Below are 72,089 nucleotides of genomic sequence, written 5' to 3'. Positions count from 1 at the left end.
GGCGGCCATTTCAGTTGCCATTTCACCAAACTTCGTAAGCATCTCGGTCAGTTGGACCCCCAAACTTGCAGTCTCAGGTTGGGCTGTAGTAGCAGACCTATCTGACTGTTCCGGTTGTGAACTCATGTTTACACGACTCCTCTGGGCTTGACTACGGGATCGCGTTAGGATGGGGCTTCGACGAGAAGCTATATTTAAATATTACCTGAAAATTTTGAAAGATTGCCCTTAGATTCAACCCTCGCTTAGATATTCCAATAAAAATAAAGAAAAAGGCAAGAGTTAGTAACTATCCAAAAAATTCGGATGCATGTCCTATTGGGGAGCCCTTTTTATGCCAAGGGTAGGCCTAGCATGAAAATGCGATCCTCTAGGGTAAGCACTATACCATACCTGATGGATCCAATCAGCTTATGGAGTGAAAATAATTTTGAAAAATTTGGCCCATTGGAATAAGAAGAGACGTTTGTCAAAATGAGGACCTCGTCCGAAGGGATTGATTACCTTTGATGTGCAAAACGCATGGGTTTGACCTTGACAAACTTCCTATCAAAGAGATTGGAATTCGTTGATAAAATTTTCCTCAGTGTAACATGAGTCAAAAACCCAAATGATTAAATAGTTGGATATAATGGATGGTTTTCTCAAAAATTGACTAGACTTCCCAATTTGAAATTCGACATTGAAATCCTAATTGGTCAAATGAAATTGACAATTTATTAAAAATTGACTGGATTACCCTAAAAGGGAAACAGGTCAAATGAATTAAATGAAATTTAATTTATCCAAAATTAATCAAATTACCCTAACAAGGGTAAATCGATCAAATAGATTGAACGAAACTTGATCTATTCAAAAATCGGCTCGGTTGCCCTAAAAATGGGTAAATTGGCCAAAAGACCCTAAAAAGGGTAAATTGGTCAAATGAATTGACGATTTATTCAAAATCGACCGAATGACCCTAAAAAGGGTAAATTGGTCAAAAGACCCTAAAAAGGGTAATTTGGTCAAATGAATTGACGATTTATTCAAAATCGACCGAATGACCCTAAAAAAGGGTAAATTGGTCAAAAGAATTGACGATTTATTCAAAATCGACCGAATGACCCTAAAAAAGGGTAAATTGGTCAAAAGACCCTAAAAAGGGTAAATTGGTCAAATGAATTGGATGAAATGAATTTATTCAAAAATGATTAGATTGTACTAAAATTGAATGAATTGAAAAAAATGGATTGGATAAGATGGATGATTTGTTCAAAAATCGATTGAATTATTCGCCCACTGGGTGGTTTCAAAAAAATCATTACAATGCCTTGGTCTATGAGCCTCTAAAATCAAAATTTGGCCTCTATATTTATCGTCTCAACAATGAGGAATCATTTGTGAATTTTCTTCGAATTAATGTCCTTTTACGCAAGGGAATTTTACCAATTTTTTATGCAATGGCCAAAAAGTGATTATTAGATGCTCATATTCCAAAGATCACTCTATGAAAATGATCGGATCTTACCTTACCTTGTGCACTACCCCTTTGGATGGTACATGAAATATAAACGTGCAAGTCTCATTGGATTAAGTATCCGAGACACAAGGTGGCTTATTCCTAAACACGGGATTCCCTATGTGGCATTCCCTTTCTATGGTTAATGCATGATGCCAGTTTATTAAAGCAATGTAAATATGCAACAAATATGGCCTAAAGGATATAAATAATGCAACGGGGGGAAAAGGTCTAAACATGAAATGTATTTACTGAAAAGTAAGTGCAAAGACTGAAATTTAGACATGTGAGCTATCTAGTGGGTGAGCCACTAAAAGAGTGCCAAAAGGGCCTCTTATTGCTAAGGCATATGAATGCAAGCCAGGAAAACAAAAGAATGGTTAGTGCAATTGATAGTACACATAATACATTGGGAGCAATTAAGAAAAGAAATACAATAAAGCAAGTAAAAGGGGTGGAACCCCTTCCCTCGTGCCTAATGTGCTTAAAATAGGGTAAGGCTGACTCTAGCCTAGGAAAATGCTAATATGGATGCATGAGGTTTGGTTCACTAATGCCTAGACTCGATAAAGCTTCGGCTCCCAAGCCTTCAGACCTAAAGGCGAAGGGTCATCACTCCCAGGGCCTTTGATCGGTGGCTCGAGTGATCCCTTAGATAGCGCTATGGGCGCAGAGCACACCAGCCGCCTACCCAAGGCGATCGATCCTAATCCTACAAGGCGGTGTGGGAAACGCCCACGAAAAACAAAATAAAATGGGATAAAAGCAAGTAAACGTGCACGTATGAAGTGTTCCCCTATTTTGAGGGAAGGGGTGAGAACCACACGAGGCTCTAAAGGTGACACGCCCCCTCCCAAATGCAATGCAAGCGCGAGATAATCAAGTAAACATCATCCAATCAACCAATCACACGTACGTGAGTGAGGGAATAGTTGGATATGCGTGCGAGGCAAAAGGCCCTAAAAATGAAAAATGCAACCCTAATATCCAAATGCAATGCATAAAAAGGGTAGAAAAAGGAAACGAATGGCCAAATCAAATGCTCGGACCCACTTAGGAGTTCCCCAGTGGAGTCGCCAACTGTCGCGCCCCACTTTTTGGAAAAAAATAAAATAATTGTTTTTTGTTGAATTTTATTGATTTGGGAAAAATAAATCTTGTTGATAAAAACAAAAATGGGTCTAAATGGGACTTTTGAAAATGCGACGATTTGACCCAAGAAAAATAGTTCAAAAAGGGTTTTTATATGAAAAATGGAGTCGCCACTTGGTATAGAGTTAGGGTGTACCAAGTCACCCCAAAAAAATTGAATTGTTTAAAGTAAAATAGGAAAAAGTAAGAAACCCTTTTTAAACGACTCCTAGTCCACGTAAAACAAAGACAAAGGTTCGGGAGTCACATTTGACGAAGGGGAAGGCAAGGATAAAAATTCAAGGCACCCCTTCGACCTAGCCAAGGCTAGTTGCGTGATTTAACCCTTATTTTCCTCATTTTTTCCTACCCAAGGTATGTATGCAAATTGGATATGACTAATGGATGAGAAATGCAAACTTAAGTATAGAAATGTCTCTGATGAGGCTTTTGATCCCATTCACATGAATTGTGAAGGTCAATAAGGAAAGACCTCATAGAAAATCATGAATGATGCAAATGAGGACTCAAATGAGAGTGTAAGTGTGCAAAGTGTAGAAAAAAGGTGCATGTGTGCAATTTGAAAGTATTTGTGTGCAAATGAATAAAAATATAAATGCTCGTGTGCAAGTGAATGAAAATAGTAAATATATAAGTAAAATAGGTGCAATGTGTGAAGTGAAAGGTAAAGAAAGTGAATGAGTGTGGATTTAAAATATATAATTAGTGAGGAAAATAGTGAGAAAATGATATGAAAATGCATGAACTTAGAGGAATGCATCAGGTCGGGTACGGGAATGACCTCTAATTTTTGTGATTTTAATTTTCCCTTTGATTAGAAGGAAAAACTAGCGTGCTAAGGCTATTTTGAAGCCACACTCGCTCGTTTCCCTTACCCAAGGGGGTTTCTCAGGCAAATGGACCCTATAACTAGCATGAAATGCAAAGGCCTAAAATGAAAGGGAAAAGGTTAGAGGGACATGCCAAATGCCATAAAAAAAACTAAAAAATGCATGAAATGTAGTGAACATGCAAACATGTACTAACGAGGGGAAATCCCTAAGGGCCTAGCGTTGGACTAGCCCATTCTATGAATTCCGACTAGCGTTGGACCAGTGGAAACGTACATTCATTCATCACATTCATTCAGGCTATGGAAAGCGAGTAGACATGCCAAACACTTATAAACACATAGCACATAACATTTAGCATGCTCGACTAGATGCAAGGCCCTAACAAAGCAAATTAACACGTAGTAACTAAGCATGCAAGACACATAAGACAATTAAAGCCTTAACTATTACATTTGCTAGCTAGGCACATGTCTTCAAGAGGTCTTCATCAAATGCTCCTCCAAGCCCTATCTATTACAAGCCAAGAGGTGTACACATACCCCATAAAGAATAACTTAAATAAAAAGCAAAAAGAATAACTTAAATAAAAAAACAAAAGTAAATGAAATAAATAAAAGAAATTAAAAGAAAACTAGTAAAACAAGTAGACATGCATATTCATATAACACGTAGGAGCACGTTGGGTCAAATAAAGTGCAAATGAGGGATAGAGTGTACCTCCCTTGAATTGACGCCCTAATGAAATGAAATTACTAATTTACCCTCCAAAATAATAAACGGGTTAAGGTACCATTTAAATTAGGGAATAAAAATTAAATATGAAAAATGAAAGTTAAACACTAAGTTAAGTCAACTAAAGTATTTACATAGACAAGCCAACCACATACAAGAAACTAAAGCAACAAGGACTTAATTAGATTAATTGATGAAAGGGTCTAAAATAAAAATACTAAAATTAATGGCTTAAGATGAGACCTATTAAAATCAAATGATATAGATTCATCAAAAGTGAATGGAAATCTATTTGTTCCAGTTAAACATCAAAATTATCAAAAATGTGATTAGAACACAAATCCAAACTAAAAATCTATCAAAACTTATTGAACCTCAAAATGCATCCTAAAACTCACTAAACGTCTTACCCAAAATCGTATCAAGGTACCAAAAGCAATTAAGATTCTAAAATGACAAAATTGATTAAATTATTCAACTAATTGGGCCATAGTGGCACTAAACCCAAATTAAGGGGTTAAAGTGCAAAATTTGGAGAACATTTCCATGCATGTTCATGCAAGCTACGTGGGAAATTTGTTTCTGCAACCATTCGCATGCAATTCTTCAACTTCAGTTCTTAGTCGCAGGTTTCAGCCTCAGAAACCATTTTTGAACAAGATCCTTTTTGGCCAAACATCAAAGTCTTAATTTAAAACCAAACCAACAGCAACATTCATCATTCCAATCATACAAACTGAAGCTGAGATCATGCAAACTTTAGAAAACTTTCATGCAAGCAAAGCAAAACAAAAGCTACCACAACCCCAAGCGACTCTCGGCAAGCAAGATTCATGCAACTTTTTTGATCTATTCCCAATCAAACATGGATACAACTTGACAACAAATGGGATTCTTGGAGTACTTTATGCAGGTCTCATATAACAAAAGAAGGCGAAAAGCTTTTGCAACAAAACAAACCAAACTGCTGCATTTTTTGTTTCCAAACTTGTCGTTTCATCATGCCAACTAATTTATCAAAACCAGAAATTACTGATGACCTTCGGCACCAAACTACCAATCATGCACAGGACATTTCAGTCAAGCTACAAATCAAATCAAACGTTTGAAACAAAGCTAAAGCTTCGGCCATCTAAGGAAATGAAAAGATATTTGCGCATACTGCTGCAACAGGGCCAAGAGCTTTGAGCTCATTGCAGCAGCTTTTATGCACAGGCTTCCGCAACTAATTTGAGAAAGAAACCAGCTGCATTTCGTTCCCAACATCATAGTTTTAGGCTAAGGAACTAACCACATAAACATCCCAATCCAAACAAGCAAAACTCAGCCAAATATCATAAAAAAAAAAATCTGGAAAGCATGCGTGCAATGGCAAGAAACTTCAGCTTCTGAAATGTTTCATTTGCTGCCATTTTCTGCCATGATTTTCTATCCCTTTCACCATAGCAAAAACCAAATAAAAGGCTATTTATCAAATTGGTTCAAGACTAAGCTCAGATCATCAAACAAACTAAAGCTGAAATTCCCTGCTCAAACTCACGGCCATCAAAATTTTCCAGAACTTAAGTGTTCATAAATCCAATATTTTCTTGGCTAAAACGTAGTATTACTTACTCAAATTTGACCTGTAAACACTTAGTTAACGGATTAGCATTTCCAGTTCAGATTCGGCTCAGTTGTTACCGAAAGTTCATCAATCAACCAGCAAGTTGTTCGGCCACTCTCGGATGAGCTTGCAGGCTAGCCGATTCTGTTTCATCTCCTCTTTTCTAGCTTAATCCGAACTAACTAACTTCATGCAAGACTTAATCACCTAGTTCTTAGTTAATTAACAACATTTAAAAGCTCAGATTACTCCAAAGAAACAAGATTAAAGCTGCATTTCTGTTTCAGCTCCTCGGCAAAACTATTTTCATCAAAAATCAGATTTTCCTTTTCTTTGATTTCCTCATCCGGACACTCCAACCTCACATGCAAGTCCATATACAGCTTAATCAACCTATAATCTATTGGTTTCAGTCCAGAGATTACCTCTACTGGAAGCTTACTCACGCGGCAGAAGCTGAAGTTGTCTTACTCTCCGCACGCGATGGATGATTGGCTGCCGTCTTGGTTGCCGGTGGTTGCAGGTGTGGTGGTGTTGCGGTTGGAGATGGATTGCAGCTGGTTGAAGTGAAAGTGGAGAGTGCAGCAGCAACTCACGCACTGTCTCTTCCCTCAAGCTCACGGACAGAACCGAAGACTCGCAGCTCGCACGCTTCCTTTCTTTTCTTTTCTCTCGGTTGCAGGTTGCAGCTCTCTCTCCCTCGCTGGTTTCCTCACTTTTCTTTCCTCTCGACTTGCAGAGTACCGAATGCCACTCCCTCTCTCGCACTTCGTCGATGATAACAAGGCCAAGGAAATGTTGTTGTGAGTTGATATGTGAAGTGGAATCATGTTGTCGAGTGTTGGGGTTGCTGAAATGGGAAGCTAAGTCGCGGATGAGGGAAGTGGGGTGTGAGTGGAGTGGAGTGGAGTGCAGTTGGCAATAACAATGGAAGGTGCTAGGTTGAGAAGTGGAAAATGGAACCGGCAGAAATAGAATTGTGATTTTTTTTTTTTTTTTTTTTTTTTTTTTTGAAACAAACAAGATTGATAATAATAAAAAGAAATAACCAAAACAAAATAATTAACATTTGATGAAAAATAAACTAGAACAATAAAGTGCAATTTCCATTTCTTTTCCATTTCCCATTTTCATCGTTTTTCTCTTTTTTTTTCTTTTCTTTTTTTTTCCAAAATAACTTAACAAAAATAAACAAAATGCCAAAAGATTGAATTTAGAAGACATAAAACATATTTTGTGGGCAATTTTCTTCTTTTTTTCTTTTCTCTCCTCTTTTCTTTTCACTTTCTCATTTTCATTCATTTTCCAAGAGATTCTATGCTAACAGCTTAAAAATAAAAATAAAACTAGAAACTAAAACTAAAAATCGAATAAAACTAAAATGAAAAAATTAAAAATAAACAGCAAATGAAATTACACCAAAATTTGGTGTCTACATGATGCAAAAAATTTTTGCCTTTATATTGGTAACCTAGGTTATTATTTGGAGGGAGAAAATAGCAGAGTCAACAAAAGATAGAGCAGAAAGGTGACAGAGAGGAGCCGCAGATTTTGAATTTCCCTCGGTTCATGTTATGAATCGGATCCGATGCATACAACTGAGAGGTCTGTCCTGACTTGTTCGTTGACTTGATTTTTACTACATTATAACTGATAACCTACATATGGTGGAATGAATACCAACATTTCAGTTGAAAAACTCAAATTTACTAAGTTTTGGATTCAAAACCTCTAGTTTCTTGTTGATTTATCTAATAACATTTTTCCCGTTGTTGTGGTGACCTTGAATGCAATTTTCTTTTCGAAAACCATGTACTAATTAAAGCTTTCATGAAGTAGTATAGTACTCGCAGATGATTTACTCTATTCTGCAATAAGAACAAAGATAATCTCGATATTTCTCATACTCCTTTCTAAACACGTTAAACATTTAAAAAAAAAAAATTACTCTTTTGGTAGGCTATGACTTATTTGTAGGGTTAACTTATCATAACTTAATTTGTTGGTGTGTGTGTGTGTATGGATCAATGAGCAAAATGACATAACAAAAGAAGTGACGTCCGATTTCTATCAATCAATCTCAAACAATGCCAAATAATAATAGTAATAATAATAATAATAATAACAATAACAATAACAATAACAATATAGCAAAAACAAAGAAAACAAAAATACCTCTTGATAACTTGTGATGACAATTTTTTGTTGCATAGCACACTAGTATTTGATAATTGTAAATGAGATTTAAATATTAACTGTTTTTATTTCAAGCATTTGAAAAATCTATTGGCAACTTGGATTGGTGAAGCAACTTTAGAGACACATCAAATGACGATTATTAGATCTTTAGGTTAAAGTGATTATATAATATGACTCATTAATTAAATGAGTTGTATGGATTTTTTTCAATAAAATAAATGTACATTTTCTTAAGGGTGAAATACAGTTGTAGTCCCTAATGTTTAGCTTATGTATCAAACTACTTAATGTTTCGATCCAAATAAATGTGGTTTCCAAAATTTTAAATTTTTGGTAGATTTGGCAATTGACGAAAATTCAACTATGTTTAATGGTCAAAATCAAATAACTATTAGTCAATAGTTTTAATTTTGCACTTTTTGTCTGTAATTATAGGTTTCAATTATTGTAGTCTCTTAAGTTTTAAATAGTGATAATGAGGGAGGGTTTTCGGATGAAATGGATGTTGATTAAATCTAATAATTACAATTTTAGGGTTTTAGGAATTATAAGAATTAAAAAGTGAAAAAGTTATTTCTTATTCTTTTTTTGTTTTATTTATTCGCGCCACTAATTTCTCATATATTTCTTCTATTAACATAGTTGGTCTCAAATTTAGCATAATATATGTATTTATTGTTTTTCCAATATGAATAATTCATTGATGATGAATTCTATTATTTTTTTTTACATATTTTCATGATTATAAAATCTCAACTAATTAAATAGCCCTTTTAAAAAATAAGTAATATGTACTATATATAAATTAAGTTGATTATCTAATGATTTTTTAGCTTACCACTTGGTTATCATTTAAGTTTCAAGTATGTGTATATATATATTGTAAAATTATATTGTAATATATATATATTGTAAAATTATTTGATTTATTCAATAATATCACTATTGTATATGAACATTCAATAAGGAATTTGAAACTTCATTATTGTAATGTATTTTAATAAGAAGGCAAAACAAGAAAAAAAGGAAGTATTTTCAAAAATTTGTAAAAGCACTTCATTTTAGTAATTACTTTCACTAATCATTTTAATTGCAATTACTAACTATAACCATTTGAAACCTACATCCATAAGTTATTCAAGATTTTGTGTGATAGTAATTAGAATAAAGTCATATTAAAATGAGAATTCATTCTTTTCTTCTTCCACAAAAGCTTTATTTAACTATTTCTTTTAGTGAAACAAGGAAGTTATACTTTATTTTACAAATTATTTATGTATTGGTATTCAATTGTAACTAATTTCAGTTAGAGATTATCTTTAGGCTAAAGGATTGTGTTGTGTCATGGTGAATTATTTTTAAGGATTTTCATAGGGATTTAAGAATGCATTTGTCATGATTTACTTCAACACACAATTTATTTAATATTAAAACTTCAACAATAACTATTCGAAACTTAAGGTACCACGTCCAAGTATTAAGGACAAAAAATGTAAAGTCAAACTTTTGATTGATGGCAAATTGATTTTGAATATTAGCTATTGTGATTTTTCTTGAATTATCCTAAATTTGCCTAAAATTAAAAATTTTAGGAACCATTTTTTTTAAACATTAAGGACAAATATAGCATAGAGTCAGAATAGTGAAAACTGCATTTCTTATTTTTGTTAATACGCCTTGTGTTGCAGAGCTAAGAATCACATGAAGGTGGCTTCTTTTAATAAGGCGGAGGAGACATTTTTTAATATGAGAGAAAATCATATCTTTTTGAAAGAAAACGACTATTTTTTTACTGACTTTCAATATATATCTTTACATTATACTATACATGAAATACATGTATTATTTCTACTTGTTATGTTGTTAATTAAATCATGCTTTTAAAAATATAAAGAAGCATTCTTTTTATTGTATTTGCCCTTATTGATGCCACTACCCTTAATTATAGATTGAATTGACCGTATGTACATCTCATTAACTTTAGTAATTAAGTAAAGGAAATACTGATGTTTTAACTAATGGTATTATAGAGACTACTTTCCCTTAAACTTCTACTTATATAACATTATAGAAGAATTATGTGAATATTTTTGAAACTTTAAAAGAGTCACGTGATACTACTTATATAACATTATAGAAGAATTATGTGAATATTTTTGAAACTTTAAAAGAGTCACGTGATACTAGATGAAATCACAAGGTGGTTTGTACTAACTTACTCTAGAAACAATAAAGATATTATTAGCCCTCACCAATAATTATTCCTCGACCCCATTACAACCTTTCGATGATCGATTGCATCATTCTTTTCCTTCACTTCTTTTAATATTCTTTTATCTTCACTTTTTAATCTTTTGTGTTGTCTCTGGTGACACTTTTGACATCAACTTTGCCAAAATAAAGATGATGTTCACAATAAAGCACTTTTCTATGTCCCATTTTCCCATAAGCAAGACTCAGGCAACTACTTTAAATAATGGCTTCTCATATCCTATCTCCAATCATGCATGCACTCCACAAATCATACATTCATGAAAAAATTTTGGCAACAAGATATGCATAAGAAAATCACCTCTGGGATTCATCTGATATCCATAATCTCAACACTTTCCCTACTACATGATGCTGCAGCTTCTGTAGCAAAGCCTAATTGCCCTGACTTTTTTTTTTTTTTTTTGTCGAAACGATAGGAAATTTCATTAACTAAAAACCATATTACATGTACGAGCAACGGCTCGAAGTAACTGCACAAAAAGTGTTCAGCGAACACTGAGGAAATTTCTTTCCTCATCCACAATTATCCTAATTGCCCTGACAAATGTGGTAATTTGACAGTTCCTTACCCGTTTGGCATCGGAAAAGGCTGTTATCTAAGGAGATCATTTGAAGTTAAATGCAACACCTCATCGTATCCTGCTAGCTTTCCTACAATTTTTGACACCAAGGTCTATGAGATTGCACAACACCATGTTATTGTTCATGGTGACCTTGTTATTCCCTTCGTCTATAATAAGTCATCCGGTGAAAGTGAATATATAGCAGCACCTTACTCCGTATCAAGTGATGATCTGACGGATGATTTCAGTGTTTCGCACACTGAAAACCAATTTGTAGCTATAGGATGTGATATATATGCTTATATCACTGACATCAGGACTAGTGATATTGTCAGCGGCTGTCCATCCTTGTGCAGGGACACTATCCCAAAGGATCTCATAGATATGGCGTTTTTCGTGCAGACTATGAATACCTGGGACAGATCATGGGAATCTGATCCATGTAGCTTCGCTATGGTTGTACATAAGGATTTTTCTGACTTCAACAAGTTTAACCTTTCAGACTGTGCCGTCGATTCTCATCGTGCTCCTCTAGCTTTGGATTGGGGAATTGGAAACATTAGCTGCCATGAAGCTATCAAAAATGGTACTTGTATATGTGGGCAAAACAGCGAGTGCATAAATTCAAGTAGAGGGGTGGGATATTCATGCAGATGCCTCACAGGTTATCAAGGAAATCCTTATCTCCACGATGGATGCCAAGGTATAACATAATTATAACTTTATTTTGCAAGTATTAAGTTTACATCTAAGGTAGGATTTTTCTAATGAATAGCTTATGATAATGATAACAGGTTAGTGCACTTCATTTACATCTTATTTGCCGTATAAAAGCATGTAACAATTATTTATTGCCTTATGCAATTCAATCCTTTTCAAGCTTAACTTCACTTTTTGAGACCATTTGATTTCTTCTTTTTTTTCAATTTTTTTTTTGGTAAAGCGCAAAATAAGTTACCAAAAATTTCAAAATCTCATCTGATCCACTACTTTTCGTGTCAAATAAGACACTAAACTATTAGAATGCTCCATTGTGACTATTCATTCTAATAAATCGCTAAAGTCAAAGGGAAGATGCTGCAATTTACGAGATACTACATGCGTCGTTGCATTATTGGCATAGTACTACATTAAAATTAGAGTGCATGGAGCTAAATTGCAAAACTACTGAAAGTTGGGTTAGAAATACAAAACAAGAGAAAATTGAAAGGCTTGACTGCAATGTTTGAAATACGTTGTCATCTGTCCTAAGACAAAATAATGGCTGCTGGTGCGTGGGTTTCCATTAGAAAAAAATGAAGAAAATCATCTCTTGTAACTATTGTCTTCACAACATACATGGATGCAAAGCCATGATAAATTAAAATCCTTTTTTTCATTTAACAAGCATAAAAAACCTCAATAGTTCTTTGTTTACTTCAAGTTACAATATACCAGAAAATGTTTGGATGAAATTGAGTTTGATTCGTGTTAGAAGTTTGTTTTATCATGTTGAAGTGGTGATCTTAACGTAGTAATGGATGGAATTTTAGATGGTTTAAAAAAAGAAAATAAAAAAAAGAAGATAGTCACTTGGACTTGACCATGTGGAAATTTACTTAATAAGGAATTTTGTTACCCTAGAACCGCTGTAGGTAGGGCCATCATCTACCGGGGCTCGGCCGCCGACTCCTCAACTTCTTGTCCCTTGGGCTCTATACTTGGTCTTACCACTTTGTTTTTTTTTTTTTTTTTACAAGAAGTTAACAAGTAACACCTAAATTAACCCCACAAGATACAAGACTTTTGGTTGCACCCATAGAACTTAAGTACTACTCACGCACACACTCAACAAACGATGTGGAGAATGTGTTTTAACATAGTTATTAAACCCAACCCGAGAAGGAACCCGGCGAAGGAGATGGGTTAATGGGTTATTGGTTCAACTGGTGGGTGAGTGATTGAACCGGTGGGTCACTAAATATATTTAAATATTATATTTCATAATTTTTTATATAAGATATATGATATAAATTGTAATAAATAATGTCATAGCAAAAGCTCATTTAATTTAATTTGCTATAAAATAATTAATTCATACAAGAATCAATCAAATATAAAGTTATTTAGTAATATACCAAACTTCAAGTGTAAAATTTTATCTATATTTAGTGTAATTATCTAACTTATTTATGAATTTTAAGTGTAAAAAATTATTAAAAATAATATTTGTCTTTAAAATGAATTATGTATATGTTATTTTTGAAATCCATTTTATAACTTATAGAGTTTGAAGGGTAATAAATTTTTATTAAAAGATTCCAATATATTTGTTTTAGAGAAAAAAAAAAAGATAGAATTGAAAAATATTTATATATTATAATAAAGCTAATTTATTAGCATATTTCAAAGTAGCCTGGTGGTAAGTATGTTGTAGTGTCGGGTGGAGGTTCGAGGTTCGAACTCTTACAAAAGCAATAAAATTTTTTCACAAAATCGGGTTCAAGGACAAAACTGGCCGGGTTTCCGGTTTAATCCGGTCGGACCGCCGGATCATTGACTAGTCAACAGTTCCCTTGCTCAAACGATCTAATTTGAAACCCGACCCGGTCCAATGACCGGTTCACCGGTTTGACCGATTCGATCACCCGGCCGAATCGAGTTTAATAACTATGGTTTTTAGTAAATACTTGTCCCGATGGTCCCAATAAACCCCTTTGTGAAGAGATACCCCTTTTCTAAGGGTGTATACAAGTTGAGCTGAGGTCAACTAGTACTATACTAGAACTCGACTCGAACACTATTGACATTTTACTCCACTTGAGTTTGAACTCAAGAGTAGAGGATCGAACTCAACTCGCTAAAGTGGTAAAAAAAAAAAAACTTGAACTTGACTCGAGTCAAAATCGAGTCATATCAAACTCAAGTACTCGATGTTGTTTTCAAAAATAAAGTTCAATCATACCCCATTTTTGAGCCTTTAAGCTCGAAACCTGGAGAATGAAATTGAATTGTGTTTATTTCAAAATTTATTACCTTTTTACCATTAAAGAATTTTATTAAGTATGTAAATCAACTTGAAAATTAATCTGAAAGCATAAACCCTTAGTGATAATTTTGTATTTAAAAATATATATTATTTAAATTAATAAATACTCGACAAGTAGTTCATCGAGTTTGAGTAGCACTTGAAACTCGACTTGCTTTCCAGTCGAGTAGTTTGAGCTTGGACTCGAAATTGGTTAACCCGAATTCGAACCAAGCAGTTGACTGAATTGCTGGCCACCTATTCAAAACCAGCCCTACGTCCGGAAGTTACAGGTCTATTTCACCAAGTTACTTAGAAAGAATTGTCTTGAACTCTTTTGGTATTCCCTACGTACCCACTAATCCTTGGACTTACTAATTATCTGTTGACTAGGTGAAATGGCAAACATGTCTTGTGGATGTCATGTCTCGTCATGAGCTGAAAATTCCATCTCACTTAATAGATGTATTAAGATGGAATGGTCAAAATAGCACATCTCAGGAATTCGGTTGGCTAACACGCAAAATAGTATAGTGGGTCAAATCGAATTTGAAAAAAATTTGGTGACTCATGATGCACTTTACCTTGCTTCTGTTTGGCCCCAAAAAATGTTAACATATTACCGATCCATCTTATGAACCAAATTATTAGTTTCAACCAACAAATTAGCATTATGCTGAGCAAATGAGTATAGCGAAATGGGAAACTAATGCTCCCCTCAACAAAATTTTTCCTAGACGTCTGCAAAGACCCATGAACTTCTGCACGCATTTGCGGCCGGATCGGTTGAAAAGCCACTCATAAGGGATGGGTTTGCATGTTGAGATCAAACAATTAAGCTGTGCTTTTATAACAATACAAAATATTTTGAAAAAGAAGGGTAAACTTTGCAGGAGCCTTATCCCATTTTACAATATATATATATATGTGTGTGTGTGTGAGAAAAGTTTTGCTTATTTCATTTTTTTTTAAATTTTGTTGCTGTCCAAACTTGATTGAAGGTATCAATGAGTGTGTAATCTGCCTATGATTAAGGAATAAATAAGAGACTATATATAATCTTTTCTTTTCTTTTTTTTTTGGGTTGTGTCCAATCTTGATTGAAGATATCAATGAGTGTGAATCTCCTGAAAAGAATGAGTGCCCCCAGGAGGCTCGCTGCGTTAATACTCCAGGCAGCTACCACTGCACCTGTCCACCAGGTTACCACAAAGGGAGAAATTTTGGTCCATCATCACCACATGCATGCCTGCCAGATAGAGCGAGACGAGCAATGCTTATGTTCATTTCTTTAGGTACATTTCAACATCATTAAGTCCTCTCCTTGGTAGAGCTTTTCATTAAGACTTCATCCCAAAGATACACTTTTTTTTTTGACAGGGATTGGACTGGCAGCTGGCTTTCTAATCTTGGTATCAATCTTCATTTGGGTGCACCGTAAACTTAAGAGAATAGAAGAAGAGAAAGCCAAAAAGAGGTTCTTCAAGACAAACGGTGGATTGTTGCTACAACAGCAACCATCTTCAAGTCAGGGAAATTTATCAGAGACAAAGCTTTTTGTCACACAAGAGCTGGAAAAGGCAACAGACAATTTCAATGAAAGTCGTATTCTAGGCCAAGGAGGACTTGGTACCGTCTACAAAGGAATGCTATCAGATGGTACTATTGTCGCCGTGAAGAAATCAAACAAAATTGATCAGTGTAGAGTGTCACAGTTTATCAATGAAGTTGTCATTCTCTCACAGATAAATCACAGACACATAGTGAAATTATTAGGTTGCTGTTTGGAAACTGAAGTTCCATTGCTTGTTTATGAATATGTGTCAAATGGCACCCTTTCACAACACCTTCATGATGACCCTGGTGCCGGAATGATCAATTGGGAGAATCGTCTGCGTATTGCAGCGGAAGTTGCAGAAGCGCTTGCTTATTTGCACTCGTATGCTTCTACAGCCATTTTCCACAGGGATATAAAGTCAAGCAACATATTGTTGGATGAGAACTATAGGGCAGTGGTCTCAGATTTCGGGCTTTCGAGGTCAGTGCCTATTGATAAAACACACTTAACTACGCTAGTCGGAGGCACATTTGGTTACTTAGACCCAGAGTACTTCCGGTCAGGGCAACTCAACGATAAAAGTGATGTTTACGCTTTCGGCGTAGTTCTTGCCGAACTTTTAACAGGGCAGAAGGCTGTTTCTTCAGATAAATCGGATGAAGGTCTGGTTATTCGGTTTAGAGAAGCAGTAAAGGAGAATCGATTATTTGAAACTCTGGATAAAATGGCTGCGGATGAAGGACTAGAAGAGGAAATTCTTGCTGTTGTTAGGCTTACCAAAAGATGCCTAAAACTCAATGCGAGGAAAAGGCCAAGCACGAGGGAAATAGCTACTGTACTTGAACAATTGAGGATAAAAGAAGGGTCAATTGCTAGAGAAAGTTTACAGGATGGTTATTGCTCCCTGAGTGAAAGATCTTATTGCTGCAATGTTGATTCCATTACTGAAGATAGCCTAGAGTAGTTTTAGATGCACTCATGGAAGTTTTCTTTGTTTCTGATTCTTGTGTAACTACAGAAAAATGCTTGTGCTTTTTTTTTTGATTAGCTTTATGTTCTGTTTGACAAATAGGTTCTCATGATCCCTCAACCCCCCTTCTCCCCCAAAAAAACTGTTAAGTCTTTCTTCCCAAAACAAAAAAAGAAGTTTTCTATACTAATTGGGAGTACATGCTTTGTATTTTATATCTTACTTACTGTGAGTCTTCACAGTTATGTTTTATCAAAGATTAAAAAAATGAGAAGTCATCGAAACCTTTCTCATATTTCATTTAGCCAACCTTCGGTATTTTCCATATCGATTGACCCACTAATTTGCTAAGTCAAAAGAGAAGAAGTTCATGGAACGCCATTGTCTCTTCATTAATGAAGACTATTATAGTGGGCTAAACGAGATTTCAGAAAAGTTTAGTGCTAGATGATACATTTGCTTAGAAAATTTCATGGAAACTGAAGAAGAACTAAGAAAAAGAAAATTTTAGCAAAAAGTTGTTGCGCAAATTATCCTTATGTTCCTAAACTTTTGAAAAGTAATAGAAGTAATTCAACAAGGAATAACTAGACCTATATCTTTTTTAAAAAGAGAGAGAGAAAGAAAAATTACAAAAAATAGTCTTAGCAAAACCTATAAGAAATATTATAATGGCAAATTGGTAAAGATAAATTTTAAAGAATTCACGGAAAACGTAGAATTTCTTAGAAAAGAAATTGAGTAATTCGCTTCTAATAAAAACCATTTTCTTTTGGAGGGAAGGTTGAATTGGATGGTAAGATGGGAAGGATTGTAAGTAGGTAGTCCTCAATTCAAGACCTCCTACTTATTAAAAAAAGAGAAAAGAAACGTTTTCTTTTGTACTTCGTTTCTCGTTAATCAACATAATATTTTGTTAAAATTTTTGCCATGACTCTTTTTTGTAGTTTTTCTTTCTATTTCTTTTGACATATGAATCTACTATTTATTTTTGATAAGTGCACATTTTGTGCATTTTAAGTGTGTTTTATTATTTACATGATCAATGAGGGATGAAATTTATCTCTTACAAAGGTTATTACTGCTAGCCGTCTAACCCTAGCCGTCTAACCCTGAGTACGAAACTGCGGCTGGTTCCGGCCACTAGTGCCGCTGATGGTTGAGGCGGCGGCCCAACCCTCTTCTGAGGGTGGGCAACCTTCTGAGTCGCCGGTCTTTCGAACAAAGACATTCTCCGAACTGTTCTCTTCTCCCCAGCAACGGGCTTCAATCACAGCGACGCTGTCGACCCACCGTGGGGAGCCAGCAGTATCCTTCTCTCCCTCTGCCATTGAAGCTGTCGCACTACCTTTCCGGTTTGCACTGGTAGGCAAGTTTTCCCGGGCCAGACCTCACTTGGAGGATATTAAGAAATTCTTTTGCTCGCTGGATTTAAAGGACGCCTTCTCCATGGGTTTGTTGGATGCGCGGCACGTCCTGATTAAGCTGCACAATGAATCAGATATTCTGCGAGTTTGGACGCGCAATGTATGGTATGTATTTGGGAGCCCCATGAGGGTGTTCAAATGGTCCTCTACCTTCCATGTTGATAGGGAATCCTCATTGGTATCCGTCTGGTTCAGCCTTCCAAAGCTCCCAGTGCACTTGTTTGATAAGCAATGTCTGTTCCAGATAGTGTCTTGCCTGGGGCGGCCGTTGTTCATTGATTCGGCAACTGCGGCGATAACCAGACCCAGCGTGGCTCTGGTCTGTGTTGAGGTTGATCTCCTGAAGGATTTGCCACCACGGGTCTGGATTCAGATAGGAGAGGGGCACGACTTCTGGCAGCCGCTCAATCCAGAGAGCATGCCGAAATACTGTGATCACTGCTACCGCCAAGGCCATGACCAAACAGAGTGCCGCATCAAGCACCCAGAATTACGACCGAAACTCTCTCACGAAGAGGTGAAGATGGTGTCACGCAAGAAGGCTGCGCTGGCTGCTGGATCTGCGAGGGAGGCTTCAGGTCTGGTAGGAGATCAGGGAGAAGCCGCACAGTTGGCTTTTGTCGTCGTTGGGGCAGGGGACAGTTCGACGCTGGGTTCGGCAGCGGTGGGTGCAGGACCTGCTGGTGCGAAACCTGCTGCCGCTGGTGTGCATGAGCAGGCTGCGCGACCTGTTGTTGCTGCTGCTGCGCTTGGGCAGGCTGAGGCCCATGTTCAGGAGGGACTCCTGGATGGTTCTGAAATCCCTGATGCGGCTGGCGAGGTTGGTTCTGTGGAGGGGACAACGGAGCAGCCTGTTCCTTTCCTTGCTTTGGAGGTGGGTGTGACGTCTCCACCAACCTCTATTGGTGCGGTTGCTCCTGAGCCTGGATTGGGGGCTGGTGATAAGCCTATGCTGTGTGGCGTTGGCCCAGAGCCGTGTGAGGTACCAGGGGAGGACGGGAGCGTGGTGCAGCTGCCCGTTTCAGCAGGAAATCTCTCACCGCGAGGTCAGCCTACTCTTGAGGTGGTGCTGCCAAGTGTCTCAAACGATACTCCGTGTGCGCGGGATGACTCACTCCAGGCGGTCCGAAAGCACAAGGGCTATCGCTCAATAGTCCCGTCAGATAGGACTCTCCGCTCTTCAATACCCAAATCGCATAATTCCTTCCAAGCATTGTCTGATGATTAGCTCGCTCTTCTGGAATATAAGAGGTTTGTCCAAACCTTCTCATTTTAGATGACTTCGCAAAATTATTTCGCAGAATCACATTCAACTCCTAGTAGTTTGTGAAACTCGAGTGAATTTTATGCTCGCGAAAGGTTTTAGGTAGAAGCTCCATTTTGGCACTGAAGTTAGTAATACTTCTGGCTCTTTATGGTTGTTTTATAATGACCCGTTTAAGTTGGTGATGGTGGGTGAGGGGGTGCAGCATGCATCGTTTCTTGTTTATCATAATTGTCTTCCCATCCATTTGATTGTCTCCGTCGTCCATGCATTGTGCACGAGGGAGGAGAGACGGGCATTGTGGAGGGATCTGTTGCGGGACAAGCCTCTGCATGGGCCGTGGCTTGTTGGTGGGGACTTCAACGTTGTGATTGATGCGGGGGAAAAGAAAGGAGGTTTGCCTTTCCGTTTATCGGAAGCACTTGATTTCTTGGACTGCATGACTTCTGCGGAGTTGTTTGATGCTGGTTTCTCTGGCTCCTCGTATACGTGGTGTAATAATCGCTTGGGTCGGGCAAGAATTTGGAAGCGACTGGACCGGCTCTTACTTAATGCCTCATGCTATGATGCTGGTCTCGCAGTGTCGGTCTCCCATCTTGCTAGGGACCCGTCAGACCACTCCCCCCTCTTGTTCTCTGTCACGTCACGAGTGGAGGGGAAGCCCCGCTCCTTTCGATTTATAAATGCATGGACGTCCCATTCTGGCTTTAGGGATGTTGTTCAAGCCTCCTGGCAGCAAGGGTGTTTTGGCTCCCCTTTCCAAATAGTTTGTTCTAAGTTGTCCCGCCTAAAAGCGGATATTAAAAGCTGGAATAAACGATGTTTCGGGAACATTCTTGGCAACACGAGGCGAGCAGAGGAGGCTGTGCGTGCAGCGGAGAAGTGGTTGGAGGAGGATGGGTCAAGTGATGCCCAGGAGACATTACAACGTGCCAATGTTGAGTGGCGGCGGTGCTTGCTAGTGGAGGAGAATTTTTGGAGGCAAAAAGCGAAGGTCCGATGGCTAGAATTGGGGGACAAGAACACTAAGTTCTTTCACTCAGTAGTTAAGCAGAGGAGATTATAATTATTTGTTCATCGGATCCAGGATGAGCAAGGCAACTAGATCGATTCGGAGGATGGCATAGGAGACGAGGCGGTTCGGTATTTCTCATCACCCTTCTCGGCGGAGCCTACCTCTTCTTGGGATTTATCACCTATTATCCCCAAGTTACTCCAGGCTTCTGATAATGAGATGTTGGAGGGGGTTCCTACGATGGAGGAGGTGCGACGCGTGATTTTTGCTATGGATGGGGACAGTGCCGCGAGACCTGATGGGTACCCAGGTAAGTTTTTCACTTTTGCTTGGGACATCATTGCTTAGGACATTTATAATGCTATTGTCAGTTTCTTCTGTGGAGCGGAGGTGCCAAGGAGGGTCACAACAACTTTCATTGTGTTAATTCCCAAGGTGCAAAACCCAGCTTCTTTTGCACAGTTTCGGCCTATAAGCCTGTTCAATTTTCTCAACAAGGTGCTATCTCGAATTCTGGCAGAGAGGTTAGCTCCGCTGTTGCGCTGTATTATCTCTCCTAATCAGAGTGATTTTGTCCGTGGACGTCAAATCTCCGATAACTATTTACTTGCTCAGGGGGTGATTTCGGGGATTGGAAGGAAAAATAGAGGGGAAATGTTGCACTGAAATTGAACATGACAAAGGCCTATGACAGGGTCTCATGGATCTTCCTGATTAACGTCTTGCGTGCATTTGGTATTGGCGAAGGGTGGATAGATATGGTTTGGCGTCTGATATCTAATCCATGGTTCTCGGTTCTTCTTAATGGGATGCCTCGTGGCTTCTTCCCAGCTTCGCGAGGGCTCCGGCAGAGGGACCCGCTATCCCCTTCCTTGTTCATTCTAGGAGCTGAGGTCCTGTCTCGTATGTTAAACTAACTGCTGCAGTGCCCTAGTTTTTGTGGGTTCAAGGTTCCTCGGGCTTGTCCTTCTATTACTCACTTGGGGTTTGCGGACGATATCCTTATCTTTTCTAGTGCCTCAACGTCTTCCTTGAGGTTGCTTATGGAAACGCTGGCAAGGTATGAAGGTGTCTCAGGACAGAGAATAAATGCTGCGAAGAGTGGATTTATGGTTCACTCGTCGTTGCCTCGGGGCAGGAGAGCTATAATCCAGCTTATTACGGGTTTCTCGCAAGAGGAGTTCCCGGTACGCTACCTTGGGTGTCCGCTATTTGTGGGGAGGCAAAAGAAGGCTTTCTTTCAGGACTTGAGCAATGTGGTGTACTCTAAGATCAGCTCTTGGAAGAACCGACTGTTGTCTCCAGGAGGTAAGGTTGTTCTTATCAAACATGTGCTGTCTTCGATTCCTCTTCATTTATTGGCTATGGCTCATCCCCCGAAGTCGACGTTGGTCACACTTGAGAGGCTCTTTGCTAACTTCCTTTGGGGTTCCGTTGAGGGTATAGCCAAACACCACTGGATTCGCTGGAGGGACCTTTGCGCTACTAAAGAGGAGGGTGGGGTGGGTTTTCGGTCCTTGTCAGATGTGGTTAGGGCTTTTTCTGTGAAGTTGTGTGGAGGTTTCGACATAAGTCGTCTCTGTGGGCTATTTTCATGATGGCGAAGTATGTCGCTCATGCTCACCCAGGTATGGTAGGTGGCTCAGTGGAGGTTTCTTCCACGTGGCGTAGGATGCTTTAGGTGCGGGAAGTGGCTGAGCGGCACATCACTTTTGTTATTCGATCGGGGAGCTCACATTTCTCGTTCGATAACTGGCTAGGTTCTGGGCGCTGTCCTCGCGGTTGGGAAGTATTTCGGATCATAGGATCTCCGACTTCTTATTAGATGGTAGATGGAACTACCAACTACTGGTGGAATGGGTGCCTGCCGACACAGTAGCCGAGATCGCCCGGTTTGCCCTCCTGCGGATAGAGGAGGGTGAGGAGGACGTTATGGTCTGGGCTCCCTCACAGTCAGGGGCTTTCACGGTGCGCACGACTTTCGAGTTAGTACGTAGTTATGTGCCGCGGTCTTTTATTTTCTCTCGGGTATGGCATCCGATTGTTCCGCTTAAAATTTCATTCTTTATGCTTCGATTATTGTGAGATCGGTTGCCACTGGACTCTACGATATGTAAATTTGGCATCTCGGGCCCCTCAAAGTGCTTCTGTTGTACTGAGGCTAGTGTTGAGACTCTAGACCATCTATTTTGTGGGGGTGAAGTAGCCGGTGCGGTATGGTAGTTTTTTGGCGCTCCTTCTGGGGTTTTGTATGTGGGTGCCTCGCTACGGGGATATATGGCTAGTTGGTGGTTTAAATCGGATACGAATGAGTTCCTACAGTTTGCCCATCTGGTTATCCCTTCTTTGATCTGTTGGAATATTTGGAAGGCTAGGAACAAAGCACGGTTCGAAGGGGTCGCTTACGCTCCACGTGCTATCTGTGGTTTTATTTTTGACGATGTACGGAATCTTTTCTACCTGAAATACCCGGGACTCTCCTGGGCTCTCCCGACATGGCAAGCATTCTACGATTCTCTCGGCTCTCATCGCGGTCAGGAGTCTTTCAAGTTGGTGAAATGGTTGAGGCCGAGGATGGGAGAGCTTAAACTCAACACGGATGGCTGCTCCAGGGGAAATCCGGGATGGGCAGGAGGTGGTGGTGTTTTAAGGGATGGTGGAGGTAAGCTCCTGTTCGCGTTTTTCACATTTGTTGGGAGTTGTACTAGCATCCAGGCTGAGTCAAAAGCTCTTCTCTTTGGACTTAACTTGTGCATCTCTCGTGGCTTTGTGAGAGTGCACGTGGAGGTGGACTCTCTGGTACTTGTTCAAATACTGCAGCAAGCATTTTGATGCCCGTGGAGTATTGATATGGAAGTCCGGTCCCTCCTTTAGTTGCTGCCCCATGTCGCTAGCATCACTCACTGCTTCTGAGAGGGTAATCAAGTGGCTGATAGCTTATCTAATACTGGCTGTGACGAAGGCTGTGATAGAACCTATCACCATCTTTCGGAGCTCCTTACTCTAGCCCGAGGGGCATTTAGGTTAGACAGGCTTTGTGACGACCCCACTTTCCCCTAAGGCGAACCAAAGGGGTTAGCGGGCCGCCTGCCCAACTCTCGCCGGGACTCAGTCGTTCACTACATTCCTCAAACAGATTACAAGATAAAACTCAAATATTACATCAAATTCTCCAATAATTACATGTCACAATTGCAGCGGAAACAATTCCCAACTATACATAAAATGATTCCAAATCAAAACTGTACAAAACATAGGCCATCCAATCACGTGCACAAGTACTATAAGTCCTTCCTTCGCCTTGAGCCCTGTGGAGGGGAATAAAATATTTTTGGGGTGAGTTAGAAGCTCAGCGAGTAACCAGAAAAATCATTAAGCAAATATATTTCACAATGTGGCATTTCGATGATTTCGATGATGTCATGATTCAGAGATCAAATGTCCGTTTAGTGCTCTCGTGAGCCGGTGAAATCATAGCACTTGAACACCCAACGCTCAAATAGATCATAACACACGAACAGAGAGAGGGAGCCCCTTTTTGAGCTCCAGATAACATGAACATGAACCACAAACAGAGTGGAGACGTTGGTGTCCAGCACAAGACTTTCCCAGAACTCATTGAAGCCAAAATCATATCATGAATTCACATGCAAGCACGCATGAGATGCAATCGAATAACTAATGCAAGAAACATTTCACAAGTACTTTGGAAATAGTTTGAGGTCACTCACCTCCACGGCTCATAATCCTTGTCCAATATAGCCAATTTCATCATTCAAGTCCAAGCCCTAAAGCACAAACGCAAAGCAACCAAGTCCTTTAAAAGTTCGGACAGCACTTCCCCTGAATTTGCTTACTTTTCCAGCCGTCATGGCTTCATGATTTCCTCAACCAGTCCCAAAGGTACACACACAACAACAAGCTCATCCAATAGCCATTCAGCAAGCTCCAAGTAGTACTCATACAAGTCAAGCTAGGGAAAAGTCCGGAAATGAAAGTTAAGCTCAAAACTAGAAAAACAGTTTTGACGTCCTTTTGCGGTAATGGTACCAAAGGTACTACGAGTATCGGATGGAGGTCCAAGACCCACCGTTTTGAAGCTAAGAACCAGGGCTACAACAATGTAGAAGGTCACTCAGTCCAAATCCTAGCACAACTAGGTCAAATATGCAGAATACCAAACCAGAATCGTAATTGCAGGTTCCCAAATCACACAATGCTGTAATTCGTCCAACTCAGTCTACACAGGTCCAAATGCATTGATTCCAAAGGCATATGATAGCTAAGGCATCGAGTTACATTTCATCAGAAGACACCAACAACAAAATCCAAACCAATTCCAGTCAAAACAACCAATTTCAGACGCAGTTCTTACATCCTGATGAACCCAGAACAGCAACAGTAAATTCGGCTTTTCTCATTCCACACTACTCCGATTGACCTGAAATTTTGTAGGCACCTTTAAAATGTCATTCCCTACAACTTTCATGTTCTGAGCTAAGGCCAATTCGGCCTCCATCTAGGACCTAAAATTTCGGACAGAATGTTCATCACAAAACCCTTACTTTTCAATTTTTGGTCCAAAACAGAAATTGGTTGCAATTACCAATCATATGCACCTACTAGAGCCATAGCCCCTTATTACCAACCATAAAAAACAACCACACCATCAAGATCACATAAAACCAGAAAATTCTTCAAAAAATAAAAACTTAACCAAATCACTTCAAACCAAGAAATAAACCACAATTTCTAACACAATAGCCACCATTAGGCATAAATTCAACATCATTAGGTGTAAGAGGATAGTCAATCACTACTTACCAAGTAAACAAGAGAGAGGAAGTGGTAGACCACCTTAGCTCCTCCAAAAAAACTTCACCAAATCACTCACTAGCACCAAATGGAAGGAGTGTATGGAGTAGAAACAAATTTCAGCACTTGGGTTGGATGATTTGAGCTAGATGTTAGCTAAAATGGTGAAGAGCTCTCTTCCTTTCTTCCTTAAGGTTGGTCGGCCAAAGAAGAGAAAGAAATGGTGATTTTTGTGGCAAATTTGAGATATTTAATCAACAATTAGTAAGAAAGGTCAAAAGTCAAACAAGTCAAATAAGTGGCAACCTCTCTTAAAGTGACACATGTCACTTCATTAATGCAACTCTATCCTTTTGTCTCTCCAATAAAAATATCTTAACACTTTGTAAAATAATATCACTTAATACAAAATTCCAACAAGTGGTTAAAAAATATAATGCATTTACCGCACTAGCGGGTCCCACGTCCAAAATACACTTTTAATTTCTCAAAAACTAACCGATACTAGAAAAATCATTTTAAAACTATTTTTGCTCATAAACTTTATCTGGGGAATTTTTCTAATCAAGAAAATGTAGAAAAGGCGGGCGTTTTAAAAAATAAACCCTAGAAAATTAGAAAATTTCCGGGTTCTCAAACTCATTTTTTTTTCGGGGCGTCACAGGCTTGGCATCCCTTCCCTTCGAAAATGTTAGGTCCACCCTAGTTTAATACATGCATTGTCAGCTTGGGAGGTATGGTCTATGCCCCCCTTCGGCACTGGCTATTTGCTTCAAGGAATAAAATCAGCTACTACATCTTTAAAAAAAAAGTGTGTTTTATTATTTGATTTTGGTATATTTTATTTAATTTTATAGCTAATGAACTAAGTTTCCAGTGAAAATATGTATTTTGCGGGTTAAGTGTCAAAAATTGCATTTCTATGGATTTTAATGGTGAAAACTTCATGTTTTTGTAGGTTCAATGATTCAATTATCAATTGGAGTTACTTGACAAGATATTTGAATGATTATTGATGATACAAAGTGATTTAAAGAAGACATAAAGTGCCAAATGTTCAAAAGAGGAAATGCAATCAAGAATAAAAAGAACGGAGTTTTCCAAGTTTGACACCTTGTGGTATTTCGACTATATTTTGAGTTACACGCATTGGATTGAGGTGATTTTTAAATCATTTTAAAACTAGAAGATAGATATACATTTCTTGTGAAGACCTAGAAGTTTGGTTCAGTCGTTTTCATTGTCAAAATGTCAAAATACAGAAGTATAATTTTGTTGTCAAAAGTTGAAACAGGGGATTGACCAGTCAAGGGTATTTTATTTATTGATCCACAAAACTCCAAATTGGATGATTCTAGAGCAATTGGACTATAACTTTCATATTTTGTGCAAGAGTTATTTGAGCCTGCATTATCAAGAAAAATATCAGTTAAAGTTGGACAAAAAACTAAGCAAAGAGAAGACTTGACCAGAGATGAGTAAACCTGCAAAAGAGCAAAATGTGGGTACAATACGCAACCTCAAGTCACGTTTTCGAGGTCGCGTATTCTTCAATTTTGGTTGTAACTTGCTCTTCAACTTGTGCTCTATTCACACAAACTTTTTGACCCATTTTTCTGTAAGAATTCCGCTGTATCTGAGCAAGCAAGTATAGAATCATGTAAAAGTAACTTTTGGGAGTTTCAAGAGTAAAAAATGCCAACTAGAATCAACTCTTCTTGATCTTGAATCTCTCTATAAATAGCAGTCTTGGACAACATTTTTTACGACTTTGGAAGGCTAGAGAAACTCCACCAAAATATAGTTTTCAGTAGTTTTTCTTAGTTCATTAATGTAGTATAGTTAGTGTAGTTTTTCTTTCTTATACTTATAACTAGATTTGGATGAAGATTTGAGAGCAAAGATGGAGAGCTTGAAACTCATGTGACAAGGGTGACTTCTCTCCTAGCATTTCTCTTTTGTGTTTGATTTCATGTTTAACTATAATACAAGTTTGGTGTTTGTTTTCATATTTTGCTAAAGTTTATACCTAGAGTTATGGATGAACTTTCTATATCTTATTAGTGATATTTACTTAGTTATGATGATATTATTTTGACTAAATTATTTCTTACTTTTTCTTTTCTAATCATTATTAACCGGCCATTAATTATGATAATTTTAATGTGTTAAGTTTGCAAATGAAAATTGAGATTTAACACTAGTTCAAGGAAGTGATAAACTTATGGAGTACATTCATGAGAGTAGAGGTGCACCTATGTGATTTTAGTGATTTGTTTCATGTAATTTCATAGAAGAAATGAGTTTGTAATTAATTTCATAACCACAAGAGTAGGTATAGTATAGCTACAAGTATAGTTGATTCACTACGAGAGTAGGTTTCACATACATTAGGAAATTACGCCATAACTAGCCAATATAATAACATTCACTTAACCGGTAATTTTATTTGTAAGAGTAGTGAGAAATTCCATACCTCTAAAAGTTTTCTATTGTTATTTTTATTACTTTTATCTTATGTCTGTAGTGTAGAGTTAATTTCTTGCACTTGTGATAGTCTAAATAATAAAGGAGTTCAAAAAACATCGGTAATTGGCAATCTTTTTTGTGGGTTCGATCTTTAATACCCTATACTGAATCTTAATTGGTATACTTGCGAAAAATCACGTGTGGGGTATTTAGGATTTTATAAATGTAAAATTTGACTATGAATGAGCTAATTGATATATGTATACCCCAAGCTCGTCAAATTTTTGGTACCGTTGTCGGGGAAGATTTGGCAATATCGGCGTGAAAAATAACTTTATTAGTTTAGACACTTACTTGTCTTGTTGTGTTTGTTGTGTCTTGTATATTTCTTAAGTCTTTATTTGTATGTGTTGAGTCACCTATTCTTCGTAACTAAACTTGTTTTTGAGTTATTTTGAAGATATGTTTAGGAACTCAAGGAGAGTAGTAAACATGAGAGACAATGTATGAGAAGTGGACGATCGGCAATGTATTGTTACCAAGTGCAAAACTCCATGAATAGAGGTAACCAAAAGATATCCGAAGGTACGTTTTTTGAAAACGGTTTAAGGTGCTTAAAGGATAAACTTGATTATATAACGTTAAAAGTTCAATTGGACACCATTATGTATGAGATTGAACAAAAGAGGAATTTTAATACTTTTAATTCTAATTATATGATTTGTGACTTATGTGGAAGTTATCATGCAACTCATACATGTAGGCAAGTACAAAATGTAGATTATTATGATGAATGTGGGCATTGTTACCCTTATTTTGATAAAAATGGTCCTAATTGGGGCAATTTTTATGCTTACGGTTGGGATAATCAATGTGTATTTTATATGATTACCAATCCGAAATTATCCAATATGAATCTAAACCATCTTGGAAATTGGCAATAGAAAGGTTAGCTAATGCATCTTTATCTTGGGAATTAGAGAGTGAACAATTAGCTAATGATTCTAATCCATCTTGGGAGCTAGAAATAGAAAAATTTTCTAATCAATTTGATTTAGTTATAGAAAATCTAGCTAAAGCGACCTTCAATCATTTTGCTTGGGTTGAGGATGGGTTAGATGAATTAGCTTCTCACTTTGGTAGAATACAAGATCAATTGTATATTTTGTGTGAAATTATTTCTTCTAATAATATGTAAAATAACCCTAGCATGAATGGTGGTAATGTTGCGTGTGAAACTGGATTGCATTTTGATCAAAATGATGTATCTAATGTGCGTTTTAATGAGAAAATGTCCATTTCATATGATAATGCCTTTAGAATAAAATTTGAACCTCAGAAGGCAAGCATGAATGATGTATATATAACTCCTCTTGAGGAGTGTATTACAAATGAAGGTTCCAAGGTCATAATCACCCAACAAGATTATATGGATGTTCTTTTGGTGAATTATCAAGTGACACAGATTCAAAGAATATCTATGACTCACTTGAGATTGGTAAGTCACTTCCATCTCTCTTATCATTTGAATATGTGGCTTTTGCTATCAAACCACCTTTTAATGATCTACCACGTTTTAAAATGGTGGATTATTTTTTAACAAAGCCTCCTTAAAAAATGAGGTGAAATAGTTAAGTCAATGACTATAAAGAAGCGCTTGTTGGGAGTCAACCCAATGTTTGTTTAAGTTTATGTTATTTTGGTATGATTTTATGTTTAAATTATGCGTTTAAGTTGTTTTGTTATTTTTCTCTTGTAGGTTTGGGAAAAAGAAGCAAAGATGACCAAATGAGGTGAAAAAAATGAAATTTGATTGAGGAACTCCATTCCTCAATTTGAGTATTTAATATTTTTGATTTATTAAAGAAAGGTAAAATGCATTTTTAATCATTTTACATATGGGTGCATTGATTATTTTGACAAAAGAATGATTTAGGATACATTTTGAGCAATTGGGGTAATATGTGCAAATTTGGAAAGTTAAAATTTCTGCAAAAAAAATTGCCGAAGAAAATGTAGGTTCAGAGAATACGTGACCTAAGGTCACGTTTTCTGAAGTCGCATTTTCAATTCTGCAAGTTTCCAACAAAAATGCGAGCTTAGAAAAGCGCAACCTTGGGTCACATATTCAAGAGCTTGCGTATTGTGTTCTGTGACTTTTCAACTGAAAATGCAGGATGAAAACACAGGTTAGAAGTCGCTTTTTATGCTCACATTTTTAGGGTACTTTTTAAGTAACAAAAACGCAGGCTGCATTTTTCTTATTCTTCTTCTCCTTACCTCACGTTTTCTCACACATACTAATACACACTTTACCAATCTCCTCTTATACACTATTTTCTTGCAAGAAATCATCCAGCAAATATCATTTAACCTTCATAGAACATTTTTAACTGATTAAAATCCAAGAAAAATAACTCAAAAATCGGATTAAGGTTAGGGTTCATAGTTTCTATTTCAAGCAATTGGGGGTCAATTTAAGGGTGTTTTATAGGGGTTTTTACATCATTTGCATCACCAAATATTACTCTACCAATTTGAGATAAATTTATTGAATTTAACTTGATATTTTAATATTCATCATATGCATATGTTTTGAGTTTAATGACATACGTTGAATGGTGAATTTGTGATGTTATTTGTTGATGAATATCAGATCCATTATGTTTATTTAACATTTTTAAGCATGTTTAGATGATCAAATGTGGGATTATGATGATCTATGCAATGTTTCACTTTATGTATATTCCAATTTTATGATCAATGGAGTAATTGCTCTTGGAATGTTGTTAAGCATAATTGGATGGTTCAAATTGCTAAAATGTAACTTGTTTATTAAGCTTACATGTATACATTCCTTATATGGTGACATTTTAGCCAATCTGATTGCTTAGTCTTCATATAGAGCTTGACTGGATGATAAATTTTGAATATGTGAAGAATTTAGCAATTTTAGCTGTATTTTAGGGGTGAAATTGAACATGTGCATAATGTATATTTCTTAGATTGTGTTTTACTCCTAATTTTATTACTATATGGTGATGTTATAATTATCTAGAGAAGGAAACATGCTTATACTTCTTATTCTAGGTAAAGAGAGTGATATTTGTGCTAAATACATGAAAAGTTTGGGAAATGTTGTGTGATGATGTGAAAAATTTTGGCAAAGAATTATTTGCAAAAACTCTTCATGTCTTTGTCACTTTTGCATCTTTTAACCCTTACCTAGTTTATTTGCCATTTTGTATTTTAGGTTTTAGTACTAATTGTTACAAATGGAATTCATGAAGTTTCCTTTTTGTAGAATTGAGGCAAATGGAACATAAACTTCATACTGTATTATGAAGCTTCATATTCGCGTACTTCAATCACATCAATAGGGGAGTATTCCTTTCTTTATTTTGGTTTACCCTTTTACACATTGAGAACAATATGTATTTTAAGTGTTTGGGGGGGGGAGGGGGGAGGGGGAAGAATTGAGATTATATATGTTGGTTGTGATTGACTTGTAATGGAAATGATTTGGACTTGCCTTGAAAATATTTTTGGTGCGTTAATTTGTTGAAATTGAGTTTGTTGGCAAGGAGTTTCATTTATTTATAAGGAGAAACTCTGCCACAATCTTGTCCAAAATTGTTTCACAATCTTGTCCAAAATTGCAGAATTGTCCCAAAATGTTTCAAAATGTTTCAATTTTATCCAAGAGGTAACAAGTTCCATACCATTAGTAACTCAAATTCCTTCTACTTTTGAGCTAGACATATGTGATTTGACAACTTCTTTTCTCATTTAAGTCGAAAATAACTATTATGTGATTATAATTTGTGCATTCATAGAAAGGTATATTATGTAAAGTGGAGAAAATTATGTCTAAATTTCACAAATTTAATGAAATTTCTTCTCTTTACTTGATTTTACATAGTTAAGTAATAAATATGGTCAATAAGTGCAATATTTTTCTCATGATTATTCTTTCAAAGGAATGATATTAGCTTTATCTTGTTTATCAAAAAAAAAAAAGAAAAAAAGAGAAAGAAAAAAAAAGAGAATAAAAGTTGTTCTACTCCAATGATTGTTGTACTTAGTAATCGGGAGTCTTTATCTACAAATGTCGACTTTCGTGTAAAACGGTACTTGAATTAAGAGTATGTGAAGCAACTTGAGAATGTGAAGTGTTGAGTAATCAGCGATTTTCATCTAAAAATGTCGATTTTCACGTCAAAAGACACTTTCACATCTCAAGTAAATATTTAGATATGTTATATAAATAAAATCTCTATTTAAATTGAAAAAGAAGATAATCATGTGTTTAGCTAACATTTTTATTGACCATATGAGTTACTTATGAAATTGAGTAAGGATAAGAAATTGACTTGAACAAATTACAATTATGGTATAATTGGCTGTAATTTACCTGATATTATGAGTACTTGAATTTAATTAAATAATTGCATAACGGTTCGTTACCTTATTTTGAGGAAATGAAGTTGATGTATGTATACCCACGCTCATCAATTTTCTTGGTAAGATACTTCTAATAATTTCCCAAAAGTAGTAGTAAAGAACAAAAAATCTGTGTTGTAACTTAATGATAAGATATTTGTCTTAATTTGCCCTTCTTTTAGTTAAAAGAAAACTGAAGACCCTATCATCTTTAATACATTTGTTTTGATGATCAACAAATAAATAATAAAATGTACTAATGTTTCTACTTAAATGTTGTTGGGTTTGGATTTTATCGTACCAACTGTTTATTTTGTTGGGTTTGGATTTTATCCCATAGACAAATGGTTGGTGAGATAAAACCCAAACCCAACAAAAGAAACAGTTAGTGGGATAAAACTCACATCCAACAAAACAAACGATTTGTGGGATAAAACCCAAATCCAACAAGTGTGATATAGAAAGTGAATAGAATTGAAGAAAACACAATTGGAGTCGATGTGGATGCACAGCTGAAACCAATCGGACGTTTGGTTGCACAAAAAAGCAAGAAAAAAGAGTTGGCTAGACACCATCTGGATGTACATGCGAACGTCCGCATGACATATGGACTCAATGCGAATCCGATGTGGATGCGATAATGGCTAGTTATTAATAGCTAATTTTTTGACATTTGCAAGCACATTTTGGACATCTATAAAAATCCATAACTTCAACATTTAGCTTCAATAAGTGGAGAAGCATATCTAGGAGTTTATATGTCGAATCTTTTCATTCTTATCACTAGTTCATAAGTTTAACTTTGTAAATTCACACCATAAAAATCGTTATTGAGCTTTCAGTTGTAAAATCACACTATTAGAGTGTTGGTTCTTGTTTTACCTCAAATGAGTTGAGTGTTTGGTATAAGGTTTGAGTAAAATCTTAAAAAAGATGAGTCTCAATTGTACATTGGTGTGTTGTCTTCAAAATTGAGAGAAATGGGCAAGTAGTTGAAGGGTTTATTGGCTAAGAGTAAAAGTCTAGGTTCAACTAGAGTTAGTGAACTTAGGGGGCGTTTGGTAAGAGGGTATCGGATTCGGGGAATGGAATGAACCCCATAAATGGTGTTTGGTTCACTGGAATGGGAATTGAAATCTTGGAATGATTTCTAAATATTTGGTGTTTCTTCATTCCCAATTATTTTGGTGGGTTTTGTCCGATTCCCAAGTTTGATTCCAAGAAACAAATCCAATTACATATTATAATTATACAATGATATAATTAATATTTATATATATTATATATTATAATATATACATATATATAATATATTATAATTATAATATTAGTACATTATATAAATATATATTATAATTATTTAGTTAAATATAATTATATTTATTTAGTTAAATATAATTATATTTATATAATATATATTATAAATTTATTAATATTATATAATAATATATTTATAATATATATGTATATCTATAAATGTATATTATATGTGCATATAATTAAAATAAATACATGTATATAATATTAATAAATTATATAATTATAATTATAATTATATTTATTATTTTAAATATAATAATATATAATAACTATATCTAATTAATATGCATTATATTTATATAAAATATTAGTACAATTAATATTTATATATTATATAATTATATATTTATATTTATATTATAACTTTCATATAATTATAATTACTATATATAATATTTAATTTAATTAGTTACAAACTTATAATAATGATATTATTATATTATATAATTATATATTATAATTATTTAGTTAAATATAATTATACTTATATAATATATATTATAAATTTATTAATATTATATAATAATATATTTATAATATATATATATATTTATAAATGTATATTATATGTGTGTATAATTATAATATATACATGTATGTAATATTAATAAATTATATAATTATAATAATAATAATTATTTTAAGTATAATAATATATAATAACAACTATATTTAATATGTAATATATATTACATTTATATAAAATATTTGTATAATTAATATTTGTATATATTATATAATTATAATTGTATATTTATATTATAACATTTGTATATTTATATTTAATTATATATATATAATATTTAATTTAATTAGATACAAACTTATAATAATAATAATATTAGTTATATATATTCTATAATGTATATTAATTTGTGTAATATAATTAATATTATCAATTATACTAATAATTATACATGTTTACTAATAGAAATTATTAATCAGTTAGACTAAATTTACTAATACATTTATACTAATATATTTAATTAGTAAAAATTTCTTATATCTCATTTACATAGAGCCAATAACTATCATTTACAATGTGATTTACAATATATTTATTATATTCCATTCCGAAAGAGTCGACGAACCAAACATCAACTATAGTAATGATACACATTCCAGATACTTGAACCAAACAAATGTATTGGAATGAATGACCTCATTCCAAACCCAAGATATCCGATTCCGAATCCGAATCCAATTCTGATGTGTGAACCAAACGCCACCTAGTGTGAGCCTCCAATGTATTTGGGTGCGTTTGATAAAATTGAAATCTAAAATCTGAATCCATTAAATTATTGAATTGTTAAGTATTAAATCTAATACATTTGAGTACATACCACATTCAGTGATAAGTGAATAGCTCATCACTTAATTTTTGGAGCAAGTTTTACCTGAAAAATTTAGTGCCACTTAATTAATTCAGATGTTTAATTTTTGGTTATCAAACAGTCTGAATATGTTAAGATTTGAATCCATTAAATTTAAGTGTTGAATTGGGTTTTTTTTTTTCTGAAACGTTAGTAGACTTGCATTGATCTAGAAGATGAATTTACATATCGAGCAACGGCTCGTTAAGCTGTACAACTTGTGTTCAAAGACACAGAGGAAGAGATACTTCCTCATCCACCAAAATGCCTAAGGCATATAAGCTAGCATTAGCACTAGCGGTACTATTATCATTCTTATCTAAGCAAAAATAGCACATTCGAAACAATGGCTTTAAACAAAATATGTCCTCTAAGATCATTGTTAACCTGCCATCCAATGCTTTCCCAAGCATTATTTGTCTCAACACTTCTTTGTTTTGGACCCTTACTTTGATGTTACGCCATCCCCTTTGCAGCGCTTTGCACAATACTAATCTGATTGCTGCAGCCGCGTCCGTGTTTTTGTTTCCATGACTTCTGTCCTTTAGTGCCCAGGATTCTATTGTGTCATGTGACCTCGTCTTGATCTCGACCCCAATACCTACCACAGCAGGCCTGAGTAGGGTAGTTGTTGTCACTGTCATACTTATCAAGTTCTGGTCCTCTTGTGCTTCATTTCCAACCTTCAGGTCTGGCATTGTTTCTGCTGTACTCAAATCAGCTTCGTGCCTGCTTACATCCTCCATTTCCAACCATTCTGTATGTGCCTTTTGGATTACTTTGCACGGTTGATGGTTACTACTATTCTCAAATTCCCTTTTGTTCCTTTCTTTCCAAATCTGCCATAAAATGTTTGCAGTAAGACCAATGTGGCTGTTCCCCTCTTGTCTAGATTTAGCTTCTGAGATTCTTCCCCACCACTTTGTGAAGTTGTATCTCTGATCATTTGCACCATCCCACTTAACTGGAGCTACTTTCCAGACATTCTTTGCTAGGGGACATTGCAAGAGTGTGTGTTCTATCGTTTCTGGCTCTTCTCCACATCCCTTGCATATTGGATCTCCTGTTGCTGCTCTCCGGTGGATTGCCTCTTTGACTGGTAACGCTCCACTAACACACTTCCAGATAAACAACTTAACTTTGTGTTTGATATTTAGCTTCCACAGTGTCTTCCAAATCTGCCTGTTTTGGTTACTGCCAGCCTCAAAGCTAGTTCCAACAAGTTCCTGCCCTTTGTTGCTTCTTGTCTTCTCCACCAAAAACCTCTTGTAGCCAGATCTCACTGTATATTCCCCTCCTTCACTGTGTGTCCAAAAGTTGGAGTCTGGTCTACCTACAAAGCTAATTGGAATACTAAGAATCCTTTCTGCATCAGTCTTGTTGAACAATCTGAAAATTATATTAGTGTTCCATCTGCTTTGGTTGATCAGCTGCTGAACAGATACAAATTCACAGTTTGGGGGCCTTGAAGTTGTAGGATAACCTGATGGAGAATTTGGAATCCATTTATGCTCTCATATTTTTGTGCCTCTCCCATTTCCAATTCTTCTTCTTACTCCTTCTTCCACTATCCCTCTGACCTCCATTATTCCTTTCCAAAACCAGGATGCATTACTCTGAGCTTTACAGGTGAAAATTGATTCCTTAGGGAAGTACTTGGCTTTCAAGACTTTACTGACTAGGAGATTTGGATTAGAGATAAATCTCCAAACTTGCTTTCCTATCAGGGCTTTGTTGAAGGCTTCCAAATCCTTAAAACCCAACCCACCATCCTGTCGATTCTGAGCCATTCTTCCCCAAGATATCTAGTGTAGCTTGTTTTTTCCATTTGTTTCATCCCACCAATAATTAGCCATTGCTGAGTTAATGTCCTTGAGGAGTTTCTTAGGCAGTTTGAAACAAGACATAACATACGTGGGCATGGCCATTGTGACAGCTTTGAGCATGATTTTCTTTCCAGCAGAACTAAGCAATTGATTCTTCCAACTTTCCAATCTTCGCTTGATATTGTCTCTTATGTAGCCAAAGATCTGGTCCTTGGTTCTTGAGATAACCATAGGAAGACCAAGGTACTTCCCTTTCTTTGCCTCTGCCATTCCCCCTAGAGTACTGCATATCTCTTGTTTCTGGCCACTGGTCATATTTCTGCTGAAGAACACAGATGATTTTTCAAGATTAATTAGCTGCCCGGAGGCCTGTTCATAGTCTTGAAGAATCCTCATGATTTCCTTTGCTTGTTGCACATCCGCTTTACAAAATACCAGTGAATCATCAGCAAAAAAGAGGTGTGTAATGCTTGGACCTTGCCTGCTGATCTTCATTCCTTCCAAATTCTTGCAGTCTGCTGACCGTTGGAGTAGATTTGAGAAGCCTTCTGAGCAAATCAAAAACAGGTAAGGTGAGAGGGGATCTCCCTGCCTTATTCCCCTTCCTGGTTTCACAAATCCTTTAACTTCTCCATTGCAATTAAAAGAGTAGGATACAGTTTCCAGACATCTTGTTACCCAGCTTACCCACTTAGCACAGAATCCCATTTTTATCATCATGTCTTTAACAAAGTGCCATTCAACTCTATCATACGCTTTCGCCATATCTAGCTTGATGGCCATATACCCTTCTTTCCCTTGCCTTTTGTTTTTCAGATATTGCATATATTCCTGAGCAATGATTACATTATCTAGGATTTGTCTACCTGGTATGAAGGCTGATTGATTTTTGCAAATACACTTGTCAAGAACATGTTTCAATCTGTTTGCCAAGATTTTGGAGATGATTTTATACAAGACACTGCATAAACTGATTGGTCTATAGTCTTTCAAGGTAGTTGGGTTCAAAATTTTTGGAATGAGAGAGATAACTGTATGGTTGATAGACTTAAGCATGCAACCAGTCACAAAGAAATCTTGGACAGCTTGAACCACTTCCTTATTGATCACTTTTCAGAATTTTTGGAAGAACAGTGGAGTCATTCCATCCATTCCCGGGGTTTTATCTGGGTTCATGGAAAAAATGGCAGACTTGATTTCCTCCTCATGCACTGGTTTGGTCAAATTAAAGTTTATCTCATCAGTAATAGAATGTGGGACACCCCTTAGTACCTCTGAGTTATCTTCTTTCTCTCCACTAGTGAACAACCTTCTATAAAACATAGACATCTCAGCAATGATATCTTCATCATTTCTTGTCCATGATCCATCCTCTCTTTGTAAATTACAGATCCTATTCTTATTTCTCCTCCCTCTCACAAAGGCATGAAAGAAGCTAGTATTCTTGTCTCCCTCTTTAAGCCAGCTCACTCTAGCCTTTTGACTCCAATAAGATTCTTCCTTTCTATATGCCTCTTTAAGTTGTTCCTTGAGATCAGACCTAATAATGCTTTTATTCTCTACATTAGACACGTTTAAGCTCTCTAGCCTACCCTTAATGTCATTTATTTTCACTTTGGAGTTTGACTGGAAAGTGTTTTTCCATTTCAAGAGTTCGATTCTGCAATTCTTCACTTTCCCGGTCACCTGAAACATCTTAGTCCCTTGCACCACCTTGTTCCATCCTTTCTCAACAACTTGCTGAATACCTTCCTTTTGAATCCATCTCTTGTCAAAGTAGAAACGTTTCCTCCTTTTCCTTTTTTCTGGTTCCGTATCCAGCAAGATCATGCTGTGATCAGAGGCAAAGGAGTCAATATGTTGGCATTGAGCTCTATCAAACTTCTGAATCCAATCACAACTGCTAAGACACCTGTCCAGTCTTTGTCTAACCTCTCCTACACTATCCCAATGGTTACTCCAAGTCCAGGGGTGTCCTGTAAAGCCTATATCAACCAGATTATTCTGAGCAATGAAATCCTTGAACGCTTTAAAGCTCCTATCCTCTCTCATTACTCCCCCTCATTTCTCTTCATTTGACACAATGTCATTGAAGTCTCTTACCATCACGAACTTCTCTCCCCACAGTTTCCTTCTATTGTTCAGGACCTTCCATTGCTGTTTTCTAATCTGACTATCACAGCTAGCATACACTCCTATAAACCACCACTCATCCTGAGAATCTCCCCCTCCTATCTTAGCTTCTATAGTGAAGGCTGTTTGAAGGGTAGCTAAAACTGTGACAGCATCTTTCCAGAGAAGGCACATGCCTCCTGCTCTATTCATGGCTTCAGACACTACACTATGATCAAATCTTAACCAATGCTTAACTCTATCCATATATTTCTCCCTATTTTTAGTCTCACTAAGAAAAATCAAATCTGGAGAGAGGAGGTTATTAACCTCCCTCAAGTGGGGAATTGTCAAGGGGCTCCCCACTCCTTGACAATTCCACACCACCATTCTCATATTCCCTTAGGGGTCCCATTAGGGAAGGACCCCACCTCCACCTGATCAGAATCTAAAACAATCATCATTTCAAATGATTTTGGTTTTTTCCCCTTCTGGTTCTCAGCACTAACATCCTCCATCTCCTCATCCCTTAAAGAGATTTTCCTCTTTCCCTTTTTAGCCTGAGTACATTCTTGTTTATTCAGTTCTCTTAAGGGTCTTCTATTGGTGATAGGAGAGAACACTTTCCTAGACAATCTTTTAGTTTGCCTATTCACAGCCTCTTGGACTTTTTCACTAAGTTTACTAGGCATCTGGTTCGCACCTTCCCTCTCATGATCAACCTCTACAGGTCCTGTCTGAACCTCAGGAGGATCTTGAACTGTTTTGTCCTCCTCCATCTCAGAAGTTCCTTTTCCTAAGGGGTTGTTAACCTCATCTATGCCTTCCTTTACCACCTGTTCATCCTGCAAACAATCAACTTGTGTTGGAAGAACCTGCTGTTTTAAGGAACTGGTCATATGCTCTATGCTTTGGGGTTGGGAGGGTTGATCAGCACCTATCCTTATCCCTGTCAGATTTCTAGTCAGTTCCTGGTGTTCCTTACTTGTCCCTTCCACTGAACCCTGTAACGCCTGCTGGTTTTTATCAAACAAATCCCTCGAGTGAGTTTTTTCAACCAGTTCACCATTCACAAAATTCCAGTACTTTTTATCTTTATCCAAGTCAGTTCTTTTTTGCTTTTTTTGTGGTGATCCTTTCAAAATTCCTGCCCTCAACCAAGGACCGTATTGATTATCTGCAAACTCTCCTGCAATTGCTTGCTGATTGGTGCAAGTCCTCTCCCCGTGACCCACTACTCCACAACTATAGCAAAAATCAGGGCATCTTTCATATTTGAAAGCTACCCATTTCATGGTGCCTTCTGTCTTCACTATGGTTCCTCTTAGCAGGGGTTTAGTCAAGTCTACTTGGGCCAGCAATTTCATATGTCTACTCTCTTTTCCTCCCACTTGTGGAATTATCACATCCTTAATCTGCTGAAAGACATCCCCAATCTTCCTTCCCACTTCTCTAGACACCCAGTGAACCGGTAAATTCCAGACTTGCACCCACAAAAAGGCTAGCTTAAAGGCTTCCGTATTGCTTTCTAATCCTTTCTCCCATCTATTTACCACCAAAATCTGATTATCAATCATCCACGGACCTCCTTCCACTATCCTCTCTCTGTCCTGAGAATTAGGTATATTAAACTGAAAAAGGTTTGGTCCCAGTTCTAAGACAGATAATTGTTTCGGATAACCCCAGGCTACCTGAACAAAATTTTTTATACCTGTATAGCTAGCAATTTTTTCCCCCATCACTCTTCGTATTAAGCTGTCCTTACATTCCTTAATTCCACTATCCAAGTCCCCCAAGTCTAGAGTAGCTCCCGAGAGTTCATTTCCAGTTAAAGAGAACTTTGCATCATTTTATTTAGATCCATCTCCATCGATACAAACAGAGGTACTAGGGGTACCAGCTCACTCTACCACAATAACAAGTGAAGCCAATCGACACCCACCAGAAATAGATGAGTAAATTTTCAGAGCTGCTAGCGGATCAGAGAGCCAGTCACAGAACAGACCCAGCTTCTTCACCCAGCTGAAGAGAACTATATCAGCTTATGAGCTAGTAAAAAGCATACAAATGGATGTGAAGAGCCAGAGTATCCCACCCACCTAGCCGTAGGAAAAGAAAAGAAAAAGAAAAAACAGATACAAGGTCAGAAATCCATGCAATACCTTAACAGCCGTTGAAAAAACAAGATGAAAGGGTTATAGCCATCAAGTTAAAATGACTTCTGGTTCATAAATGCTGCACTACTCTGCATTCAATGTCTCTGGGGATACACTTAGGGCAGTGCTTAAGAACACTGCATGCGATACCGCTGCATTCAATACACATCATTAACCACTTAGGGCATAACGAAATGTTTCTATCAATTTTAGGAGGGAAATGAGATTTGGGAGTTTTTGAAAGTTTGGAGCTTTGCTGAAACTCCCACCAATGGAGCGAAAGGGCTCTTATCCCAAGAGAGAGAAATCTTCTACTAGAGAGAGAAAGTCCTCTACGTTGAGAGAGGATATTATAAAATGATAGTATCTGAATTGGGTTATCAAACAGGGCTTTATCACTTAATGTGATATGTACTTAAATGTATTAGATTAGATTTAATATTTAACAATTCAATAACTTAATGGATTAATATTTCAGATTTTAGATTTTAAATTTTAGTTTTATCAAACGCGCCCTTAGTAAAAAAATGTTGAGGCTTGGAAGAAGTTCGGGAGTGGAGGTTGCACTAGGGCCAACAAAAATTTACCAACACAGTGCATCAACGATCAATAAACTTTTTTAAAGTCTTATTCAGCAACAAATTTCAATGTTTCTTCTTCTTCCTTTTCTTTTGGTTTTTTCTTTTTCTTTTTGGCAAAAAACTAAAAATTTGTATTAATAATAAGGAAAGAGAACGTGCATACAATGAGAATCTCAAAACTAAACAAAACAAGCCAAAAACTAATAACCAAATAACACTAAACAAGTCACTAATCTAAACAACTAGCTGGATTCCTTCTTACAACATTCAAGGCCCACCACAGTGGCCCTTCAGAGTTGTTCCACTAGACCAAAGGAGATTGAAAATGTTGATACGCTCTTAGCTAATTCGGAGAGTTCTCAAACTTATTGAAGTTTTTAGCAAAGTAACAAAATTCAATCTCAAACAATCAGGTTGTGCCTAACAACAAATTACTAGCTCTTGCCATATGTCAAGTAAATTAGATAAAAATCATGAGAGTTTGCACAATGAAAGTAATTATAAAACTAAACTTAGATTCTAGGGGAAATAAGTAGCCCACAAACAAAGGACAATATATATTCATAGTGGTTCAGCTGTGAAAGTTTATCTCTAATATCAAAACTCTTTTCTCTTCTTTAAATTTTGAAATAGGATCAATAGCTATGATTTGGGCCATAGTTCTTTATGGCGTCAAAAGTTTGAATCATTCTTTTACAACCTCGTCTTTATAATGATTAAAGTACAAACCACTTTAGTAAGATCAACTATCTTACCGTTGGAATCTTACTCTACTCAAAGCCTTTTTTGTTAAGGTGCTGTGCATGAAGGACTTACACTTTCTCTCACAACAATGGAGGCTAGCCTATTGTGTTGCAACTTGACTAATTTGCTTCAATTGCGCACAAAATTGAAAAGACAGAACCCGAGTTTTTCCTTCACAATTTTGAGGGAAAAACTCAAAGAAGTTTTAGCAAAAGTCAAAAGTTTTTACTCACAGTCAGCCAAAATACTTGCTCAAAAACGACATGAATTGAGCATATAAAGGAGACATAGCTGCTATAAATAAAGAAAATGTTTGTTGGTGAAAATTTTGGAAAGAAACTTTTTTATGTTTTGAAATAAGAATGAATATGGACACAATTGATCTTAGAAGGCGTTTTTTTTTTTTTTAACAAACTAGACAGTCCGAAAATGAAATCTGGTCAAGGCTGATTTTCTGCCATAGTCTAAGGAGCTTACTTAAGAAAAGAAATCGTGGAGGTCAATTTATTGACAAAACTCAATTTTTCCTTTTTTTATAAAGTGTAAGTGGGAGGTTTTGACCTTGAGACCTCTCACGTACACCTCCTCATCCATATCACCCAATCCATTCTTCCTCTACCCTTCCTCCCAAATTTCCCTTGGTTAAAACTGATTTTTGACGCCAGAATTGATTAGGACTGTTTAACAAAGATAAATAGATTAGGGGACTGTTCAACTACTACTGCACCTGCCAACCAGGTTACCTCGGGAAGAAAAACTTTAATCCATCCACACCACTTGCATGCCCACCAGATAGGGCGAAGTAAAAATTGTTTACGTTCATTTCTTTAGGCACACATTAAAATCATGAACTCCACTCCTTAGCGGTTACTTTTCTTTGAGACTTCTTCTGATCAGAGATAAACTTAATTTGACAGGCATCGGATTTGCAGCTGGATTTCTGATCTTAGTAATAGCCTGCATTTGGCTGCACCACAATCTTAAAATAATGGAAGAAGACAACGCTAAAAAGAGGTTCTTCAAGAGAAATGGTGTATTGCTGTTTCGAGTGTTTTAAAAGGCATATTTGGGGCAAGTCTCGGGGCGAGGTGCTCCTAAATTGCCCCTAGACCGTCAAATGGGGCGTTAGAGTCACACGGCATTCAGTGTTCAGGCGAGTTTTTTCTTTGAGGCATAAAAAATATAAGCATTTAAAATTCCAGCACTTTTTCCTTTGTTTTACACTCTAAAAGAACATCTAAACTGGATTTTCATTTCATTTGCTTAAGGAAGTTGAGACCCTCAAGCTGAACTTGCAATTTCTGAAAACTTTTCTTATGTTAGCCTACAAATTTAAATTGGCAAATATGGATGTTAATGATGCAAAGGAGGTGAACCTTCAAACTATGTGCCTCACATTAAGAATATTCTAAAGAAATAGGGGAAAGACCCTTGCTTTGATAGTCAAAGCTCACAAATATCATTTGTTAGTGCCTTGGAAAAGAGTTTTCGCAACTGTGATTAGTAGTTTGTGGGATGACATCAAGTCTTTTATGCAAACAATCATCGAAGTTTATAGTGGTTTGTTGGGCTTCTACTTATGGCATGACATTAGTCACACAAGTAGATTTTACTTTAATCACACAAACAAATTTTACTTTTCTTATGCAGATATAAGGTTATAATTTTTTTTTTATTTTATCTAATCCTTCTTTTGGTATTTTTAATATTATACATATATATATACGCACACACATATACACATGCATATATATATATATATATATAGTATTTTTGGATTTTTATATTTTAAATATATTTAAAAATAAAAATTTGTGGGTTTTACACCCCACACCTTGGGGCTTTCGCTCCCTTTGGTGGATACAGAATGCCCTGTCCAATGCCTTTTCCTTTTAACACATTGATTGCTACAACAGCAGCTATCTTCAAGTCAAGCAACTGTATAAAAAACAAAGCTTTTTGTCACACAAGAGCTGGGAAAGGCAACGGACAATTTCAATGAAAGTCGTATTGTAGGCCAAGGAGGACTTGGTACTGTCTACAAACGAATGCTATGAGATAACACTATTGTTGATGTGAAGAAATCAAACAAAATTGATCAGTGTCAAGTTTCACAGTTTATCAATTAAGTTATCATTCTATCACAGATAAATCACAGATACATAGTGAAATTGTTAGGTTGCTGTTCGGAAACCGACATACCGTTGTTTGTTTATGAATATGTGTCAAATGCAACCCTTTCCCAGCACCTTCATGATGATCGTAGTGCTGGAATTATCACTTGGGAGAATCTTTTGCGGATGGCCACGGAAGTTGCAGGAGCGCTTCCTTATTTGCACTTATATGCTTCTACAGCCATTTTCCAAAGGGATATAAAGCGAAGCAACATATTGTTAGATGAGAACTATAGGGCAGTTGTCTCGGATTTTGGACTTTCAAGATCAGCGTTCCTTGATAAAACGCACTTAACTACACTAGTCGGAGGCACATTAGGTTAATTAGACCCAGAGTACTTTCGGTCAGGGCAACTCAACGATAAAACTGATGTTTATGCCTTTGGCGTAGTTCTTGCCGAACTTCTAACCGGCCGAAAGGCTGTCTCTTCAGCTAAATCTGTTGAAGGTCTAGTTATTTGGTTTAGAACATCAACCAAGGAAAATCAGTTGTTTGAAATTGTGGACAAAATTGTTGCAGATGAAGGACTAGAAGAGGAAATTGTTGCAGCTGTTAGGCTTGCCAAAAGATGTCTAAAACTCAATGCAAGGAAAAGGCCTCATATGAAAGAAATAGTTGCAGAACTTGAACAACTAAGGAGGATAAAAAATGGGTCAGTGGGTGAAGAAAGTTTGCAGGATGGTCATTGCTCTGCGAGTGAAAGATCTTATTGTTGCAATGTTGATTAAATTACTGAAGATGACCCAGAGTAGTTTTAGATCAACTCCTGGATGTTTTCTTTAGAATGCTATAATCCTTGTAATAATACTCCTATTTGTTTTCCTAAGATTAATATATGACCTCGAGCAGTTTTAGTTGCACTCTGGATTTATACTAGTTATGCTCCTTTCATTTTCATTGTCAAAGCCAAAATTAACAAAAATAGTAGTACGCAATTCTTCAAAAGTTAAAAAGGAAAAAAAATCTTAAACATTCGTTTGCAGGCCAAAAAAGGGAATAAACTATTTTAAACATAAATAGAATTATTTATTAGTAAAAATAAAATGAATTATTAATTAATAGGTATCAAGATATAGTCCTTCTGTCCAATAAAGATAAGCTCATTTTCTTTTTGTATTTGTCCAAATTATAGGTTCATTTTTCAAAGGGTAGTTAGTTTATCAGTTTACTATTATACCCATATTTAATGTGCATGTTTATCAAAAAATATGCTACTCTCTTAGTCAAAATCCTAGTTGTAATAATAAACACAATACTTAAACTAGAATCAATGAAGAGGTACATCAGAAATCAAGAAACAACAATGTATACTGTAACTACTTCAACTTTCGTTTCTGAATCTGTGTAAAAATAAAAGTAGACTTTTTTTGTAGGACAGACCAAATACTTGACATCCTTCTATCTTGCCATTCTTGGAAAGGATTTTTGTAACAAATGGAGAATCCATAAAAAAAGAAAGTTGGAATGGGCATTCTAAGTGGAAAAGCTTTTTAGCTGAAATGGTTTATACCCAATGTGAGAATGAAACCAATAAGTTGGAAAGGATTTTATATTCCAGTTCATTCCTGCACACTGGACGGAGAGTTTACACTGATATTGACCTAAGGCTTATGTAAGACAACAAACGTTTTTTTTTTTGACATTTTACTTTTCATTTCTGGGGAATGTTAAAACCAAATATTCTTCCTCGCAGTCTTTCTTGGTTTTATAAATCTACAATGTCAAGTCCTACATTTTCCTTGACTTTCCAGGTTACATTCCATACTAAGGTATTATTGTTATTACTAGGTGATACCCTACTCTTCGCGCAAGGTTTACCGTAATTTGTGCATAATTATTTTTTGGTTTTGTGCCTGTGTTTCTAGACTAATAGAGAGTGTGATTCAGTGAATGGGTTTGATTGTTGAATTTGACAAATGTATAGCAGAAAATAAAAAAAAAATGGAACTTGATAACTTTGACTGCGTTAAATGGACGGGATTTGAATAACTGTTTAATATATGACCATTGTTGTTGTATGAGATCCCTATCAAAGATCTAGATGTCACATATAGATGGTGTGGAAGCAAGCTGAAGATAGATAAGTATCCTTCAGCTAACTGATGTTTTTCAATAAACTTAGACCAATTCATTGTGAGTTGAGAATCTTCAAGTCGAAATCTCCATTTTGTTTTACTGCAACCACAAGTGATCATTCTGTTGTAATCTTGTGCTAAATAGGACTGCACATTTCCTGGTAGTAGTTGGTCAACATAGATAGAGTTAGTGATGTGCCTAGAATGTCTTTTGCGTAATTAAATAGTTTTTTTGTTGTTCAGAGTCCCACAAAATTTTCTAAAATCATTGTATGTCAGCATCGTGTAAAAGAAGAATCTAGTCATTAGCTGCTCTTGCTCTGAGAGGAAGACTGAAATTGTTGATTAAGAGGGTTAGTAAATGAATCTGAACAATGACATGAATAGATGTGTTTTTTTTTTTTTTTTTTTTTTTTTGCATGAGAACAGTGATCTTGGGCTCATAACAATTTCTTCTTTTGAACGATTGATACGTACTCTAATAGTAGGCCTTTTTATTTTCAGTACAACATGGATACAAGATACAGGGGAGCAATTATGATATACAGAGATAAAACAATTGAAAATAAAGTAGAACTAAATATATGAATGATGAGAATGCAGAAAAGAAGATAAGCATAGAAACAAAGAGGTTGTGATCTACATTAAAAAAAAAGAAAAAGTAAAATGCAGTGCGATGCATATGATTATTTAACATAATAAATATAAATGTTGTATGTGGGCGGAAGGGGTTAGCATATTTGATGAAAGAACCAAATTGGAGAACAGAGTGTAATCTGTAGAACCAAAGAGAAAAAAGTATGGACCTAAGCAATAACCTAATTGGAAAAAGCGAAATGCAACTACAAAACAGCCTACTTCACGAATAAAATGGTGCAAAAGAAGCCTAAGAGAATCATCATCTAATGTAAGTCAATGAGAAATGTAGCTGGAGACACATATAGAAAGACACTAATTACAATAGGAGGGGTATTAGCAAAGCAAAAGCCATATAGGAAATTGATTCAAAGCATATTGATTATGCATGCGGTAGTAATAATTACAATATGGAATCATAGTTAATTATCAAACTCAACTCGATTTGATGGTTGAACTGATCGGCCCGATCACAAGAGTGTTAGGTCCGGCCAAGTTTTTAGTTTGAACAGATAAGGAATTGATCTAATCAAACCCGATGAAACCCATTTGACCCACTGATTCAATCAGGAGCCTGTCCGATTTTTCAATTGACCTGATATATATATATATATATATATATATATATATATGCTTTTGACAAGATTTGTTCATTGGATTTTCATTTTTATGCGTATAAGACTTTATCCCTCACTTAGTTTTTATATGATAACTAAAATTTTTTAAATAAACTTGTTTAGTTTTTTATTATACAATTAATCCTTTTAACTTTCAAATTGACAATATTTGAGTGGTTTGAAAATTATTTTGTTTTTAAACAAAAATAAAATAATGAAAATATAATGCTATATTTTTTAAAACAAGTGACACTTTATTTTATATTTGATTATATTATTTACTTATGTAAAAGTACAATAAAATGAAATTATATCCTCTATTAATATCTATGTATTCATTATATATCTATCTAAGTGCAATAATTAGTATCTAATAGCACTTTATTGGATATTTTATGTATATTAAAATTTCTCTTTTTTATTTATGAATATTTAATTAATATCCTCCAGTTCAACCTGTGACTTACTGTGACCCATTGACTCGATTCCTCTCTCATTCCTTGTCGGGCTGGATTTAATAACTATGTATGGAATCCAAAATTTAAATGAATGGCATGGAAAGAAACAACACAACATATAATACAAAGCCAATCATACAGTCTTTACATGCAGAGCAAATGGGTTAAAAGGTCTGTCTCATCCAGAAAAAAATATCCACGATCGGGTGAGACAATTGCCAAAAGGACTGGTAAGGCATGCAGCAAAAGTATGGGTCAAAACCGAAATAAATAGCATATGGAAGGGGTATTACAAAATACAGGATAAATAACAAGGTGGGAAACCAGCAAGGTGAAAAGTACACAAAAAATACAGACGGCAAGGGCACAACTAAAAGGACAAAATGGCCACTGGGTTTGAACAAAACAACAAACAAACCAACAGAACAGGTTGGAGGATGATACCTAACTTTTCATCAAACCTTCGGCCTTTTTAAAATGTAGAGATTATTATTTATTATGGATTAACTTTTTATACACAGACAGTTCAATGATTTTTTTTTTTTGACATTAGCAGTTCTGAAAATATGTCACATGTGTATGATTTGAATTTTAAATTTAAACTAGAATTTTGCCCGTGTTTTAGCATGGTCGTTTTTTTATTTATTGTGAATTTATACAAATATGAATAATTTAAATATGAAAATTAACAACAATCCTACATGTTCATTCAAATTAACTTTAAAAAATTAATCTATTCTAAATGTTCAATTATTTACTAATTTTTAAATATTTGTTTACATACTTTCACTATAATATGATAGCATACATCAAATAATGTATCCCATATTAAAAACTTGGCAGATATTCTTTTTTTTTTATTTATAAATATTCTTTTAGATAATTTAAATTTTTATAATGACCATAAATCTAGAACTATATATTCACATTAACTTAAGTAGAAAAATCCAACAATCTGCTTTTCTTCATCACTAAATATTTAGTTTCCAACAACATTAGTAATTCTGTCGGTGTAACATTTAATTCTTTATTTTATACTAGTTAATTAAAAATTAAGGGAAGAGATGATGAATAATTTGAATACTAATCAACAATATGATGATGAAATGAAGTAATTTATGGAATATGTATGATTTTGATAATTGTAATTTGAAAAAAGTTTTACTATAGTTCTATGTAATAATTTGATAGAAAACAGATATCATTAAGATAAGATTAGTTATTTTCAAATTTATTTTAAAATTAGGGATAATTTTTAAACATATAATATAATATTTAATATGGATAAAATCCAAATTACCCAAAGCTCGTTAATTCTCTTAAATTAGGCATGCTACATAGGAGTAAGAAACATTCTAATTAAAATAGTTATTTTCGTATATGTATAAAGATTCATGCTATGTGATATGATCTAAATCTACTAATATTAAAAAATTATATACTGATAGTGTAACAAAAAGTTATTCTATTATTGTTATTGTTATTATTATATAGAAAGTTGCAAAAATAGTGTAATGCTGCCGACAAATCTTTGGATATAACAATATAATTGGTTAAATTTTTTAAATAAAATTGATTACATCTTGTAGATAAAGTGATTGCAGCAGCGTAGCCACGTACGTAAACATTCAAAAGAATGCCAATCATTCTTTTGTTTATGCCTATCTTTCTTTTGTTTCACTTCTTTTAACATTCTTTTCCTTTTCAATCTTTTGTGTTTTATCTGGTGACCTTTTTTAATTCAACTTGCTTAAAAAAGATGGATACAATATAGCACCTTTTTCCATGACACGGACTTTCTTGAGCAAGATTCATGTTCATGTAACCAATTCAAATGATGGCTTCCCATACCCTACCTTCAATCATGCACTCTACAAAATCATACATTCAGAAAACATTTCGGCAACAAAATATGCATCGAAAAATCAGCTCTGCAGTTCAGTTCATATCCATCATCTCAGCATTTTCCCTGTTACATGAAGCTGCAGCATCTGTAGCAAAGCCTAATTGCCCTGATAAATGTGGCAATTTGACAGTTCCTTACCCGTTTGGAATCGGAGAAGGCTGTTACCTTAGCCAATCATTTGAGCTCACTTGCAACACTTCATCATATTCTGCTACCTTAACAAGTTTTGAGTCCAAGGTGTATGAGATTGAACAAGACCATGTTGTTATTGAAGGTCAGCTTGTTCCCTTCCGCTACAATAAGTCATCCGGCCAAAGCCGGCATACAGTAATATATTCCCCATTCAGAGGTGATTATCAGTTTAGTTTTTCACATACTGGGAACAAATTTGTAGCCATTGGATGTGATATATATTCTTATATCATTGATCCGATAACTGCTCATATTGTTGGCGGTTGCCCATCCTTCTGCCGTAATTCATCCATTAGTTTGTTGCCTCCTCCATCATCTTGCTCTGGATTTAATCGTTGCTGCCAGACCACTGTCCCAATGGAACTCAGGATGATGCTATTGTCCGTGCATACCATGAACACCTTTCAAAAATCATGGGAGTCTGATCTGTGTAGCTTTCTCATGATTGCACATAAGGATTTCTCCGACTTCAACAAGTTTAACTTTTCGAGTTGTAAAGGCAGCGATGGGGTTCCTACAGTTCTGAACTGGGGAATTGGAAATATTAGCTGCCATGAAGCTGTGGAAAAGAGCAGTTACGTGTGTGGAGAAAACAGTCAATGCATAAATTCAAGTACTGGAGTCGGATACTCGTGTAGATGCTTGCAAGGTTTTCGAGGGAATCCTTATCTCCACGACGGTTGCCAAGGTAATCTAATTTGAAGATTATCTCTAGGGAATTCTTGTTTTACAATTTTTTTACTGTATGACATTCTTCTTGTTGAAAATCTTGAGGTGATTTTCGATTCTGATGATGACCCTTCAAATTTCAACAGGAACATTAAACTATCTAAAGATTAGATAACCTTTTATAGTCTTTATATTTTTGTCTATTTTCGTCTCACTTCACTTCCAGATTCATTTATGTGTCTCTTGTTTTTCTCATCCACTATTTAATCTTCACAAGAAAAGTAAATTATTACATTAAAAAATAATTTAATTAGCACAAATATTCATTTTATCCAGCATATAAGGGTAACATGGTCATTTTATTGTCAAAATCGATTTTTTAAACTTTTTTTTTTGGGAAAATGACATGTTTCATCCCTCACATTTCACAAAAATATTCTTTTCGTCCCTCACTTTTAAAACGAAGCAATTTGGTCCCTGACATTTAAAAATTAAACCTATTACATCCCTGAATCTAATTATCAATCTAAATCAAACCATCCAATAACCCAGTGATAAATTTTGGAAATAGAATTGATAGATCATTCCGTCAACTCCATCATATTCACATGACATTTATTGAACCAAAAAAAATAAAAAGTATAAGATCATAAAAGGTCATTCTTTGTCTTGAAATAATAGAGTTTTTTTTTTGGTAAATCTTTTCATGTACCGTTAGTATATACGCTTGCGAGTCTAGATGTATATCACAAATACAAAATGTGGCGTTTAAATTTAAATTGAAATGATGTGGCAGGTACATAAACCCATCAGTGTATACAATGACATTGTAAGAAAGATTAATTCTTCTTTTAGATGTTATAATTTTTTATTTTTTATTTTTGGGTTCATTAAACTTCACGTGAATATCAAGTTGAGTTAGTCAAGTGATTTACAAATTATACCCCCCAAAATTTGTAATTAAGTTGATAGATGGTTTGATTCAGATTGATAATTGGGTTCAAGGATGTAATAGGTTTAATTATTAAATGTCAGGGACCAAATTGCTTCGTTTTAAAAGTGAGGGACGAAAAGAATATTTTTGTGAAATGTAAGGGATGAAACCGGTCATTTTCCCTTTTTTTTTTAGAACACTTATGCATTTATTAAAATGTCTTTTTCATAGTAACAAAAAATACATAAATTATTCTTAAAAATCTGATTTTTGAGCATCAATTTTTATAAAATCAACTCTTACAAAATCAGAATCAGTTGAGAACAAACTCTACATATATTTGTTTATGCATGATGTGAAGTATAATCCATACAAAAAGTAGGGTACAATTAATGATTTTAGATTAAACATACCAGGATGGTTTGATATTTGAGTAAAGTGCGTTATCAAAATATTCCAAAATCTTACTTGTTTCAATTATTTCTCGTTCTGAAGAACTTTGTCTATTTTATCAGTTAAAAGAGCTGCAAGACATGGTTACCTGCATCACACACACCATTTCAACAGCAATAACTGTTGCATGATTTCTGCATCTCTCTACAACCCCTCTTCCTCAAACCATTTCAGTGCATCTTTCTACAATTATCATTTTGGCTTTCTCCTGTTCAACTTCGTTATGAAATTAAGTTTGGCAGTTATTTTACTTTTATTAACACACCACCAGAGCAGATTCATCCACGTTGGATGTCAGTCTTGTTACTGTTTACTTGTTTATCCTAAGAATTCTCTTGGGACGCAAGCGGAGTAGAATTGAGTACTAAAGTAACATAGAAAATTAGAAATCATTATACTTTAATTCAAAATGTAATCATTAGAAGAGGGCATAGAAGCAGACAATTAGAGGTGTGGAATTTTCTTGGAAGCAATTTCATAAGAAAAAAAATAAGCTGTAAGTTGAAGAAACTAGATGTAGGACAAATTGACACATGAAAGGATGAATTACTAATAACCCCCTATAGTTTTATCTATTGTCATATAACCCCTCTAATATTTCAAAATATGCACCTCACTCCCCATTGTTTCATATAAAGTAGATTTTTATGCTAATCATAGGGGGCTAAGTGGATATTATGATTTCATTACATGTGTTTTTAGAATGTATGTGCTCTAATTACCGTAATTGATTCTGCAATCCGTTCATTTTTCACTTTGCACAAAATCACAAGAGAGTTATGTGGCTATTTTGAAACCTTAGGGAGGGTCATCTAGCATTATGCAAAACTATATGGGGGTTATATGTAATTTACCCCACGTTAAACACAACAAAATCCTTTTCATGGTGAATTAGATTGTGGAGAAGATTTTGAACCGGAAGAATAAACCACCTAATTATTTTTAGTGATCCATAGTGAAATTCAGTGGTGCATCAAATTTTAAACAAAAAAGAAATAAGAATTTTATATTAAAGATAAAGAGGGCTAGAAATTATCAAATTATTTTAAGGTCTCATTTAGTCTATTGAACTATTTTGAGGAAGAGGGGATGTGGCCAAAAAAAGAAAAAATCAATATTGTCCTTACATTGTTGAAGCTGTGAATCTTTTCATTAACCAATGTGGAACATGTCACGGCCATATCGGGGACATAACACCACCGTATTCTGTGACTAACTCACAAGGCACAAAGTGTACAGTTAAAAAAAAAATTTAATATCATAAATATTGAATACAATGCCCGGCGTAGTCAACATTAATACAAATACATAATCAATCATATTTAAATACTTGCATAACTTATAAGTAAATGTCGAATATCAAATACAAATTTTCATTCCTTTATTACAATGATCTCTCCATTAAGATCAAGGTCTAAACGCTCCAAATCCTTGATTTGAATCTCTTTAAATGCTATAATCTCTAAAAAATGATGATAAGTGGAGTGAGTAAGAACTTCTTACTTAATAAGTAACATATGTACTTCTTTATTAGGCGGAGCATGTTGGTATACATAATATGATTCAAATATTCATCGATATATATATATATATATATATATATAACTTCAAAAAATGTGGTCAATGTAAGCAATTCAATGGCAAGGCGTGATCATCATCATCAATATTTCAATTATAATGCATGCATCATAATGTTCAGAATTATAGATGAGGTCAAGATATAAAGTTAACCAATGACGTCCCTCGATATTCAATTGTTAACAAACCAGTTAAGCTGTTCAAGGTGCTAACTATCATATAATTAGCCCTCCAATGATGCTAACTATCACATGGTTAGCGTATTCAATGATAACAATAACATCCACTTCATCAATGTTACTATTATTTAAGGAACTAGTCTCATCAAAGTAGCATTATACAAGAGTTCAACAACATAGTATTAATTCAATAACAATTTTGTATTTAGAATACATCAATAATATACATATGCTCATGCCATTTCAATATATACTATAGTTTTTAAAGTCACAAGACGTTGACAAATGTATTTTCAAAAGATAAAGAATACATGCACCACTTGCCTTCTCCAAGTGATCAGCTAACATCCAACTCAATCCTGACTTGTACCAAAAGAACTCACCTAAATATAACAAAGTAATTAATTAAATTCTAAAGACTCTTATTCATACTAAATTATCATGAAAAGACCCCAAGTAATAACCTATATAAAACTGCTCATGCCATTTCAATATGTAAAATGGCTTTTAAAGCCACAAGATGTTGACAAATGTAATTTCAAAAGATAAAGAGCACATGCACCCGTTGCCTTCACCAAGTGAGCTAACATTCAACTCAATCCTGAGCCATCCCAAAAGAACTCACATAAATACTACAAAGTAATTAATTAAATTATAAATACTCTTATTCAAACTAAATTGTCATAAAAAGGACCCCAAACACCAACCCAAAGTTATGACATATAATAAATATCATCATCTCATTTTAGTGAAACAAAAGGGTCAATTTTGAAAATTTACCAATTCTCACAAGTATAAAACTAGGGTGAGATCTTTACAAATACTTAAAACCCTGTGAGTCTAATTTCTAACGCAACAAATGATGCTCAATTATGAGTCTTCTATACCAAGATATGACCAAAACACCAAAGTATGACAGTACAAAGAGTCGAATCCAGCCCAAGCATCCAAGAGGAATTCAGCCACGGATTCAGGGGTCGGATTTGAGGTAGAAGCTACTACCAGTTTCGGTTGTCAAGTCCTATTTTCAGTCATCTCCAAGCTTCTATAATCATCAAAATTAATATTTTTCCGTCCTAAAATCATATTATTATAGGGAAAATGATCGGTTTCATCCTTCACATTTCACAAAAATATTCTTTTCGTCCCTCACTTTTAAAATGAAGCAATTTCATCCTTGACATTTAAAAATTGAAATTATTACATCTTTGAACCCAAATTTCAATTTGAATCAAACTACCAATCAACCTGATTACAAATTTTGGGGGTGTAATTGGTAGATCACTTGGTTAACTCAACTTGATATTTATGTGAAATTTAATAAACCTAAAAAGAAAAAAGAAAAAATTATAACATTAAAAAGAAAGATTAATCTTTTCTACATTATCATTGTATACACTGACAGTTTTATGTACTGCCATATAATTTTAATTTTAATTTAAACACCAAATTTTATATTTATGATACACATGTAGATTCGCAAGCGGATATACTAACGGTGCATGAAAAGATTTATAAAAAAAAACTCTACTATTTCAAGACAAAGAATGGCCTTTTATGTTATAATTTTTATTTTTTTGGTTTAATAAATGTCATGTGAATATGATGAAGTTGACCAAATGATCTATCAATTCTATTTTCAAAATTTATTACTGGGTTATTGAATGGTTTGATTCATATTGAAAATTAGGTTCAAGGATGTAATAGATTTAATTTTTAAATGTCAGGGATGAATTTGCTTCATTTTAAAAGTGAGGGACGAAAAGAATATTTTTGCGAAATGTGAGGGATGAAATAGGTCATTTTCCCATTATTATATACATAAACTAAAAAACAATGCATTGAACCCGAATCCTACGATTTCCATCAAGATTACCTATCTTCATTTCAAGCCAAATATTGACCCACACACAAGTAGAGACTAAAACCAACTCCAAACTCTACTACCGATAATTCTAAACCAAGGATTTAGAGCCCACACAATCCAATCATTATAATCTAAGAGAATCCAAAATTAGATTCAAAACTACAAGAAATTACCTTTGTTTAGTTTGCAAGGTGGAATCTCCTAGCTCTTTACTCCTTGTTTGATCTTGATTCCCCAAGGAATCCTTCTTGATTTCAAGGAAAAAAAAAACGAGAAAGAGGAAGAGCTTTAGTGGAAGAAGCAGAAAGAAAGGAGAAGAGGATTAGGAGGGTCATTCGGTTGAGAAGAAGAAAGGAAGAAGAAACATCTTCTTCCATTAAGTTCCCAAATTTGCACCATAATTCTCCAATTTCTTTACACTCTTAATTTTCACTTTAATGTTTCATATTTCATATCAAAACCTCAAATTTCTTTATCCTTCACTAAAGATTCCTAACTCTAGGATTTAGGTATCACAGAACAAGTATCACATTCATTTTCTCTTGGGCCTTTGCTTCCTCATAAGCTCAATCCATAATCCAAAAATTGGTTATCTAGAGTTATGAGTTGGCCCTTATGGGTTTTAGAAGTGGTTTCTGCTCTTAAGTTGACATATAGCATTTAGTTTTTGTAATCCTTCATGTAATTGTGGCTCAATATCGTTGATACAATCTCACCCCATTGAAAGACCACACGAGATTCATTATGATATCAACTATAGCACCACAGATCTAAACTTTCTCAATAATTTTTTGACATAAACCACTAGTCTAAAATGGTGTAACAAAGTTCTTAGTAGCCTGTGATGCTAGATGTATATTGGATATGATTACACTCTTTTTCTTTTAATTGATGTGAGATGAGTTTTACATTGAATGTGATACCCTAGATTCCACATCGGGGAGGAGAAAGGATATGGATTGATTTATTATTAGATTGCTAATAACTTGATTTAACCATTTTAGATCACTGATTTGGGTTCAAAGTTATTGACTAGCACAAACCAGTAATGTTACAATAGGTATTATAGCAATAGGTATTATAGCGTATCTTGTTTGATCTCTGTAAAGAGATTAATGTAATACCTCAAATCCCACAGCGCAGTTGGGAGAAAGGATATGGAGTGATATATAATATCATGAGTCATGTGTTACAAATAATTTCTTTCAAACATTTTTGGTCAGTGGTTTAGGTGCAAAATTATTCAGACAACCCAGAATCAGTCCATTATAGATGGTCTTGGTTTTTGATATCAAAGCATTAAGCTGTGCCATTCATACTCAAATGCCTTTGGTTTCGTTCATTAGCGAGGCCTGCTGTGCCCTATTGACTACGAAGGGGCCGTCCCCTTTCAAGAATGACCTCTTATGGCACGGTTTAAGTAATTATTCTTGCGGCTCAAAAAAAGACGAATGTAAGGTTCTTGGACCCTATGTTGAGTAAGGGTTCCAAAAGATCAAAGGATTAAGCTACGTTATTATTAACATAGAAACATAATTAATGAGTGGAAGTGTAAACCATATTCTTATGCTTCAAACTATTTATTTTGACTTGCACATTAAAATACATTTTTTTCCCGCAATCTGCATATGATTAGGAATAAATAAGAGACTATATATAATCTTTTCTTTTCTTTTTTTTTTTGGGTTCTGTCCAAAATTGATTGAAGATATCAATGAGTGTGAATCTCCTGAAAAGAATAAGTGCCCTAAGGACGCTATCTGCGTTAATTCTCCTGGCAGCTACTACTGCACTTGTCCACCAGGTTACCGCAGGGGGAAATATTTTGGTCCATCATCACCACATGCATGCCTACCAGATGGAGTGAAACGGAAATTGGTTGCATTCATCTCGTTAGGTACATCTCCCTTATCAACCTATCTCTTAGGCAGAACTTTTCTTCAATACCTTTTTTCTCAGATATATACTTTGTTTGGCAGGCATTGGACTTGCAATTGGCTTTCTAATCTTGGCATTAGGCTGCCTTTGGACGCACCGTCACCTGAAGAAAGTAGAAGATGACAGAGCCAAAAAGAGGTTCTTCAAAAGAAACGGTGGTTTGTTGCTGCAACAAAAGGTATCTTCAAGTCAAGGAAATGTATTAGAAGCAAGGCTTTTCATCACACAAGAGCTGGAAAAGGCTACAGACAATTTCAATGAAAGCCGTATTCTAGGCAAAGGTGGACTTGGTACCGTCTACAAAGGAATGCAATCAGATGGAACTATTGTTGCTGTGAAAAAATCAAACAAAATTGATCAAGAAGAAGTGTCGCAGTTTGTTAATGAAGTCGTCATCCTCTCACAAATAAGTCATAGACACATAGTGAAATTGTTAGGTTGTTGTTTGGAAACCGAAGTTCCATTACTTGTATATGAATATGTGTCAAATGGCAGCCTTTGGCACCATCTCCATGATGATCCTAGTGGTAGGATGATCACTTGGGACAATCGTTTGTGTATTGCCACAGAAGTTGCAGGGGCGCTTGCTTATTTGCACTCATATGCTTCTACAGCCATTTTCCACCGGGATATAAAGTCAAGCAACATATTGTTGGATGAGAACTACAGGGCTGTTGTCACTGATTTCGGGATTTCAAGGTCAGTACCTATTGATAAAACACACTTAACTACGCTAGTCGGAGGCACATTTGGTTACCTAGACCCTGAATACTTCCAGTCCGGGCAACTCAATGACAAAAGTGATGTTTATGCCTTTGGTGTAGTTCTTGCCGAACTTCTAACAGGCCAAAAGGCTGTGTCTTCTGATAAATCTGACGAAGGTTTGGTTATTAAGTTTCGTTCAGCAATAGAGGAGAACCGATTGTTTGAAATTTTGGACAGGATAGTTGCAGATGAAGGCTTAGATGAGGAAATTCTTGCGGTTGCTAAGCTTGCAAAAAGATGCCTAAAACTCAATGCTAGAAAAAGGCCAAGCATGAAGGAGACAGCTGCTGAACTTGATCAACTGAGGAGGATAAGAGAAGGGTCAACAGGTAAAGAAAGTTTTCAGAGTGGTTACTGCTCAGTGAGTGAAAGAGCTCATAGTTGCAATGTTGATTTAACTACTGAAGATGGCCCAGAGGAAGATGCACCGCTGGATGTTTGCTGTAGAATATAAGAACTCCTGTGATTTTGTTGTTGCATGTTTTCTGTAAATTGTTGAATCATTGATCACTCGTGTATGAATTCTTCTGTTTTCGGTAGTTTTGGGACTTTGTTAAGTGTAATAATCTAATATAGATAAATAGATATTAATTCTCTACTGTGCTTTATAATTAATTTCTATTTCTGAACTAGTTTAGCCTTGGATGATTTATGTGTTCAATTTTTAAATGTTCTAAGGTATTGTTTATCGCATAGATATCGCCAAAATGAAAAGAAACAAAAACCGAGAATATTATGGTAGCTTAATTTTAGATTGCAACTCTGTAATTAGGGGCATGTAACAATTCATCCCATGCTCAAAAAATACTTTTAATAAATTATGGTGGCTTAACTTATTTTTATTAAATAAATACCTTTAACTTCTTATGATACTTCAAGATACTTAAATACATTTTTATAAGAAAATACTAACATAAATATTTAAGTGTGCAAAAAGGGAAATTATGGTTCACATAATTGCCAAAATATGCACATTATAATGGGACTAGAAGAAGAGGGAAAAAGAAATATTAACATAATAATGAAACAAAAATAAAAACCAAAGGATCATGTGACAATATTCTTCAACAAGAGCATGATTGTCTTTTGATAGCCAAACCTATATCTAATTGCTAGTTATAAGGGGTTATTTGTAAGATTCATTAACATAGGGCGATTCCCTATCAACTGCTAACTATTATGGGGAGTAACATGAAATTAAGCCTATTTAAAATAGAACAATGAACAATAAGAGCTAGAGGAAAATTGATATATGTGATGCATGTAACCCCTGTATATCATCTCTTTACCAGCTCAAATCTTACTTTACCCTCCTAACTTATTTATTTTCCCTTTCCATCTTTAAACTCAAAACTCTTGGATGTATTGCATCCTCAATTGTGGTTAATTTCTGGTTTTATTCATTAAGCAAATCAATAAACATTCAGAGCTGATCTCTTTTCAAATTTGTCTTTCTCTATACTATTGATTTTAGTGATGAAACTTCTCTCAGTATCAAAGTTTCGGTACTTACAGGTTTATTCAATCAGGACAATTACAAAATGAATTACACTGTATCCGATGGAAGAGGGGAAAAGAATATGGTTCTTTGGTGTTGTTTCGGTTATTCTTTTATGGAAAGACATAAAGGTCCCACGAATTGATAGAGTGGAAAGGAAGGATTTAACTATGAAACTTGAAGGTCCAAAAGTCAAGAGTTTTGTGAGTTTGAACTGATACAAGAGGAAAGAAAGAAAGGATTTAACTCTAAAACTTGAAGGGCCAAAAGTTAAGAGTTTTGCAAGTCTGATGGGTGATCCGTGATCGCAAGTCGAAGTACAATTAGTGGCCAATAAGTACAACCAAAGATTTTGGCCTATGCTGAACACACACACACAAATATATATATATATATATATATACACACACATTAGGGTCACTAATTGGACTTTCTACTTGATAGAAATGGAATTGTTGTGAAATAGTCACATGACAAATTATTTATTTCTTTTTTTAAAAGTGATACTCCCTCCGTCCCGAAATAATTGTCGCACTTCGGGTGTTGTGCTTATTTTCAACAGTGTCAAGATTTCAAATGATTTTGGTGTAACTTCCAGCAATACCCCTGTTCGGTTTCTATGGAGTACTCACTTATTGACTAGCAGAAAGATATTGGACTGGTGACAAGACCTGTGGGATCCGTGCCTCAAGAAAGTCTCAGCCATTTTTTGGGAAAGTTCCTTGCACGACCATTGTTTGCATTTGTTGTGGAACTCACGCGTATCAAGTGCAATTCTTGTAATTTTTTGGGGCCCATCAAAAGGTTAAAAGAATCTGGTATATTTAAGGGCATGAGATGGAAATGGGGGAAAGTTTTTATTGCCAATTATGATAAGTAACATTAATTTTGGGACAAACCAAAAAGGAAAGTATGACACTTTCAATGGGATGGAGGGAGTATAATTTAGTAACTAACCCAAAAATGGTGCCAATTATGATTTAGTATTACTGCAGCAAAGTCACAAATATAGTGGGGAATACCGGTAATGGATGCAAAGGTACGTAACAGGCTTTTTCCGTCTAATGGAGAAGGTCTGCATGTGTGCTTGGTCATTATCAATCGTTTCTGTCCAACAATCCTCGGGCTTCCTGCTGCAAAAAAAAAAAATCAACAAGCCATTTGTTTTGGACGTGGACTTCCATGAACAACAATAATTTCACTACTTTAATAAGGACAATTTCCACGGTTCTATCTGTTTTGATTTAATCACGCTGCTCAGTTGTAGTTCAAACATGGCTAAGTTGTATGAAGAACGGATAATCTACTCGTCTTTGCATCTTATATCCAGGATCTCACCATTTTTCCTAGTATATGAAACTGCTACTTCTATAGCTAAGCCTGGTTATTAATAACAATTTTATCAATTTTATGAGATCAGACCTAGCAATCTATACTATTTTATTATCAATCATTTTTGTCCCACAACCCTCGGGCCGTCTGCTGCAACGACTAATCAACAAGCCTTTTCTTTTGACACAGACTTGCATAAACAACAATCATTTGATTACTTTAATAAAGGCAATTTGCAGGGTTCAATCTTGATTTGACCATGCTGCTCAGCTGCAGCTCAAACATGTCTAATTGGCTAGCAGAATATGGAAAGGATAATCTACTCATTTCTACATCTTCTATCCATGATCTCACTATTTTCGCTAGTATATGAATCTGCTGCCTCTGTAGCTAAGCCTGGTTGTCCTGAGAAATGTGGTAATCTGACAGTTCCTTATCCATTTGGCATAGGAAAAAACTTTTTCCTTAAAGAATTCTTTGAGCTTAGATGTAACACTTCATTTTATAATGTTATTTTTACATGGTTTTGTTTGGAGGTGTACGAGATTTCACATGGATATATTAGAGTCCAAGGATCTGCAGTTGCCCTTTTCTACATTCTACAATAGATAATCTAGCGGAAGTTTACACCAAACCACCCTTGTAGGGATAGATGTAGGTGACTATTTTAGCTTTTCGCAAACCAAAAATAAGTTCATATCCATAGGATGTGATATCTATGCTTATTAACTCATTTAGGCACAAATGAGGTCATCAGCCGATGTCCATCTCTGTGCTCGAGTTCACGAATTGGTCGAACAAATTCTTCTGCTTCATCTTGCTCTGGAAATGGATGCTGCCAGACCACAATAACAATAGATTTCGTTGATGTCTCACATATGGTGCTTACCATGAATACTGCAGAAAGATCTTGGGCATCTGATAAGTGTAGCATCTCCATGGTTGTAGAAAAGGATTTCAATGACTTTGCTAGGTTTAGCGTTTCCAGGTGCGATGACGATGACTATGACGATTATGCTGTTTCAGTTGTCCTTGCCTGGGGAATTGGAAATATCAGCTGCCATGAAGCTGTGAAAAGGAGAGATTATATATGCGGCCACAATAGCAAGTGTATCAATTCAACCAGTGCGTTTGGATATCTAAGTACTTGCTTGCCTGTTTACCAAGGAAATCCTTATCTGCCTATTGGATGCAAAGGTACGTACTCGATGTTTTCTTTCTCTTCTTGTTGTGGAAATTGTTGGAGCAATTGGTGATAGGTTGTAATTTTATTATTTATTTTATTATTAATTTTTTTTATTACCTGATCCGATGTGGATTAATTGTTAGATTCTACTCACTTTTGATATTTTATATTTATTTCAGAGAGTAGAACGAAAATATAATAATAAGTGCTAATTTGACAGGAAAAGAGTCCAAGTAACAGAGCTTACCCTAGGAGCATTTTTGAAAAAAAAAACTTTTTTCCTTTTTCGTTGGCAACTGCTGAACCGAGGACAAGGGGGAGAGCACGGGGGGGCCGCCGCATAGAAGAAAAGGAGCAATTCTTAGATAGCAATCAGACAAGCATTAGAGTAGGACTTAGATAGAAATTGGAAATAGCAGAGAATGAGCACCACTTGGAAGGATGGCTTTTGTTGACTTTTCCTTTGTTAGCTTATGGGGTAGCACCACTTGGAAGGATGGCTTTTGTTGACTTTTCCTTTGTTAGCTTATGGGGTAGCTTCAGCTGGCGGTATGTCAAGAGCACTTGAAGACTTGAAGCATGCTCTGTAGTCTTTTCTTTTGACTCTTGTTTTCCGTCCTTTTGTGGTTTTCCTCCCTCGCATGTTAGACTCCCATGTTAGAGACAATTAAAAACCCAATTGGCAACTCTTTGTAGCTCGCTTTTCTTTGTGATTGGAACGAATTGAAATTTCCCAAACGCAGACAATGGCCACGACTACTGTTTTAATTTTGTGTGGGTTTTTCGTATCGAATATGAACTAATTTCTCCACTCTAGTCAAGGAACAATGGGGGTTTTGATTCGCCTAAAAATTGTGAGATCGATTTAATTTTATATATTTTTTTATTTATTGGTATTCACATAGTTCTTGATCATAGTACTTATGATTCTTTAATTAATTGATTGTCTTGGATCCGAATAATTAGTTAATTTGGTAATCTATTGTCAATTACGGCATTAAATCCGTAATTGTTTAATTGCCTTGAAATAGTGACAACTAGCATGATTAGGTTTGTATCAGAGGAATACGCGGGCTAATCCGAAATAACCCTGGTAGTGCGTTATTTGGTTAGAATAGGGCTCCTCTAATACGTAAGGCAATTGGAGAATTAAATCTTATGGGCGTACCTAAGATTATTTCTCAATTAGAGCAGTGATTAACGGGTGTACCTTAATCACCGACACAGTAAGGAGGGGTTGACTGTCATCGCTTGTTTGGCAGTTATAACCTATTTATTAATAAATAATTGGAATTGCTTGTGCATCGATGATCAATTAGGTGAACCATTGCTAAAATTATTTCTTGGCTAGACATTTAATTATTATTGCCTTGATTTTAGTGAATTGTCATTTAATTTTTAGTTGGCTACTTTATTTTTAGTTGAATTGTTTTAATTATCATCCTCCATACAAAAACACCCCCTGTGTTACTTTGGATTTCTAAAGAGACAAATACACCCAATCCTCGAGGATACGACCCTACTTGCCCTGTTTACAAATTAATAATTATTTGTGTAAAAGTCTTCCCATTCGGGTATATCGGATCAAGCAAACTCTTCGGGAACAGGGTGAATCAAGTAACCCATTGCACACCTAGAGTCCCTGCTCCAGTACTTGGAATCGGGTTTTGGCTATTTTAATTGGCAATTAGGTTTATTTTTATTATTGAACAGGTTTCGACAACCTGTCAATTGGAAAGAGAAATTTGTGAAGGAAAAGTAAGTTAAGATGAGGAGGGAGAATATTTGAGTAAATTTTATATACACTATCAGTGTATACACTATCACGGTTGGATGGATGACACATGAACAAATTTTGAATTTCAAATTCAAATTTTACACATGTATCATATATCTTATAGTGATAGTATATACACTGTGAGTGTATATAAAATTAATCCAAAACATTTATGCTTAAACATTTGCTTACATTCAGTTTTGTCTAAGGTAATCTGACTCACATGATTCGTTGGCAAAATTAAACAAGATTTTTCTGGTTTGTTTATCATCTTTTTCTTGTTTCTAGCAATAGAAGATTTGCTTTATTTTTTCTTTTAGATAGTCTTTTACATGCTCATAATACTAAAAGTGATTGATTGGGTAATTCTAAAATAGATAGAATTCATGACACGCGAGCAACGTACTAAACTTGCGAAGCGATCTCATTATTTCGTAGATGTAAAATAGTATGGTGTGATAAGTAAGGCTTTTATAAAAGTTTAGTGACTCTTGGCACACTTTTTTTCATAAAACCTTCTTAGGGACCATCCCATTTATTTAGTTATGTTTGGAGAATCCAACTTTTTAAAAATAGTGGTTTGATTCTGATGTTTGTATTTCTCTTTCCAAATTTACTCCCAAAAATTCAAAATTTAAATTTAAATAGTAACATGCATATGATTAAAAAGAATGACTATATTGGAAAGAGAGACTAAAAGGTGATTTGACTTTTTCAACATGACAAAAGTTTTGAAACATCCGAAAATAGAAAGTATGATAATTTCAATGAAACGGAGGAAGCAACATTTTTGGAACTTACACTTTCAAAACATTTCTTAAGAGATGTTAAATATGAATCATTAATGTTCATCTCTTGAAATTCAAAGTTAGTTCCAAAGACATGATCATGTAAAATGGACATTTCCTCATTGAAATATAAATTAAATCCTTCATTTTCATCAAAATACAATCCACTTTCATATTCAACATTCTCACCATTCATGTTAGGGTTAATTTGGATATTATTATATAAAATAACTTCACACAAATCATGCAATTAGTCTTGAATTCTATCAAAATGAAAAGCTAATTCGTCTATTCTATTCTCAATCGTATCAAAATGATTGGATATCATATTAGCTACTGATAGGGTATAATTTGTTAGTAATTTTATTATTAATTTCCCCTTCTACCCCTGACATTTATTGTGTTAATTGCTGATATTTACTCATATTTAGTATTTGGAATCAATTTCAGGAGTGAAGCAGAAAATTACCAAATGGAGGGACTTTCTAGAGCATATTACTAAGAGTCAATTCGGCAGGGCCTAGCTTTGGTGATTCATCTTCTCAACTTCGGTGGGGGCCCATGGAATAAGGAGCACTAGTCATTTGGCCAAAAGGAGGAAACGTAAAAAGGCTATTACTAAGAAGAAATTCGGCAGACTTGTGCCAATTGGTGGGACCGCAGACTAGGTAGTTTGAGTCAACTTCCTTTTGTTTCTCTATAAGTAGAGAATGGACAGAAGCAGTCAGCTAGCCAGTTTTTACCTTTTAGTTTAGTTTTTAGCCTAGTCTTTGGTTTTCTTGCTTTCTTTTCCTTGGACTGGCCTCTGACGCACGCCAGGTGTTCGACAATATTTCCCAACGGGATAAACATCCTTTATTCCTTACTTTCTAGTAAAAAACAATGCCTTCGCAATTTATTAACTCGTGTGGTGATTTAATTATGCGGCGTGGCTAAGTCTTCCATCTAGTCAAGGGTCAACTCGACGGCACAGTCCCGAAAATCTGTGAGATCTAATTAGTTTTCACGCGCTCCTTAATTTATTAATATTTGCACGTTGCCTGCTTGTATTTTCATGGGATTATTTTATTACTTGGATCTCAAGGGCCCGATATTCAATGTGATTTATTAATCTCGTGCCAATTTAGTCAATTAAATCCGTAATTGTTTGATTGATTAATATTAGTGGCAACTGGTGTGTTTACACATTAGGGGAACGTGCAATCTAATTTAAATAACCCTCGTAGCGTGTTATTGATTAGGGCTAGGTTTTTCTGGCTATTAATGCAATTGGAAAATTAATTCCTACGGTCGTACCTAGGAATACTTTTCTGGTTAGGGGTGATTAATGGTCGTACCTTGGTCATCTATAAATTAAGGAAAAATTGGTCATTAGAGCTCCTCGATGGCTATAACTAGTCTATTAATAAATTAAGTGAACCTCTCTTCCATCAATGATCGGATAAATGGACTGTGCCTGAGTAGTTGCATCCTTGGCTAGGATTTATTTATTCTTGATTTAATTCCTGCTATATTCGTGCTAGTTAATTATTTAGTTTTAGTTGAATTGTTTAATTGCTTTTAGCTTCATTCTGGTGAAATCCCCCATTACCAATTGGAATTTAAAAGAGACAAATATCCCCAGTCCCTAAGGAGACGACCCTACTTGCCACTGTCTACTATTTAGTAATTTTTGCCAACTAATTAATTCTGGTATATCGGATTAAGCAAACTCTTCGGGAACAGGTTGAATCAAGTAACCCATTGCACACCTAGAGTCCCTGCTCCAGTACCTAGGATTAATTATTAACTGCTTTTAGTGGTGGTTAGGTTCTATTTTTATTATTGCATAGGTTCGGCACCTGTCAATTTTTGGCGCCGTTGCCGGGGACTGGCGTTATTATTTGTTTCTTTTTAAATTCATTTTTGTTCTAATTTTCTGGTATTTTTCTAGTGTATGCCTCGGTTTTCTCGTACAGGTGATTTGATTTTTGACCCTGAAGTAGAGAAGACCGCTCGTAGAACGAGAAAGGAAACCAGACAGCTCAGAGAGGAGCACTCCAGTGCTACATCTCAGAGACCTGAGTCAGGAGTTGAACCAACAGATTCATTTGGTGACACTTCGAGTGACTCGGAGCAAGAAGAAATCCCCATGACTAATGCACGAACACTAAGGGAGTTGGCTGCTCCTAATTTAAATCAGCAGCCTTTATGCATTACTTTCCCGAGTTTGAGTAAAAACACTTCATTCGAGTTAAAATCTGGTATGATTTCTCTTTTACTCTCTTTTCATGGTTTACCAGGTGAGGAGCCGTATAAGCATCTGCAGGAATTTGATGTCGTGTGCAATAGTATGAAGCCCCCGGGCATTACAGAAGAGCAGATAAAAATGAGGGCATTTCCCTTTTCCTTGAAGGACTCTGCAAAGGACTGGTTATACTACCTACCACCAGGTAGCATCACCACGTGGGACCAATTGAAGAAAAAATTTTTAGATAAATATTTTCCTGCATCCAGGGCTGCGAGTCTAAGGAAAGAAATTTGCGGGATCAAGCAGCACCCAGGGGAGTCACTCTATGAGTATTGGGAACGGTTCAAGAAGTTGTGCAGAATGTGCCCCCAACACCAAATAAGTGAGCAGTTGCTCATACAGTATTTTTATGAGGGGCTCCTTTTCAGAGACATGAGCATAATTGATGCTGCAAGTGGAGGGGCACTGGTGAACAAAACCCCTCAGGAAGCACGGGAGTTAACAGAGGGGATGGCAGAGAATTCACAACAATTCAGTTCGAGAGAGAACGTCCCAATACGTAAGGTGAATGAGATAGAGACATCCTCTATGCAGCAGCAGCTAACTGAGTTGACCTCGTTTGTTAGGCAACTGGCTGTAGGGAATGCATCTCAGGCCAGGGTGTGCGGGATTTGCACTGGTATGGGTCACTCTGCAGACATGTGCCCAATGCTTCAGGAAGAAACTGCAGAACAGGTGAACATGGCTGGCCACGCGCCCGCGCCAAGAAAGCAGTACGACCCTTACTCAAGTACCTACAACCCCGGGTGGAGAGATCATCCCAACCTCAGTTATGGAGGAAATAGGCAGCCCAACTTTGCACCGAACAGGCAGTCTAATTTCGTGCCAAATAAGCAACCAGGGTACCAGCAGCAATACCAACCTCGACCACCTCCGCCCCAGAGCTCTGACTCATCTTTGGAGGAGATGATGAAACAAATGATGGCAACCATGACGCAAAATCAGCAAAGGACGGAGGCAACCATTATGCAAAATCAGCAAAGGACGGACTCTGAAATACAGGACATAAAGAATCAGATAAGTCAAATGGCCACAACAATTAACCGTTTGGATTCCCAGAACCAAGGTAAATTACCGTCTCAGCCTGAATTAAATCCGAAGAACGTGAGCGCAATGACCCTAAGGAGCGAGAAGGAAATTCAGGGGCCTGAACTTGTGATCCCTAAGGATAAGGATGAGGAAAAGATTGAAAATGAGCTTGAGAGGGAGGACAGCAATGGTGCAGATCCAAAGGTACTTTCAGACTCAATAATTACAGTTAAAACTAACCCACCTCCTTTCCCTAGCAGGTTGGAAAAATCGAAGAAGCAGGATAAGGAGAAGGAGATTTTGGAGGTGTTTCGCAAGGTAGAGATAAATATTCCCCTCTTAGACGCCATCAAACAAGTACCAAAATATGCCAAGTTCCTAAGGGACTTGTGTGTCAACCGAAGGCGATTGAGGGGAGATGAAAGAATCATTGTTGGGGAGAATGTGTCAGCGGTCCTGCAGAGGAAGCTTCCACCCAAGTGCGGGGACCCAAGTATGTTTACTATCCCCTGTAAGATAGGTAATACTATGATTAGAAGGGCCATGTTGGATTTGGGAGCATCAATTAATGTCATGCCTAAATCTATCTATGTTTCTCTGAAATTAGGTCCATTAAAAGAAACTGGAATAATCATTCAATTAGCTGACCGAACTAATGCATATACTGATGGGTTAGTTGAAGATGTGTTGGTGAAAGTTAATGATTTGGTGTTTCCAGCTGATTTTTATGTATTTGATATGGATGATGATCACTCCCCCGATCCCTCACCTTTGTTGTTAGGTATATCCTTTATGAGTACAGCACAAACAAAAATTGATGTTAATAAGGGTACCTTATCCATGGAGTTTGATGAGAAAATTGTGTATTTTAATATCTTCGATACCATGAAATATCCCTCAAACTCCAACTTTAGCTCAGTTTTCTCTGTGAATACTATTGACCATGTAGTGCAGGAAGTGTTTGAAACTGTTGGCAGGGATGAGTTGGAGGTGGCTTTAACCAAGCACCTCGAGTTGGAGACAACTCCTGAGGTGGAGTGGAGCGAGAATCTAAAATGCACAGTAGGTGCATTACACTCATTGCCGACCACCACAAAAAGGTATGAAGTTTTGCCTATTTTTATTCCTGAATCTCACCAGAGGGTATTGCCATCTGTGGTACAGGCACCTGTTTCGGAATTGAAGCCCCTACCAGAGCACCTGAAGTATGCGTATCTGGGTGACAATGAGACACTCCCGGTGATTATTTCGTCAGCATTGTCAAAAACCCAAGAGGAGAAACTGATCCGGGTCCTTAGAGAGCATAAAGAGGTGATAGGTTGGACAATCGCAGACATTAAGGGGATCAGCCCGGCCGTCTGTATGCACCGGATTAGACTGGAAGAGGATGCTAAACCTGTTCGGCAGGCTCAGAGGAGGCTCAACCCCCTCATGATGGAAGTTGTAAAGAAAGAGATTTTAAAATTGCTAGATGTGGGGATCATTTTTACAATATCAGACAGCCCGTGGGTGAGCCCGGTCCAGGTAGTCCCAAAGAAGGTAGGAGTGATGGTAGAAGCTAACTAAACGGGTGAACTCGTGCCAGTGCGCAAGCCCACTGGATGGAGGCAATGTATAGACTACCGTAGGCTAAACGCCGTCACCAAAAAGGACCATTTCCCTCTCCCTTTCATTGACCAAATGGTTGAACATTTGTCTTGTAAGGCTTACTATTATTTTTTGGAGGGATTTTCAGGATACTTTCAGATAGCAATTGCCCCAGAGGATCAAGAGAAGACAACCTTCACGTGCCCGTTCGGGACCTTTGCCTATAGACGAATGCCATTTGGGTTGTGCAATGCGCCTGCAACGTTCCAGAGGTGTATGGTAAGTATTTTTTCAGAATATGTGGAGAAAATTATTGAAGTTTTTATGGATGATTTCAGTGTGTATGGTGATCGTTTTGATACATGTCTAGATAACCTGAAATTGATCCTGATAAGGTGTATAGAGACTAATCTTGTGCTTAATTGGGAAAAATGTCATTTTATGGTTGACCACGGGATAGTCTTATGTCATGTTGTATCGTCTAAGGGCATCGAGATTGACAAGGCTAAAATAGACATTATATCGGCATTACCTTACCCCGCAAATGTGCGGGAGGTGCGTTCTTTTCTTGGACATGCAGGTTTTTACCAAAGGTTCATCAAGGATTTTTCAAAAATTGGAGCCCCGTTGTTCCAACTTCTACAAAAGGATGTAGCTTTCGAGTTTGATGACAAGTGTGAGAGAGCCTTCGACAAGTTGAAGGAATTGTTGACCTCACCTCCAATCATGCAACCCCCTGACTGAAATTTACCATTTGAGATCATGTGCGATGCCAGTGACCATGCTGTAGGGGCTGTATTGGGGCAGCGAGTAGGAAAGGCAACTCACGTCATCTATTATGCATCCCGCGCCCTGAATGGAGCCCAGTTGAATTACTCCACCACTGAGAAGGAGATTCTTGCAGTTTTTTTTGCTTTAGAAAAATTCAGGTCATATTTGTTAGGTGCTAAAGTGATTGTATTTTCTGATCATGCAGCATTGAGATACCTGATGACCAAGAAAGATGCGAAACCGAGGCTCATACGGTGGATATTGCTCCTACAAGAATTTGACCTGGAGATAAGGGATAAAAAAGGGTCAGAGAATTTAGTAGCCGACCATTTGAGTCGTATCCCCGTTGGAGAGGATAGTGAACCATTGAAGGATGCATTTCCTGAAGAGCATTTATTTTCTTTAAATTCTCAATTGCCTTGGTATGCTGATCTGGTCAATTATTTGGTAACCGGTAATTTTCCTGCAGGTTGGCCAAAATCGAAGAGGGATAAATTGAAGAGCGACGCCAAGTATTTTATCTGGGATGATCCGTACCTGTGAAAGAGGTGTACGGATCAGGTGATGAGGAGATGTGTAAGTGAAATGGAATTTCAATCGATTTTAGCTTTTTGTCATACTTTTGCCTGTGGAGGTCATTTTGGACCCAGGAGAACTGCTCATAAGGTTTTAGAAAGTGGATTTTATTGGCCTTCATTGTTTAATGATGCCTATGTGTTTTGTAGGACATGTGATAAATGTCAGAGGATAGGCAATTTATCCCGAAGGGATCAACTGCCACAGGTGCCCATACTTTTCATTGAAATTTTTGATACTTGGGGTATAGATTTCATGGGTCCCTTCCCAAATTCTTGTGGATTTTTATACATTTTACTAGCAGTGGATTATGTCTCGAAGTGGGTGGAAGCAAAAGCCACCCGCACTAATGATTCTAAGGTGGTTGCAGATTTCATAAAGTCTAACATTTTTGTGCGATTTGGAATGCCACGGGCAGTTGTGAGTGATAGGGGGACGCATTTTTGTAACAAAACAATTGCTGCTTTGTTCAGGAGATATGGTGTACTTCATAAAGTTTCCACTTCCTACCATCCACAGACCAATGGCCAGGCTGAAGTCTCGAATAAGGAAATAAAGTCTATTTTGGAAAAGATGGTCCGCCCTGATAGGAAGGACTGGAGTTCAAGGTTGGAAGATGCTTTGTGGGCATACAGGACCGCTTACAAGACACCTATAGGGATGTCTCCCTATAGGTTGGTATTTGGTAAGCCTTGCCATCTTCCAGTGGAATTTGAGCATAGAGCATTTTGGGCGGTAAAACAATGCAATATGGATATTGAGGAGGGCGGAATCCAAAGAAAGTTACAGTTACAAGAGTTGGAGGAAATTCGCAATGAAGCCTATGAGAATGCGGTAATCTATAAGGAGAGGAATAAGATTTTTCATGACCAA

At 36.0% G+C, this 72,089-nt stretch overlaps 2 protein-coding genes and 1 pseudogene across 2 annotated transcripts; all 3 read left to right on the top strand.

The window, feature by feature from the left end:
• The first annotated feature begins 11,212 nt into the window (after positions 1-11,212).
• LOC113782346 (wall-associated receptor kinase 5-like) lies at positions 11,213-16,541 on the top strand. The gene is made up of 3 exons (XM_027328238.1): positions 11,213-11,563; positions 14,974-15,162; positions 15,248-16,541. The coding sequence occupies exons 1-3, from the start codon at positions 11,245-11,247 to the stop codon at positions 16,387-16,389; spliced, it is 1,650 nt and encodes a 549-aa protein (XP_027184039.1). The 5' UTR covers positions 11,213-11,244; the 3' UTR covers positions 16,390-16,541.
• A 26,745-nt stretch (positions 16,542-43,286) lies between these two features.
• On the top strand, positions 43,287-44,843 carry LOC113782249 (annotated as a pseudogene).
• A 5,420-nt stretch (positions 44,844-50,263) lies between these two features.
• LOC113782248 (wall-associated receptor kinase 5-like) lies at positions 50,264-58,836 on the top strand. The gene is made up of 4 exons (XM_027328149.1): positions 50,264-50,687; positions 57,388-57,483; positions 57,544-57,576; positions 57,659-58,836. Exons 1-4 carry the CDS (start codon positions 50,357-50,359, stop codon positions 58,834-58,836), a joined length of 1,638 nt encoding a protein of 545 aa, XP_027183950.1. The 5' UTR covers positions 50,264-50,356.
• Positions 58,837-72,089: the final 13,253 nt, after the last annotated feature.

This window comes from Coffea eugenioides, chromosome 9 (assembly GCF_003713205.1).
Source record: "Coffea eugenioides isolate CCC68of chromosome 9, Ceug_1.0, whole genome shotgun sequence".
In the NCBI taxonomy this organism is placed as follows: domain Eukaryota; kingdom Viridiplantae; phylum Streptophyta; class Magnoliopsida; order Gentianales; family Rubiaceae; genus Coffea; species Coffea eugenioides.
Note: the sequence above shows the minus strand (reverse complement) of the source record. Positions and strands in the feature narration are given on the sequence as shown.

What these genes read in the sequence shown, in the direction of transcription:
- LOC113782248 (XM_027328149.1), top strand. Translation starts at nt 50,357, where the DNA reads ATGGAACTCAGGATGATGCTATTGTCCGTGCATACCATGAACACCTTT. An exon ending in TCTCCACGACGGTTGCCAAG is followed by an intron (nt 50,688 to 57,387) that starts GTAATCTAATTT and finishes AATTGATTGAAG; the next exon opens with ATATCAATGAGTGTGAATCT. An exon ending in GGTTGCATTCATCTCGTTAG is followed by an intron (nt 57,577 to 57,658) that starts GTACATCTCCCT and finishes TTTGTTTGGCAG; the next exon opens with GCATTGGACTTGCAATTGGC.
- LOC113782346 (XM_027328238.1), top strand. Translation starts at nt 11,245, where the DNA reads ATGGCGTTTTTCGTGCAGACTATGAATACCTGGGACAGATCATGGGAA. An exon ending in TCTCCACGATGGATGCCAAG is followed by an intron (nt 11,564 to 14,973) that starts GTATAACATAAT and finishes TCTTGATTGAAG; the next exon opens with ATATCAATGAGTGTGAATCT. An exon ending in GCTTATGTTCATTTCTTTAG is followed by an intron (nt 15,163 to 15,247) that starts GTACATTTCAAC and finishes TTTTTTTGACAG; the next exon opens with GGATTGGACTGGCAGCTGGC.